General features: G+C 44.0%; 2 protein-coding genes across 2 annotated transcripts; both read right to left on the bottom strand.

Moving 5' to 3' along the window:
• Window positions 1-22,731: 22,731 nt before the first annotated feature.
• FGF4 (fibroblast growth factor 4) lies at window positions 22,732-28,073 on the bottom strand. Its single transcript, XM_014878791.2, has 3 exons — window positions 27,770-28,073; window positions 26,840-26,943; window positions 22,732-25,162 (listed from the first exon to the last, which is right to left on the bottom strand). Exons 1-3 carry the CDS (start codon window positions 28,071-28,073, stop codon window positions 24,986-24,988), a joined length of 585 nt encoding a protein of 194 aa, XP_014734277.1. The 3' UTR covers window positions 22,732-24,985.
• Window positions 28,074-54,369: 26,296 nt separating this feature from the next.
• Window positions 54,370-60,482, bottom strand: FGF3 (fibroblast growth factor 3). Its single transcript, XM_088175422.1, has 3 exons — window positions 60,233-60,482; window positions 58,231-58,334; window positions 54,370-55,185 (listed from the first exon to the last, which is right to left on the bottom strand). The coding sequence occupies exons 1-3, from the start codon at window positions 60,480-60,482 to the stop codon at window positions 54,853-54,855; spliced, it is 687 nt and encodes a 228-aa protein (XP_088031548.1). The 3' UTR covers window positions 54,370-54,852.
• Window positions 60,483-71,381: the final 10,899 nt, after the last annotated feature.

The raw sequence follows: 71,381 nt of genomic DNA, 5'->3' as shown, positions 1-71,381 counted from the left end.
CAGATTTCAAAAAAGAAAACTGGTAATTTCATAAAGAAAGAAAAAATAATTTCTCCCACAGGACATTAAATGACAAACAAGACATAACCTCACCTCCCGACCAGCTTCTCTGAAACACAAAGCTTTGGTCAGCTTCCACATACTGTTTTTATATTTGTCTACTTGTTTGCTTTCTTCCTTTTGTCTCTACACTTGAATCTCCCTCCTGCAAACACTCCCACAAAAAACTTTTTTCATGAATAATCGTAGCTCAGTGAGGATGAGCACATAGTCAAGGCCACACAAAAATACAGAGGCTTGTAGGATGATATCTTGCACTTATTGTCATGTGCAACTTCAGGTGTGTTTAACTGGAATTAACGACATTGGTCAGTCTGAGTTTGGATGATCAGAGTCTTGTGTAACAAACTCACAGAGGGACTGAATCTCATCAATCACTCCAAAAGCTACTGCTTTTGATTAGCTTTGGCATTTTTTGGTGATCAGCTTGGAACACCCAGAAAAGACCATAGTTTTTCTCTGCGTGGTTGCTGAATAATTAATAAGGATTAAGACCACTTTTCATGCCCGTGTCTCCTGCTGCATCCTCCAAATCATGTGTGGGCTTTCCTACCAATTCTGGTCTTTCTTACATCACGGAAGTTCACAATATTGTAAGCCCAGTAAATAATACTAAGGCATGCAAGTCCCTAATTCTTTTTTTCCTCTGCAATGTTATTACATGGCTGCTACAAAGGCAGTTCCTGCCCTGCAGCCCTGGGCCCCACAGCAGTTGTGCATGTAACTCATCCTGGCATTCTTCAAGGTACTGAGCACCACCACACACGCAGAGGTTATGGTCTGAAATGAATCTGAAAGGCTTCTTTAGCTCAATTTTGCTGTGCATCTCAGTAAATAGAAGCTATTTTATGATCACTACTTCTGCTATACTCTAGTGGGAACAATAATTATGATCGTTAGTTTTCTTCATCAAGAAGTTCAAGCTTCTTTCAAGCAGTAAGGAATTGATGCTTGAAACTTGTTCATTCATTTCTGTGAGGATCAAAAATTGAGGTAGAAAGGACAAACATTTGCACTAAATGATATTTCAAATCAGTGAAAAAGCTGTCTATAAAGGGGAATTTTCCAACAGTTGATGGAGAGCCTTTAATAATTATTTTCGTTGTTGCTGTTGCTGATGTTACACGGGCTGATGTTTAAGGGTTCATATCTAATCAAATTAAAACAAAAATTAAGCACTTAAGTAATTCTTTTGAATGGCCTCTCTTGTTAGGGGAAGGTTTCAACCTAAATGATTTGTTCAAGTTCCCCTGTAGTCCCTGACAGAGGAAAGTGCCTGCTAACACTTAATTGGACTGAGTAGTACCAATCCCATCACAAAACAGCTGCTGAAGAGATATGGGTTAAATATACCTGGAAGTGTTCATTTCTTTATTGCCTCTGTAAAGGAAAAAAAAAAAAAAGCCTAGATGATTAACTCACATTCAGGGCCTTATTTTTAGCTAGAGATAAATGAGCTAATAAATGTCACTGAACTAATGAATATCACTGAATTCAAAATACAAGAGTTGCAACACATGATTTTAATTTCAGTTCCTGTCTGTGTCACTGAACTTTATCATTTATTGGCATCTTTTATCAAAGTTCAATAGAAAGACACATACCTTTGCATGTTTCTACAAATGCGTTTGCAGGAAAAAAAATGGTAGCAGAACAAATGTATTGTGGGGGAAATCCCACCATCACTTCCAGTGCTGGACCTGCTTCCTGCAACAAGGAAACCAAGTAGTGTAGGATTTTCTCCTTTTATGAGGACAGGAAAAACAACCAAAAACCTGAGAGGAAGGTCTTATAGAACAAAAATACCTCCTGACCAAACAGTACACAATTGCAAAAGCATTTTCACCTGTTGCAATGAATCATTTATTTCCACTGCACTTTTCAATGTCCCAGTGTAATTTCTGTAGAATGAGAAGTCTAGCTTTCGGTAATAATGAAGTAGAAGTGAATGTGTTTTGGAAGAATAAAATTAGCTTTAATTAAAAGTCAAACATCCAGGGATCCTGGGACACACCAAAAAGGTAACAGAGGGCTTGTGCCTCACTGGATAATGACAGCATTGAAACCAACTGAAAAGAGGCTAAGGCAGGTGGCCACAAAAATGATGAGGAAATAGGGCAAGAGTCAAAGTTGGTCATAGCAGGCTACCTTATGGTGGAGATCAAAGGAAAAAATATATAGGTGAGTAACTCAAGACTGAGTGAGGGTCAAAATGTGATAAACTGGAGGTGTTTAGGATGAAGAGACATTTTCTCAATTATGGAATATCTTTGGAATATCATGGTGAAAGCTGGGGTTGTACAAGTCACTGCAGGAAGAGGAAATATCACAGAAACATTGAAGATTTTCTGCTTCCTTTGGGGTGTCTTTGGGACTTCCTGCAGATTTTGTAATTGGGATTACACAGATGTGATCCAATATTACTTTTGTGAAGAGATCTGTCAGTTCTCCCCCCACCTTTTCTCTGAAGTCAGAGGTGGGAGAATCACAGAGGCTGCAAATATTCTGAGGGCAGTGAGGTTCCAGGCAGGGGTGGAGATGTCAGTGCTAATGCCGCTGGTTTCTGGTTTCTGCTGTAGTTTCTGCCAGTCATCCCAGAAGTGACAGAGAAAAGAAAATTATTTTACCCATGGCAGAGGGCCAGCAGAGCAGCCCAGCCTTTTTTCTTGCTTCTGGTGGAGAAGAATATGTCAGGAGAATGAGGGAAGGCAGAAGTGAAGACACAGGACACTGCGATACGCAGTTATTCGAGCACGAGCTTGTTCTATAAAGAGCCTTATCAGCACAGCACAAGTTAAAAAACCTGCCTAAGAAGGAGAGGTTACTCCACCATATGTCAGGGACTGCTCTGCTTCCCAGCTGCTTCTGCAATCCAAGAGGCATGGAGGTGACAATATTTCTCTCCGGGCTGTGAATGAGTGCAGAATTGAGATTCCACAGCTCCCGCTGCGCGCGCCCACTGACAGGATGTCATAGGATGGGACGAGCACTCACTGAGTCTCTCCCCTGATACCACAGTCCTTGGTGAATTTGTAGGACTCAAATGAGTCAGATACTTATAGATTTTCCAAATGATCCACTTCCAGATGGGTTCTGCTTCTAAAACCACTCTGCTAAGAAGGGTTAACATGCTGCAGAGATTGTTGCTACTGTAATCAGCGTGTGTTGCTGCTGGTTCTTTCCAATAAGCACAGCCAGACAACCAATTTCAAATATCTCTCACCATTTTGTTATCTAATGCTTCCTCAGCTATTGCTATCAGTCAATGCATTCCGGAGAGCAATACTGAGCCTGGAATCGCCTTGGAGCTTGCACAGTCAAATGATATCTTCTAAAGCTCACAAAATTCCCAACAGCTTCAAATAGCCTAAATGAAAGCCATTATTTCATGTTTTAGAGGTATTTCATCCACTCCATCTTTTCAGCTATGAAATCATTCATAATTCCTTTATAGAAGAAACCTTACTGATTTTATGGGATCATATTTTGTACAGTGCTTCTCCAGCACCCTATTTACACTAAACCAACAAAAACTGTTTCTTTTCTCATGTTTTTTTTTTCTTATGTTTTGAGCAAACATTCATCCTGCAACAGAATTGGATAATTGCAGGTTTCTTTGCCAAGAGGTTTCATTTTGATTTCCAGCTTGATCTAGGGAGTAATGCCCTGGACTTTGTTTGCATAATGTGTTTGTGGAAATAATGAGGAAAGCTTTTGTAGAAGAGGGTGACTTTAGATCATCAGCTTCTCGGTCACACATGGTATCGTGGGAGCATTTACCTGTATTCTTTTCCTGACAGTGACTAAATAATGCTGTCTTTTTGACAAGTTCCAGCTTCACTGGAAATATTTTTCGTTTAATAGACAGAGAACAGTGGAAGAAGATATATCAGCAATGCTTCAAACTTGCAAGAGCGCATACTTAGAGCTGTGGTCCTGTACAAATACATCTGGACAGGCAGAATTAATCAGGTGGCCTTATTCAGCCTGATGTAGTGACAATTCCCACAGAATCACTCCTGAAGAGCATAGTAGGACACCAGGATTTGTAAAGACTTCGGCAGTAAGACCAATACAGGCCCATTAAAACAAACCTGACCCCCGAATAATTTCACTGAGTGAAATCTGGGATGAATTTGTCCTACAGACAAACTTTCACTGGAGGTGCTTTATTAAGAGGGACACTGAGCCAAGGGCGCTCAGGTGATGGATTTTTGGGAGTCAGAAGTAAGAAGGAGAGCTCTGCCTGTCTGTTTGGTGAGATGCTGAATTCCTCCTTTCCTTTGAAGTTAAACCACCTCAGAAATGTGATTGTACATTTGCTTAAAGACAGACATTTCCTCAAAAACACCTTTGATAATAATTCTTATTTGTTGTAAAATTGATACTACAAGGTCTTCTAGTCATGAAGATGATAATAAATTATATCTAAAGGTATTTATTATGCTTATGACCATCTAAGTGGTGTTTTAGCTAGAATCAGTTAGGCTCGACTGAGAAACTGTGGGAGAGTTGTTATGGCTTATGTGATGCCAACAATCTGACCACCCTACAGGGACAGATTGTCCCTACACAAGTTAGTTCTGGATGGCTCCATCCTTTTAAGACGGAAGGACGTGAAAGGTAAGAATTGTACCTGTCTGGGGAATTATTGCTTTAGATAGTTGTGGCTTTTTTTTTTTTAACTGGAGCTTCAAACAATTGATGAAGATCAGATAAAAATGAGTGTGTGCTGAACACATTACAGCAATTTATCATGTTGTGAAGTAAAAGAGGTAGAAAGGGAGCTAAGGAAGCCAGCTAAGACTCACAGTTTTTTGTTGTATATTTCATGCTACACTGCTGCTTATCACTACAAGGAATTGCAAGGCACCAACAGAACTGTATAAATTGTTAAGAGATGTAAATGATTATCAAATTCAGTCCATGAGTGGTTATTCACCTGCTGTCATCACCTTTGATTATGATGATCCTGCAGGAAGGACTGAAACGATGAAACTCTTTATGAAACAGTCTGACCAAATGTAAACTCAAAAACTTAGTACAAAGTTTCCTAATGATTTAAGGCTGTTAATATTTTGCACACAGATATATCCTCAGCTTGTGGAGAGCAAAATTATTCCTCTGAGTCAACAGAAGTCTAACCTTTCACTCCAGGTCATATCCTGGAGAAGTATCTTAGAAAAAAAAAAATCTCATGCAACTCCTCCAAAATCTGTATAGTACATGGAGTTACTTCATCTGGATTTTAAAGAGTGCAATGATATCTTGTCTCCTTTATCAGAAGACCCCCCTAGACTCCATCCTTAACATTAGTGACAACCATGTAGGAAGTTTTACAATGACTTTGCCCAAGAGAGAGGAAGATTATAAATAAATTGTTCTTCCTCTTGGATGTCATGGGAAGGAATTTTCATCTGAAATGAAGCCTAAAGCATAGCCTGGGCGTAGCTGCACAATTTGCTATGAATTAGGAAACTGAATAACTTTCTCTGATGTTCCTTATTGCAACTGGTCCCCTTTGCTGCCACCAAACGTGGCTGTGGGACATTTGGGGTCAAGAATTGAAGGGCAAAGGTTACTGAAGCATCCTGCCAATGCAGCTAAAAGTGACCTTTAGCTGACAAAGCAGAAGTAATACAGGATCTAAAAGAATGGTATTCAAATAGCCAGCCCATCCAAAACATTGCATTTGGATTGATCCTAATCAGCCATAATTTCCTACTTTAATGGTCAATTAAAAGGCCATTTGAAAGTAAGAGAAGCAGAACAAATCAGCATGGAAAGAGCCTGCATGGTCTTTAGAAAGTAATTCAAGTTTACTTAGGTTTTACACATCTGACTAGTGAGGAAACGAGGGAGTAATGGATGTCTTACTCCAAAAGTAGTTTAGCTTCATTAAATAATTTGTTTCGGCAAGAGGTAAAATCTGAAACACCACTGGAAAGTAAAATGAAATATTTGCACTACCACAACGTATGTATCTACCTAAACATAACAAATATTGGAAGGGATGTAGAATCCCCCACTATTTGGCTATTGTGGGATATGTGCATTGACTCGCTATAAGAAGCAGAATTAAACTCAATGGTTTTTATGTGTATTTACAACTGTGATCAGATATACAGTGGTCAGTACATTTTACCTTTTTAGCCACCAAATATTTTTATGTCAAATACGTCTTCAATTTGTTTTCCTTTTTCTGGAAACAAAATTCCTTGACTATTCCAAGTGGGAAGTGAGAGCCCCATTGCCTCTAGTTCTCTCATTTCTGGAGGTACCAGGAAGATCCTTGCATGACCAGAGGCAGAGAGCCCTCAGTTGCTGAACTGAGCAAAGCAGACAGACGTGCTGAGGGATGGAAGAGTGGAGTCCACAGTGCCTCTTTCACACGGATCAGTGTGCAGTTCACCAGTGCAGCTCAACACTCTGGGTTGTGGCTCTATTGAGTTGGGAACTCCTTTTGCCAAGGGGGCTGTAAAGATGGCCACAACACACCACACACACTCACACACACACTCCTCCCAGCTAATGCAGAATTTACCCTGTTTCAGAACATTTCCAGAGCAGGGCAGGAATCCTTCTCTCCCTGTACGGGGCACTGAGGTTTCAATCAATGGCAAAGGCTCCCTGAAACCTGTCTATTGCCCTTTATCAGAGGCCTCCAGCAGATAAAACCTGTCACAAAACAGCTACTGATCGCTGCCACTGCAGCCTCGCTCCAAGGAAGAGCTGCTGTTGCAGACAGGACATGTCCTTTCTTCCATTCCCTGGACTAAAAGGACAAAGATTGCCACCAGTGTGGTTTGGACTCAGCCAGGCAGATGTTCTGTCACCTGGATAATATTGTAGAAGGAAGTAGCTAATACCAATGACATCGAGAGCAACAGGACTGTGACTCAGCCCTGCAGAAACCCTTTCAATTCATGGCACCAGTGGCAATACCAGCACCCCATTCTCAAAAGAGGGTAATCCCCAGATTTTTGAGTTTTTCTCATACACACGGGCATTAGTGGCAACCCTTTGCACAGCAAGTAGCAGATATAAAACTCCATTGATTAATCATTCAACCCTCACTCCAACTGTCTGACTTACGTTCCCTGTAGAGCTTCAATTTAAATTAAAATCTGTAGTTTAGTCCTGTTAAGGCTTCATGAGAATGAAGACTCCATTTTGCCTTATACCTTTATGAGCATGAAAATAAAAGCAACGATGTCATGTTTTCCCTTCCTCACATAACAAGATGCTCAAGGAGTGGATTTTGTAGTCCCCCAGGCTGCACATTTATTCCTCTAGAGTCCTGCTCCCTTTACAGCTGTGGACACACATGGCTCCAGCTTTTCCTATTTCAGATCAATGAGCCACCCAGCAAAGAGCACGGAGCTGGCAGGTCCTTGGCATTCATCTGAATGAAATGAAAAGGAGCTCAGTTCTTGGCTCCAGTTTTCTGTCACTCCATTGTCATTCAACTAAACGGACCAAAGAGAAAAGCAATCAATCCATAAACTCGTGAAGCCTCAGTCTCCAGCTGTCATCAGCTTTGAGCCCCCTCCACTGATCTTATCTGTTGCAGAGTGATTGAAAGTAATTTGTTTTGGTTGAAAGTAATTTGTTTTGGAGAGTAATTAGATTATCTCTTGGGGGGCTTCCTACCTGGTGACCCAGTGTTTCTCCTTCGCTTGCTGCTCATTAACATCAATTACCACAGAGACACTCTTCAAAGGAAGGCTTGCACTGCCCAGGGTGGGGAACCTATTAAGAAATATGCTTCTCATTTCTGCTAGGAGATAATAAACCTTCTGCTGTCGCACAATTATTTGTGGGTCAGACACACATGATCCCACTGGGGTTTAAATTTTCCGTTTGCCATTCCGTGTGAAATGTTTAGCAATTAGGAAATGAGCTGGATCTCTCTAGAACGGTGTATATTGAATAGAACAGGCTCAAGCATAATATCTGGGAACTTTTCTTGACACTGGATGAATATCCCAGACTTGCAGAGGTACTGGGATGGCAAATAAAGTTCACGTCAGTAGGGGAAATGGCAGAGAGGCACAAAAGTTCATACTCTGATTCTTGTCCCCAGAATCAATTCTTTTTAATTGAGACAATTTATATGGTTATGTAAATGACACAGCATTGATAAGCATCGTCATAAAATCAGTATCTATTTTTTTTTCTGCAATAATGTGGGTGCCAAATGAGTCGTTGCCTGACTGGGACATTTACTGGTAGCGATTACATCATTACTACTGTGCCATCCTCCCGAACAACACAAAATAAAGAACTGTAGTGGTTCTTGGATCAGGTCTCTCTTCAGGCATAGCAAACCTGAGTAATAAATGGCCCCGGTTATGCCTTCATTTACCAATACTCAGTCAAAAATTTTCTCTTGTTACATCTGAATTCTGTGCTGCTCAGGAAGTAGAAATATATATCGAGGGAGAAGAAATTATCTCTAAAGGTAAAGTTGGCTCGTGTAGATGTTGTGTAGAGGTCCCAGAGTCACTGAAAGCCCCTGGCTGGCCCTGGGCATGCAGGATGATCTGGGACTGACCCCAGGGAAGTTGCGGGAGAAAGGTGGTGAAAACATCCTTGTTGTGCAGCTCTGGTCCATAGGGAGAGGAGTTCAAGTTGGGACAGCCTGAGTCATAATGGCAGAGAATCATTACTAGTGTTTGTAGTCATCAAGCCCCACCCTCTTAGTTGATCCTGGTTCTCGAGCTTTAACTCCCTGCTACAAGTCCTTTAAATGGCTTTCTGAAGAGCTGCTAAACGCAAACGTATCAAGTAAATAACTGCCTTTCTTTTTTTCTTTTTCTTTTTTTTTTCTTTTTATTTGTCTTGTTTGAGTAATTAGGTCATTATATCTGAAAGTGATTGTTTCATGCGTGCCAAGAGCGAATAATGAAGACCTTTGATGAATCCAGCGAGCAGCATGTAAATGTGGGGAAGGAATGCAGAGGCAGAGGAATGACCTTTCTGGAACAGAATTTCTCCCCGCGCCACCATTTTTATCCGCATTAAAGTCAGTTAATGCGTTTACTTTTTCCTGCTGTGTGTATTCTTCAGTGCTTCCTTTTCCTAATAAAATGCACATTGTCTAAAGGGTTTGCAGCGTTCTTTAAATGGCTACTGCAAGCTTATTTGTGACTCAGTGGCTGCATGTAGAGAGCTAAACATTTCCTGTTTCCACAGCTTTCAAGGAGTGCTTACAACTTGTATATTACCACTTACATATTTCATCAGGTTGCATTTATGTAGTGTTGATATTAATGCTGAGCTGTGGATGATCTGTTGCCACCTCTCCAGATCCTAACCTTGGAGATGAATGGATGTAAAAAAGTAAACTGATTTTATTACTCATTGAAGTGGTAGTTAAAAAATAAAACACAAGGACCGAGTATGGAAAATAAATAACCTTCTGTTGCTCAGGATTGATCGTTGCAGGTAAGGGTGGATTGACTTATTCCAGTTAGCAGCTCGTGTGAGTGACTCTACAGCCCAGTGAAATCAGATTTTTGTTTCTGTGCAGCAGGAATAAAAGGTCTGTTCTGGCATCATTTAAACTTGAGTCAAAATAAATGGTTTGAGGGAAGATACTTCCCTTCTTGCTAAGCTTCAGTTTGCTTTTAGGAGTAAGTGACATCAGAGCATGGGGACTGAATTCTCTTTGGAATAAACCAGGCCTGCATTTGTGCTCACTGAGGGCCCCTGACATGGTGTGAGCCTCAATGGCCACTAAGTCCATGGGATCAGGGTAGACCTTACCTGAAACAACTCCCTTCAGCCATGTCCAGAGTGGATGCTGGGTCCTCAGCACCCAGGAAAATGATGGGATAATTCAGAATATCCACACCATCTTCTGTCTTCTTAAATAAATACTTTTGAGGGTTTGTTTTGTTTTGGTTTTGTTCTTGTTTTTGTGGGGTTTTGTTTTGTTTTGTTTGTTTTTTGTTTTCTGGGGTTTTTTTTGGTGATATGCAGGAGGAGCAGTAATTCCAAATCTAGTAATTCAAATCCATGTTGCTCTGATTCTGAAGAGTAGGTCTAAGGAAGAATGGGGGGGATTATCACTGATTGAGATTATTTTATTGTGGAAAAGCTAGCAATGTAGCAATGCAAAGCAGGCTGCTAGGTAAAATCAAAACCAAAATGTGGATCAAAAGAGATTATATCTATGGCAAAGCCCCTGAATCCTCTATGGGGAAAATTAGAGATTTCCCAGCCAGAAAATGGAAAATTACTCAAACTCATAACAGGGACATGAGGCAGGTCACAACACCTCAGAAACGTGCCCTGTTTACAGCTGGCTTACAGTTTTGAGTTACTTATGTGACTATAGAAGAGAGAAACAGAGTTTAAAGAGTGAGCCTCCTTTCTGGAATGCTATACAGCAAGTAGGAGCTAATTCTGAAATTATTTTCTCAGCCACACAATCATGGGACAAGATACTTTCTCAATGGTTTTGTCAGACCTCATGTGGGTTTTGTTAAGGCTCCTGTGGGCCTTAAATCTCCTGTCTAGAAAAACCCTCTGTCCCTTCCTGATTCTCTGCTACTGTGGCATACCAAAGGAAAAGATAAAGTGACATAGAGGCACCCATTCATGTCTTTTGACCCACTGAATTACTGACCATTACAAATATAATGGCCAAACTATTTTCTGTGCACACCCTGGAGGAAAAATATTGTTTGTGTGGGTGGTTGATCAGGAACTCTTTAGGAGCACAGCACAGAGCCTTTTAAAAATGTGTGGGTCACTCACCCAAGGCAGAAATGCCATGGTATGAGAGAGGAGGAAATACCATGTATGTGCACATCCTGAACACAGAAATTTCAGCAGTTTTTCTCTTTGAGACAGGTACCACTCACAGACCTAGGTTCATATTAGAATGTCTCCACTGCCTACTGTTTGAACAAGCAATCACATGTTAATTAATTAGTCAAAGTAATCAAATCTCTGTGGGCAATTTATTAAATTCCATTTGTTGCTGTCATGTTGCTGTCATGGCACACCCTGAGCTAAGAGGTGGCTTCTTAAACTTCAGAAAACCACATAACCAAATTACAAAATGCCTAATGCAGTCACAAAGAGTTTGTCAGCTCGTGCTTCCTCTTGTCCTGAGATTTCAGCCCTGCCCTTCTGCCAGCATTTCCAATTGATGAATACAACTTTGCCCATCGTACCCTGTGGTGGCTTTTCCCTCTTGATGCTGCAGGATAACCTGGGTGAATTCTCCACAGGAAGAGCAGGGCTGTGAGGGTCCCCAGCAGAGGAAAATAAAATGCTAGCACCCTCTTTATTTGGCTGACATGAAGGTCCTGTACAATCTGGTTCATTAAAGGGATGCTGCAAGATGGTGATTACAGGGAAAGTTCAGCTGGTTTCCCTTTGAAATACAAAAGGGTGGTGCTCAGGTAATGGATGTGAACATCAGTGCTTTTGATGTCTGCAGGCTTTGCACCTGCACATCTGGAAGCCTGGACACCTTGCTACAGCCAGGCCTTGCAGCTGGCTCTACAAAAGGCCAGCAGGATGCACATCACTCACAAAGGCCACTCTCCTTCCTCAGCTTGCCTCAAATTGTACGTTGTTACCTTGCTTTGGTGATGGTTTCATTCATTTCCTCTTCACCTTCAAAGAATAAGCAATGTGACCCCACAGGTTTTGCTGTGTTGCTGTAGGATGCTCAGGGCCAGGGTGCAGCATTTGTTCTTGGAAGCTCATTCGAGCCCCACTGAGGAGCTCAGGAAGGCTTGGCTTTGGTGCCAGGTGCCTGCAGCCCACCATGAAAGAGCTGAGGATATCCTGGAAATCAAAAGACATGTGCTGGGATCTGTTTGGACACAAATTATACTAATTTCAGTCTCTCTACCCTTGTATTTAATTACCTTTTACTTCTAGATTCAACTTCAGTGTATAGAAAGAGTGACAAAACATCATTATCGTTCAAAAACTGTGTTATAGAAGCAAACCTCTTTGTGTTACAACTCAAAAACAAAATGCACATTCTCAGCCAGAAGTGGGAATGAGCCTCACTGCTTTTTTAAATACTTGGGGGAAAAAAATGCCATTGCATTTGAAACACTGTTTCATTTAGGGAATTGCCCACTTCTTCCCTGGTAAATGCTGTGCTGGTCATGCTGCCTGGTGCCAGCTCCCTGCCTTAAGAGGTTTGAGGCTTTAAGGTTGCTGTGTTAAACATTAGAGCTTACTCCACAGGACATCATTTTCCAAATTGATGATTTTCCTGCTTTCCTTGGTTTTATGTAGAACCATCTGATTTAGGGATTGGTTAAACATAGAACTTTGGTGTTCAACATACATCAGATATTTTGCTATAACTGGAAGAGTGGGGAGACTTGCATGGACCTAAGTTTGGCTGGAATGAGCCAGGTTGAAGATGAGTTTGGTGCAGGATCCCGTCAGTTTGGTTGTAGTTGGGTCCAGATAACTACAGAACAAGACAAAAAGGAGCATACAGTCATTCTTCAACCTTGGGCAATATTTGTTAGAGGGACTTTTTAAAACAAAGGTTACAATTTTTTTTTCACTTAGGGTTTCAGAAAGGTATCCAGTGCTGATTATTTACTGATTTTTATTTTTTTAAATAGCCTTCCCTTGCCCCCTTTTGAAAACAGGCATCACATTTGCTCTCTTTCCTTCTTCTGATACTAAGGCTGGTCAAGTAGTGTCATATCCCACTTCAGTGAGTCCATATCTGAGCTCATCTCAACTCTGATATCCTTTGGTGAAGAGCACCGTGGTTAATTACCCTGTTGGATTTGCCCCAGGATAGAAAGAAACCACAGTGGATGGACACTTAGACAATTAAAACCTTATTTATATGGCAAAATGCATAACAGCACTTCATCAGCTCTCTGTGGTACTCAGGGTGGTCTAAAATCTCCATCTAAATACGACTTTTAATACTTTTTTTTTTTTTTACATTGCTCACCCATTGCAACATTTTTCTTCTTTTTTAATAAACACATAAATTAAAGAAACTCACTTTTTGACTTCTCATTTTTGAAACACAAAGAACAGGAAAGTGCCATATGTTTAGACAGGTTTCCAAACCACAGTTCCCACCCAAGTGTGCCCGTCCTGCTCCCCCTCCTCCTTCCAAGGAGCACATTCCAAGGAGCTCAGCTGAAGTGGCTTTGTTGTTCTGGGGTGCCCTGGCAGCTCGCAGCCCATGCCATGACACAGCATTCCTCCCGCTTTGTTTGGGCTGTGCCACTCGCAGCTGACATTTAGCAGAGTGGCATTAATGCCTCCCCAGACAAGGGCCCTGTTGAGTGCAGCCAGCTGAGGCTGCAGCTTTGGGGCAGGGACGTGAGTGGGGTGTGGAGCCAGGAATCCCAAAGGAGCTCCCCCTCCCCTGGGGCCGTAGGGATTGTTGTGCCATTCTGTCTGAGGTGGGTGTAATCCCAGCAGGATGAGCAGGGGACACCCATAGGATGGGGCACATGATGGATCTGTTTCCTTTCCAGCATCTGATTTAGGGCTTGACTTCACTGCAGGCAATAGAAGGATCACTACTCACTCCAGTAAACCTGAATCAGGGCTGCATGATCAAATATTCTGCAACTTAAAAAGTATAAAAGCATAAGAGTATGTTTGTTAATTAATCAGTGCTGACCACATCTTTGAATTAGCAGCCAATGCTCCTTTAAAGCCATCACAGAGAAAAATTTTCCCAACAAATCATCTTCTCTGCCAAAGGAGGCAGCTTTTACTAATAGAGGCTTGTAGGTGTTAGCTGCAAAGGAGAACTAAATAGTAAATGTTTGCTTTCTACTTAGCGAATGTCTGCCATAGCCCTGCTAAGTAGCCAGAAACAAATTATGTGTGAAACTCAGCATCCCTCCGCCTCTTTCTCTCCTGTGATTGATATTTGCTTATGCAGCCCAAGTCCTTAATTTAATTAACAGGAATATGCTTATTTTACAAATTATAACCTTGTAATCTCCTTAGCAGGAAAAAAGGAGCATTTTTACCACCAGCTATTCTTGTTGCACATCATCTTATTACTAACATTGCTGTGGCCTTGTACTTCTTAAAAAAAACCCCAACCTTTATTAGACTTTCTGATTATTTCCACTAACTTCCAAGTGGATTTTATTTACACAAATTTTATGGGAAAGACACAAAAATCTCCTGAGGCTGTGTGTTGCTAAACAGACTTCTGGACTAGCTCAATTTTTTAAGTGCTTGTGTCAAATATAAAAAGAATTAGCACTGACTGTTTCTGAACATTTTCTTTAACAGAAATATTGAGTAGATTTGCCACCATTTTGAAAAAAGTGACATTTCATAGATGCCCATGACAGGTAAGAAAGGAAAAGGTGTTAATAGAGTGCAGAGGTGTTTTTCAGTGGGTGTATGTATGGTTCCATCTACAGCCACATTCACAGGGCTGTGGGTATTGTATTTTTGTGACCCTGTATAAAGAACCTGTGCTGGATCTGCCTTAAATGTGGATTTATGGCTGCCACTTCATTCACTCTTCCCTTTTATCAAGGAATATATCCTTCAGTGCACTCCCACCACCAACACAAAGGAATATTTTTATTGATGGTGGCATGCAAAGGTAATTCTGTTCATGCAGCACCCTGTGCAGTGAGTGCCCAACTGCCCCTGGCAAACCTGCAAAGGGAGTGGGGCTCTGCACAATCAAGGGGACAGCATGTTTGGTGCTCCTATGAATAGAATCAGAACAAACTGGCAAGGCAGATGCATGTTTGCTTCTGTATTTTTCTTAATTAACTTCGGGAGAGTGCAAACAATGAATAAATGCAAATTTGTACTGTGTCATCATCCAGAAGTCTAATGGAAGGAAACCTCAGATTTATGTCACGAGGAGAAGAGAATGTGGTAATTTTCAATCTGTGACTCTGACACTCACATGAACACCCAGAGCTTTTTATTAAATGTATATCTGGTCCTTATTTCTGCATCTGCTCACCTTTCTGTAAGAGTCAGAAGGTGATTGCAGCAGAATGTTTCCATGATTATTAAACTCTAATTCAGTGTGGGCCATTCAGTGGCTGCACTGGTAGCCTTATTTATTTTCTGTCATCATTAAGCAGAAGAGCAGAACTTATTTAAAAAATTAAACTAATATTTTAATAAACTAATGATGCTTCCAAGCAGATGCCTTCCCTCATTCTGTGAGGTCACGACTTCACTCTCACCTGACTTGCAAGCACAGAATACCAGGAGTTCCTTTTTACACCAGATGGACCTGAACAGGTATTCAGTGATTTTTCAGCCTTTATTTGCAAAGTACTTTAAATATATTTTTCCTGTTGTTCATTTTGCTGCACACCTGTGACTTAAGAGTAAGCTGAGGCTTACAGGGCCCTGATTAAATCCTAATGATACGTGATAATTATTTTATTAGTCACCCAGGTTGCATAGGAGGCCTTTGTTTAAAAGTGTGGTAATTACAGCCTTATTTCTAATGTGAACATTGCCATTGTGGTTTTTATTTGGTAATAAAAAGTGTAAAAACTCAAGACTGAAATGAAATGTCTGAATTTGTAATCTCAGGGAATATTTTGATAGACTTTCATTACATTAACCTTTGTGCTTGTATTTACTCTTTTAATCCATATTTTGGATTAAGATATATTCCAAAATCATAACATTTACTGAATAAGCTCTAGCCTGGTACACTCTGAGGAATAATCACATGTGATCATCTTATTCCATGAAGTCACATTCTTTGCTATTTACTAACCATTAATCCAGAACATCAACTCCATTAATTATTTGCCAATTGTATTTTATATATTATGTATATAATATAATAATGTATATTATATAATTTAAATAGTATATCTCTGTTTATATGCATATTTAAATGCACAAGATAAATAGCAAAAATTAATTTAAAACAAATCACTGCCTTGGATGTGACTCGTATTTCTAAAGATTTGCAGAAGATGCTAAATTTCTGACCCTCAAGGTCAAAGATTTTCAGTTTAGCTTACTCTGTGGTTTCTTGAGTTTCCATTTATAGATCTGACTTCAGCAGCAATCAGATTCTTTCCAACACAATCACTATCAATCCCTATTGAACACAAAGCCACGTGAGATGGCCATCTATATAGATATCTTTCTGATGAAAATACACTTTGCTGTGATTATTCCATCAGGGCATACCTTCTCTGCAGGGCATGAAACTGTCACAGCTATATTTATAGCTTACATAGCTCTATAAACACTTAAGTGCCTTTCCTTGAGCACCCCAAGCATGTTGAAAAACCCTGTGCTGAAATGCCCATGCTGTGATTGCTGAAGCAGATACAGCCCAGTGAATCACATCTGATAACTTATCAGGGAGCATGAACAACCTGTTTTTTATACTGGTAATCAGACATTCGGTGTTCTAATTCTCCTTCCATCAGGGTTTGTGACTGGTACACCTTGCTCCTCAGAGGAATGTGTTGAACTCCTCACAGGCTGAGCTTGGCCACGGCTGGCTGAAAATGTGCTTGGTCACCTCTGCAGCCCTGAGACGTGGGGAGAGAAACTGCAAAGGACTGAGGGAAAGGAGATACGTGGGTCAAAATGAAATATGGGTAGTGAGAAGCTCTGTGCTAAACTGAAAAGGAGAATCTACCACAGAAGATGAAAACTAAGGGAAGATAGAGATACTGACTGAAGCAGAAACCAAGAGTTTTAAACTTAAACAGGGTAGATTCAGATTAAATATGAGGAGCATCCTCTTTAAAGTGAAGCTGGTGAAACAGTGTCACAAGTTACCCAGACAGGCTGTAGATGCCCCATTCCTGGGAACTCTCAAGGCCAGCTTCAACAGGGCCTTGAGGAACGTGATCTCCTTGAAGATGTCTCTGCTTATGGGACTGGATGACCTCTAAAGGTTCCTTCCAACCCAAACCATTCTGTGATTCTGTGATTCTGTGAAAATAAACCCACTCTGACAAGAACATAGCATAGCAGTCCGTGCACATTAACATCTGCAGGAGCAAATCTGAGTCATGGGGTTGGATGCAGGTACGAGTCGCTCCCACGTTGGCAGAGTTTGCATCACTGCTCCTGTGACCCTGCCTGGCCAACAGGCAGGTCCAGGCCAATGCTTGGGTAAAGCTTAAGTGTCGTTCTTGAGTGTCTTTGGCCTTAATGTGATGCATAAGGTCTCCAGAAAAAAATCAGGGCGCAGAAAAAAAAAGGAGAGAAACGGGAGGTGGTCAGAGAGAACACAACTGAAAAACATCGGGAAAGGTGGTAGAAAATCAAAAGAGGAGTATGTAAATGTGTCAAAACAGGATATGGAAGAAAGAAGGGTGTTGGCTTGGATGAGAGATGTTTCTGGGATTGATGTGAGGAGGAAGCCAGGCACAGGCAGGGCTTCTGGGGAAAGGCAGTGCCAGTCACCCTGTCCTGGCAGAGGAAGGTCAAAGCCAAGGAGAAAAGCAAGGTAATCTTGCCTAGGGGCTGTGGAAGAGCTGTAATAAATTGCAGCTAAAGTTCTGTCTGTTGGCAGGTCATTCCTGCCCAGGTTCCCGGAGGAAGCACCGCGGGAGACCCGGGGTCATCGCACGGGAGTAACCTGTGGGAAGATCAGCCCTTATCTCAGAGCTCATGGAAGGAAAGGCTCCGACAGAAAGACACTCTGGCTCCAGAGTGAGAGCAGGCAGGCGAGATAGGGAGCTAACTGCCAGGGTTAATGTGTAACCCTCTGGCTGAGCTCCTGCTCACAGCAGCCTAGGGGAACCTCGCAGCGGGATTCGGGATGGAAGGTGAGCACTGAGGAGCTGTGACATGCCCATTCCCAGAAAGGGGAAAGATTTGGAGCACAGTGGGTCTCCCTCCCTCCAGGAGGAAGAGGAGAGGGGTGTTCAGGCCTGGCAGAGCAGTGGTATTCACTCTTGGTGGAGGAGCTGAGTCTTTGCTGGCTGCTGGGGCTGCCCTGCCATGGGGCCAGGAGGGGCTGGAGATGGGAAAGGGCCATTCCTGTGCTGGTTTTAGTGCTGGTACTGGGCATGGGGAGGGTCTGGAGCAGCCTTGGCTTGCTGATGAAGGAGCCCTGAGAAGGGCATCCATCCCACGCTGCTGCTCAGCCACGAGCCAGCCTGGGACCATCCTCACCCTGAACAGGGATCAGAGCAGGGATCCAGTTACCATCCGGCCAAGAGAAGGAGTTTATGAAGTTTTGTCCACCAAAAGCTCCAAAATGCTCCTCATGGGTGAGCCCTTAAGCTTGCCAAGCAGCTGGCAATCAGAGGTGCATGGCTGGGCATTCCTTCTAATCTTCTTTAAGGAGATCCCAGCGGGGTTGGGGTCTCTCCCGTCTCTAAGGGATGCTCGTCCTGCAGGTGGTACTTCTCATCCCTTTTTTCTCACAGGCACCCTTCCCCTCAGTGACATTCACCAGCTGTATTGGCCCCAGCCAGCACTACAAACACCTTTCCTGGAGGCACTGGAAGCAAACAGATGTGGCTGCAGAGATAATGAAAAAGTATGTAAATAGTAGCTCCCCAGAAACCACCGAGTTTTACCAAGTGGCTTTGACACTTGCCAAATACCTTTAAGCTGATAAAGATCTGATTTGTACTTCAGAGGTAACCTGATTAGCAACCAGTTTGAGTCTGGAATATGGTAATTGGTACAAACATCACTAAATCACTTTCTTTAACCTATATGCAGCAGTGTGAATGAACGATAGTGGAGGTCAACACAGGCTGGGGAGTCATAGAGGATGGGTACTACCCACAATAAAATAGTATGATTAGTCATAAAATGCAATTACATGTACACATACAGAATGACACTAGAAGTTACCTGAGGTCAATCCAGTACTCAGAATTTAAGAAAAGCTCGATTAAACCTGCTTTGAAACTAAAATCTGCTCATGCACCACCTTTTTTTGTTAGGAGTCCTGCCTCTTTCAGTGCCCAGTACAGAGGCTGCTCAATAAATGAGCACCCATTCCTCATTTTGTTTTGTTCAGCCCCAAGCTGACTGACTGCATGCTCTTGCAAACCCAGAATCTTCATGTCTCACAAATTTTGATAAATTAATGAACATATTTTGAAGACTATTTATGACACCTTGGAAACAAGGAACTAAAAGCATAGGGATATTAGTGTTAAAAAGTTGAATTAATATGAACTGCCCAGGTTCAAACCTTCCTGGCATGACTTTTTGTAGTGCTTGTCATTATCAGTCATTTATCCCCACCACCAGCCTCAGCTGAGTTATGTTTTGGGTGCCCACCATCTTCATCACACTTCATGGAGTCTGGTTGGGCATTCAGGAAGGAAGGGCTGGACCTTACTGCTGCTCCCCTTGGAGAAGAGAAGGCTCCAGGGACACCTTAGAGCCTCTTCCAGTACCTAAAGGGGCTCTGAAAGAGATGGAGAGGCACGTTGGGTAAGGGTACAAGGTGGTAGGACAAGGGGGAATGGCTTTAAATGGAAAGAAGGCAGGGTTAGATGGGATATTGGGAAGAAATTCTTCCCTGTGAGGGTGCTGAGGCCCTGGCAAAGGAATCCCAGATGAGCTGTGGCTGCCCCATCCCTGGAAGTGTCCAAGGCCAGGTTGGATGAAGCTTGGAGCAACCTGGGATAGTGGAAGGTGTCCCTGCCCATGAGAGAGTGCTGGACTGGATGGTGTTTAGGATCACAGAATCATGGAATACTTAGGGTTGGAAGGGACCTTAAATCCCATCTCATTCTACTCCCTGCCATGAGAAGAGACACCTTCCACTAGCCCAGGTTGCTCCAAGCTCCATCCAACCTGGTCCTGGAACTTATGATGAAAACTATAATGTAAGCAAACGACATTATTTTGCATTAAGTAATTATTTGTCTGAAGTTACTCTCAGTAGACATTTCTTGGATGATATTTTTGAGTGATCAAATTTTTAAACCAAATGAATCAAGGAAATATTTCTTGTCTGAAGTCTGTAAATCATGACTCATATGCAGGGAACAGAAATTGTGCTGTGTCCCTCTTTTGCATATTGTATTTCCTGATAGTAGCTTGGTATTACGATTTTGCACTGTGCCATCCATTTTTAGATTATTTAGTAGAAGGAGAACTGGGGTGGTTTTGTTTTGGTGGGATTGTTTTGGGGTTTTTTTTAGCTTCACACTGGCTTTTCTGCATTAAAAATCTGTTCTCATCTGTGCTTGGCAAGCAACAGTACTTTGTGTCATATAAAGGGAGCTGCAGCTTTTCAGGGAATTCCTTTTAACTTTCTCGCTGAGGTGCTTGCTAGTCATTATCAAAAGCCTCCCGAGCCCTTAGCAGAGTGCCTTTAATTGACCACTTGCATGGTCAGTTCACAGGCTTCGGTGGAAACCAAGTGGTGAAGTGTGAACAACCGACTCTGGCACCATAAACTGGGTGACCGCTCTGAAAAACCTGTGGCTATTTATATACAAGGCAGTGTTTTGTCATGCTGATTTTTATTAGCACAGATCAGATACAGACAACTTGGGAGATGTCACGGGTGAGTCACAGAAGGCTCAGCACGGGCTGTTTAAAACAGGCAAGGCTGCAGATGAGGGATGGGGCTTGGAGCCTCTGTCGTTCCACTGGAGAGCAAGGGCACGGTGCAGGGCCAGGCTGGCACAGCTCCTCTCCTGCTTATCCCACAGGCTGGGCCATCCCTGGGTGGAGGGAGATCTGCCTGGCTTGCAGAATCCATCCTCAGGAAAGGTTTTGGGTTGTTCCATGTTTGGTAGATGGCAGGAACCTTGGACATGGCAATGCTTTCAGTGGTCTCAGAGATGTTTTCCACCCGTGACATATCAGTGTCTTCTTTTGGAGGGTTAAAATTGATTTTTACCTTTAATGCATTTATTTTACTGCCTCAAAAGGTAATGTAAGGAAAGCTCATCCCTGGAAGTGTTCCAGGCCAGGTTGGATGTGGCTTTGAGCAGCCTGGTCTAGTGCAAGGTGTCCCTGCCCAGGGCAGGGGGTTTGGAACAAGGTGGCTTTTAAGACCCCTTTCAAGCCAAACCATTCTATGATTCTTTGATTCTATGATTCTGTGATGATCCTATGATGATTTTATGATTTTATGAAAGCTGATTTAGCAATGAAGCAGAAAATGGGTGATGCCAGAGGGGGAAGTTTCTCCAGAGTCCTCTGTGACATCTCAAGCTGCTCCATCCCTTTTATTTTCCTGTGGGTAGGACACGTGCAGCACAAGTACTCCCGGTCCTATGAACCTGCAAAGCCACTACTCTGAAAACTCACCTTCTTCCTAACAGCCAAACCACAGGATTTATCTCCAATCTTAAAATTGTAATTGATAAAATTCATTCCCAAAGCTGAAAAAATTTTTTAGCCCTGGCGACAACTTTTTGTTATAATTTTGGCAGTCCCAGCAGTGATAAATTTGTGTTTGTTCTTTTTGGAACAGTGTAAACATAAAAGTTAATTATGAGAAATTATTATGTCTGCCTGCCTATTTATTCTGTCTCTATTCTTAGCAGCATTAAATAAGCTGCAGCTATACTTGTGCAGTTATAAAAACTCCACCTGTGCCACGTATTTATAGAGCATGTACAATTTTAGAGAGAAATTGCCCTTGTTCAGAGCCAGGGCACTGGACATTCCCAGCTCATCCATTGCCTTCCCCTTTCCAGGAACAGAAAAAAGAGCATCACTCAGTGGAAAATGAAGTGCAGAAGTCTGTATGGTGAGGTCTGGATTTCTGTTTAGTTTGGTCTTTACTGAGCTGGACAAACTCCCTTTGCTGTCAGGGTGTGGAAAATCAAACCTGAATGTTGTCTTTCCAATTATGAAACATTTCCTAATCCTAGGAAAGGAGTAAAATTGAAAACACAGGAACGGGACATGATGTGTGCATGTGTGTGCAAGTGCACCTGTGTGAATATTTATAAATAAAAGTTGTGCCAAAGAATTACAGAGTCACTAGGGCTGAAAAAGACCTCCAAGATCATCAGGTCCAGCCTTCGACCAGACACCACCATGTCCTCTAACCCATATCACAAAGTGCCACATCTGCTCATTTTTTGGACGCTTTCAGGGACAGTGACTCCACTACTTCCCTTGGGAGCTTTGACCACTCTTCCAGTGAAGAAACATTTCCTAATCTCACCCTGTGATGTCACTTCACATTTCTATACATTTGTACTGAGTGTGAACACTAATTTTTAAAAGATCCTGTCCCAAACCCAGCAGGTTTCAGTGCTGTCACGCTTCACGGAGAGAGCAACCAGTGCTCATTGGAGCCAAAACCAGGCAATCAGGTTTGTTTGTAACATCAACAACGAGCAACCTAAACCTTGCAGCTGGTTTGTGCCTCTGACCATTAATTTTGGATGCTGCCATTGTTAATAACCAGGGAAATAGCATAAGTGAGAGCAGCAGCATGTGGCACATGCAAGAGTGCATATCTGTTACTGAGCTTAGAGCTGGGCTTTCCTGGACCACGTCCAGCTTTGGCAGGAGGAACTTTAGCTGAGTAAGAAATCCAGGCTGTCAGTCCTGGAGTAGCTGGCAAAGGTGCAAAAGCTCCCAGGCTTGGGAAAGTGAAATAGCATTTTTTTTCTCCCTTTCCTTGTAGGATGCATTCCATCATGAAGAGTTAAAAATCAATACCAGGGTGTCATGCATTGTAAACGTTTATCATTTATTATGCATTTAAGTGTGCACAGCACATACACCACAGTCTTGAACAGCACCTGTATAAAACTACAGACAAGATTCTGGTAAATGGTGAAAGCTCATACCATGTAACATTGTTATCAAGGTTGCATCACAATATTTAAAAGTTACAACAACTACCTCTGAACATATTTAGTGTGAGGCTGTTGGTTGTGGATTTAATGGAGTGGAAAGTGGCAAAGAACCATTTCCAGAGAGAACCTTTATAGTCTGATTTTGCTATCTGAAATCTGGAACAAAATCATCAGTTGTCAGAGGTAGTGGTGATAAATACACAATGATTACTCACATATAGAAGACACAGGAAGTACAGAAAATTTCCAATTTTACAGAAAAAAAAATTTAAAAATCCTTAGGCGTGACATTTCATTTTCCTTAATTATTTTTGCTACGAAGGCAGCTGCCTTAAGGTCTGGTCCTGGTCTGCTCTGATCTTACTGAACTTTGGTGAGTAGAGTTTCTCTTCAAGGTCATGTGTAAGTAGAGAATACAGGCAGGTCTATACCATTACAAAGGAACAAATGCTTTTGTGTAGGAATGTAAAGAGGACAAGAAAAAAAAGCTGAATCAAAGATTTGTATGTAGTCGGAAATAATTTGTTTAGATTGGAAGATGATCTGTAAACATCCTCCAAGTCATCAAACATGGTGGTTAGTCCTGGTTCCCACTTAAAATATTGATGCCCCAAAGATGAAGTATCTTTTAAAGAAAATATTTTTAAAAAAGAAAGGGAGGGAAAAAAGACAAAAAGAAAAAAGACACATGAATCCTTTTAGTGATTCCCCCATAATCAAACCTATCTTTTCCCTCATCACGTTAGAGACATGAGTTACACTTGCAAAATATATAAGGAAAAATATAGGGTTACTCGATGACGATATAGTACTGCAGCCTGACAGCTGCCTGCAAATATTTTCACCATGATTACTCTTACTAAAAGTAAACCACTGGGTAAAGATAGCTCAAACGTGACAAGGCTCAAATAGGATGCAACCGACTCTATCCTGAATACTTTTTGCTACATATGGAAAAAAGGAGAGATTTGGGATTATGATTGTTCCCCCAGGCCCTCCTCCAAAACTTTAAGCTCAAGCAGGAAAGTGAGTACCTTCCTCCCATGCAGAATTTATTATGAGACTGGCTTTGAGAGTTAGTGAGGTAGAAATTAATCAACTTCATCAGGGAATGAGACAGAAAAACCAGCAGCATATTTCTCCTTCCAAATACTGCAGCAAAAAAAAATAAATAGTACAAACCAACCTCAATTCCTCATCATCAATCTAAATTCTTTCTGTGGAGCTTGTGATTGCTACAAACCAGCAAACACTTTTCCCTTGTAGAAAACTTAGGGGTGTTATAGAGCTCTCCACACTTTGAAAAATGAGTATAATCTCCAAATAAGAAATGGAATTTGAATTGAGTGAAGTAGAGCTGGTTCATTGTAGACGCGCTATTTTTTAGCCTCATGCCAAGCAATTGTAGCAAAAAAAAGCTCCCATTAAGGGCCACAGTTTCTGTGGGGAGAAGCCCCCAGCCCTGCTGAGCTGGCAGAGGTGTTTCAGCCTCTCGGGGAGATGGGCTGCAGGGCAGTTCAAAGTTCAGCGCTGGCGGATCTAAAAACAGAATTTGCGGGGTTGCTGCGCAGCACCGCGCTCCCGTGCCGGGGTAAAGCGATCCCGCTGCAGTGAAATAGCGAAGGGGATCAGGCACTGTGTGTGGCTCCAGGCTGGCATCCCAGCCGGGCTCCTCCTGCTCCCTCCCGGGCCGGGAGCCGCGCTGGGAGCCACCGTGGAAAACGCACAGGGGAGGACAAAGCCACCGTCAAACCCAAGCAAAACAAACAAACTCACACCTGTACAGCAATGAACAGCGAGCAACACACAAACAGTGCAAAACGTTGGGACAGAGGAATTGGATGTCACCTGGCTGAGGACACGGAGTAGCAGCACACCTGTGATAACTCAGAACTGAATTAAATAAACCACGAAGCAGAAGACTTCTACTGTTGAACCATGAAATGAAAGACCTTGGGTTGGAGGTTTGTTTTGTTTTCAGAGATTAAAAAAAAAAAAAAGTAACTATAAATAAATTTTGTGACAATATATACAGATTTAAATAATTAACTTAAATATCTTACACCTACTCTTGCATAAAACTCTCCAGTAAAAGTGCACCATGTTTCTTTTCCCCAGAGGTGTTCTGCATCTTCCCCTGTGCTGAGGTAGGTCTGAAGGGAGATGTCTCAGATTCTAGGAAGAAAATGTGTCACTGTCATTGTGGGAGATACTTTATTGCCTTTCTTTGTTCTTCCATTTTTGCTCAGGGCTATGTACATCCCGGGATAAATCCTGGATTCGTAAGCATTGTAGTTGTTTGGCAGGAGAATCTCTTTGAATTTGCACTCATCATTGAAATGGGCCTGAAATGAAAAGGAAAGAATGAGAGAAAAGGAATTTTAAACATCAGGTGTGGAAATATTCTTGCTACCAGGTGTAGAAGGTGTGTTGTGGGCAAATGTGCAGGTGAGCCCCCTCCACTTAGTAATCTTTTGAAGTGGCCTCTGAAGCTTCAAACAGGACTCAGGAGCCAGAGGATCAATTAGGGATGCTGTGGCCAGGCCAGGCACATACACCTGAGGTGGGAAGGACACCCATGGGAAGGACAGAGTCACCTTAGCAGAGCTGAGGTGGGTAAGGTCCAGGCCCAGTTCCGTGGTCCTGCTCACCAAATTGCTCCCAGTTCTCCTACCAACAATAAATTGCCTGAGAGGCTTCAGAAAAGTCAATACTGCCACTTTCTCATGTTGCTTGAGGAGAAAGAGGCATTTTAAAGCCACTCATCATGAACAGTATTTTTTGTTTCTTTAGATTAAAAATCAAAGGAAAGGTTTGGATAACTTAGGCTAATAGATCAGGAAAACAGATCAACAGACAGCAGGTTCAGGGATGTAGTTTCATTTGCAAGCACGTACAAAAATGGACAGGTCTTGCAAGTGTCTTATCTGGAAAGAAGCAAATGAACTCATCTCTTATTGTTGGGCAAAAACTTCAGGGTTTGTGAGAGGGGTCTCAGCTTGCCAAGCTGAACACTGCACTAGGGATTATTTTACCCAGGACACCAAGGCAGCAGTAACCCTAAGAAAGGATGCATTTTGGTGACTGAATCTGCCTGGCTTTTATATAAGTCAAAATCCTCTGTAACAGGACCAATGCCCCAGAAAAGAATTCTGGATACTTCATGCCTTCATGTGAAAATGCTCCAGTTAACTCTGACAGAGTTTGGCTCTTTTTCAGCCCAAGTTTCTTCAGAGGACACTTGGGGAACATGACATAGAAAATACATGGGGGAGGACGGAGAGCCAGGAACATGAGTGTGCTGATCACACTCACTTGTACAGAGCTGAACTTAAAAGCAGGAGCTTTAAGCTCAACATGGGTGAAGATACACCCTGTTATTGTCCACTTCAAGTATATTTTAAAAGATGTCTCTGTCTTTTCCAAAGATCCCATGTAAAAGAAGGTCTATATTGTCTCCTAATGGACCTTCCTTCTTATCAACAGAAGTTCAGACCCCGAGGGTGCTGAACTGCCATGGGAACTGACTGTCTGTTCAAGAGCATTATCAAAGAGTGATCAATAGGTCACTGATCCACCACATCATCAAGGGTCACTGGTGGAGGCCTGGCTGATCACAAGTTCAAGTTTCCTCTGAGAGATGGAGTGAGTGATTGCCACACCTGCCTAAGGCTGTTTGTACTTCACTATAACAAATTCATGGATCAAACCTAGCTTGTGGTCTTGCCACCCAAATGACTGATCTGTTGGTCTATGAGCTAGGCAGGATGTTGGGTGACTACAGTTTTTATGTGAGAACCAAGGAAGTGCAATGCACAAGAGAGGGTTTTGCTCCCAAAACTCAGTAAGCAGCATAACTGGGCAGCACACCTGCTGGCAGGGCAGGAAGGGCTGCTCTGTGCTGCCCGACCCAGGAGGGCCAAGGATGGGGCTTGGGCAGCTTTTAGCCTTTAGCTTTGTGGCACATCTCACCCCAGCTGACCACAGTCCCCTCCCCAGGCACACACTCAGTGGCTACTTACAGATCCATAGAGTTTGCCTTTGCTATTCATGGCCACGAAGAGTCCACTTTTGACACCAAATATGCTCACCACGCCTCTTTCCACAGGAGAAATTTCCAGGAGACCTACACAAGAGACACAGAAATCAGGGGGACAAAAGGGTGTGCCCTGGAGTGCGTGGTGACAGTGCTGCGCTCACCCACAGGCTGCCATCCCCAGCGTGGGTCCCCACATCCCAGTACTGCTGTGGGTGGCCACAGAACCCCAGCCTCATACTCCACGTGCAGCCCTACGCCCCATGCTGGGACCTCTCTTCTTTTAGCTAAGTATCTATTTTTATTTTGCCCCCAGGCATCCTCTTGTGTAGACAAGGTTAAAATAAGCCAGAGTATGCTTAGGGCAAATGAAACATTTGTCATCATGCAGCTTATATCCTTGCTCCCGGATCTTATTGTTTCAGTTGGATATCAGAGCCATGGGGCCACGGGGTTAAGTCCCCAGCAGATGCTTTTCAAATTTAGGGGAGAGCTGGGCTCGCCCCGGCCCCTGCTCGGAGTGGGCGGCCCACGGCACTGTGGATCCTCCAGATGTTGAGGCAACCCCGACACCTGATGCCTGACGGCGGCAAGGGCACAACACGGCTCTGAGCAGCGCCGACGAGCCCCTCCCGAGCGCCCGACGAGCTGCTCCGGAGCTCCCGGTGGGGTCGGTGGCCGCGGCGCTCGCCCGGGCTGCCGCCACCCGCGGGGGAGCCGAGGGGCTCAGCCCCGCCGTGCTGCCGGAGCCGGACTTTGGAGGGAAGCTCGAGGTCTGCCATGCACCCACCCTCCTTTGGGACGTGCCACTCTCCGGGGCAGCTCAGTCGCTTCGCTCCCGCGGAACTGCCCTCCGGCGGTCCCACGGGCGCGGAGCGCCTCACCTGCCCCGCCGCGCGGGTTGTCGCCGGCTTACTGTATCGATTCTCGCTGTGAACGCCCTCGATGCGGCCGTCGGGCAGGACCTGGATGTGGAAGCCGATGCCCACGTTGCAGTAGAGGCGCCGCAGCCGTTTGATGCCCAGGAGGTAGTCGCCGTCGCGGGCGGCATCGCGGCGCTCAGCCGGGAGGCGAGCGACGGAGCGGGCGAAAAGAGCCGCGTCCCAGCGGCGCTGGCGGAGTCCGGCGGGGAGGCGACCCGGGGGCGACCGGCCACGCACCGCCCCTGGCCACAGCAGCCCCAGGAGCAGCGCCGGCAGCAGCGCCGCGGGGAGAGGCATCCCGGCTTAGGGGCGGGTAGCCACGGGCCGGCCGCCGGTCGCTCCGAAAATACTCTCTACCCCCAGCTCCCACTTTATACTGAGGTCAAAGAAGGGGGGGAAAAATAAAGAAAACCAACAAAAAAGCCAAACAGAAAAAAAAAATAAAAAAAGAGAAAAAAAGAAAAACAGAAAGCAAAGCGGAGAGGGAGGGAAGGAGGGAGGGAGGGAGTTTAGTGCTCAATCCCCCGAGAATCTGCGGTTTCCCTGTGCTGGCTGCATGGAGAGGAAATCCCGGGAGCAAGAGCTTCTGAACTTGATCTCAATTCCAGGAGTCTTGTCTGAAGTGCTGATCTTCTTCTATAGCTGCTCAGCCATAGCGCTTTAGCCCTAGCCACGATATTTATACATCCATGTGCGTTGGTACCTATTACATCACCACCTACTGCTGTCTGCTGCAGCCCTCCGGCTTAGCTGAAAGTCAAATTATCACCCCTAGATGCTTAACAGCTCTGAAGCGTCTTGAAGGGAAGGGGTGAGCAGCACTGGTGCTAAACAAGAGGGACAGCACAAACGTTTAAAAAGAAAAGGTCATATTTTACATTCATCACAGCAACTTTTCTTTCTTTCTTTCTTTCTTTCTTTCTTTCTTTCTTTCTTTCTTTCTTTCTTTCTTTCTTTCTTTCTTTCTTTCTTTCTTTCTTTCTTTCTTTCTTTCTTTCTTTCTTTCTTTCTTTCTTTCTTTCTTTCTTTCTTTCTCTCTTTCTTTCTTTCTTTCTTTCTTTCTTTCTTTCTTTCTTTCTTTCTCTCTTTCTCTCTTTCTCTCTTTCTCTCTTTCTCCCTTCTCTTTTTCTCTTTCTCTCTTTCCCTCTCTTTCCCTCTCTTTCCCTCTTTTACTTCTTTTCCTTTCTTTATATTTTTCCCTTTCTCAAATGCCTACAAATGCTAATGCAAGATACAAAAATCAAAGAACGCCCAGCACACTTTCCCCCCAACACAATGTATGACTATGTAAATCTGTGGAATTTCAGCTTTTTGCTGTATCCAAGCGACATGGTTTACAGTTTGCTGGATGCAGAAAAAAATTCCCTTCATTAAAAGCCAAAACAGTTGTTGAATAGGAGGTTTAAGAAATGAAAAAATGAAAGAACTTGCAAAAACACCCAAACAAACAAACAAAATCAACCAACCCCCCCCCCCCCATCCAAAACCAAGAAAAGGACTAAGGTTTTAATAAAGAGGAAAACGTTTAAAGACGCAGTAAGTGTTCAAAAGCAGCGATAAAGTTTTTTGTTCTAAATATCCCTTTAAGAAGTCTGGAGTACCAGACGTGGAGCTCCCTCTTGGTCACTGTACTGACAGGGGCTGTGGTGACACTTTATTCCAGAGCTGCCCACTCGTGCAAATATTGCTGCACTTTTTAATGGAATGGTTATTTTTTAATCTTTACTTAGATGCTGCTGCTGCTGTGTTTTAATGATGCATTTGTTCTTAGGTAATTGCTTCATTTGGTTTAGGTTCCTGGAAATAAAGCTCAGTATTTAAAAGGAGGAGACGTTTTGACCCCATCAGTTTAGAACTACTTTGCTTAGAGCAAATCCCATATGTTTTGTCACCTCCCATAGCTTAAGCCTCAACCCTCAACAGGTTTCAGCACAAACAGGTGAGGAGACATTAGGACAATTTTGGAAGGTCCTGAATTAATATGAAAGTGTGTTTCGGGGGAGGGGGGAGAAGTGGTTTGTGACTCAAGTCCTTTACAGCCTGAAGCCAGTTTAGTCTTTCACGCCAGTAAAGCTCTCCCGCTGTTCCAGCAAAGGATGCGAGAGAAAAGAGAATTGCCCCAAGGCAGATGACAGCTCACCTAGGTGCGAAAATCTCTGACCTTCGCTAAACCTGAGCAAACTTAGATGATGTGCTTTTATTTCTTCTTGTGAGGTGCACATGCCGCTGCTTTGGGAGTGATTGCAATCTCCTCCGTGTAGTTTTGTCTCAGCCTCAAGCAAGTTCACTCCTCTGTGTGTGTTCAGAGAGCACAACGTGGATTTTTCACTGTGGAGCCGAAAATGCCTCATCCCTAGAAATGTTCCAGGTTGGACAGGGCTTTGAGCAGCCTGGTCTACCCGAAAATGTCCCTGCCTGTAGCAATGGGTCGGAATGACATGATCTCTAAGGTCTGTTCCAAACCTAAATATTCTGTGATGCTATGAAATCCATTGATGCCAAATGCACAGATATTTACTACGTTTTTATTTGCATCAGGTCCATCCAGACCCCCCTTGCACCTGACAAGCTGAGTGGCTCAGTTCTGGATGCCAGGGCTGTGCCTCAGGCAGAGACCAGCTGCTCCCAGGCTTGGAAAGTGCCCTGCTCCACGGGCTGTGCTGGACACCTTCTCCTTCCCCAGGGTCCTCAGCGCGGTGTGATCCTACCTCACTTCAAACTCTGAATTATTTGTTCTTTGCAAACAGCAGCGGGTGAATTTGGGATTAAGTTTATTTACCTTCTGAGGATGAGGAAAAGGAGTGGCACTTCTACTGACACACCTACCCAGCAGCTTCTCTCCTGCAGCACAAGGGTGGCCAAGTGCCCGTGGCTGATGGCCCAGTGCCCGTGGCTGCTTGGCCTTACTGCCACGGACAGCAGCTCTGCCTGGCCCAAAGCAGTGTGAACTTTAAGCACCTTCAAACTCCGAGTCAGGGATGTGCCCTGGAGGCTCAGCAAGGGATGACACCTCCATCCCTTTGGGAAGTATGGAAATGGGTCCCAGAACATCCTGTTAGGCTCCTAGTCCATATGTTTGCCAGGTCAGGTCCTAAATGGTTACACAGAGAATGCAGAACACCAGGTGACATTGCCACAATATCACAGATTCACAGGGATGCTTTTGCAGCTCCATTCTTAAACCTGCCACAGGATTAGACACCAGTCTTTCCATAAAGGCTTCCAGTGGACTTTTCTGAGAGGAAAAGCAGCGAGTTTCCAGCTGAGAATGAAACAGTGAGGTATGGGGTTGCTTTCAGGTTGTCTGTATTCATGTGTGTGAGCTTGTGTGCAGGCTGCCTATGAAGCCCTGGTCCTGCTGCTACAAAACCCTCTGGTTTTTCTTGTTTGCACCTGGGAAAAAAACCCACAGGGATGGAGGCAAAGCAGAACCACACCACTTTCAATTTGCACCAAGTGTAAATGACAAGTGGAAGATGCTCACCTTCAGGGTCTCTGTGCTGTGACATAGACATTGTCAGTCGGAAATCATTGGCACAGGAAACCATTAAAGCAGGATATTCCCCACGAAAGCCAAAAATCAGTGTCTGGTCCAGGCCAGAGAGAGGAACTTACCCTCCAATGTGCCATCAGCTTTCAGGCAGTGAAAGGGTCTTGGGTGTCTCCAGATCATCCCATAATTCATTCTGAATCTTCCATGTCATGTCATGTTCTGCTGTTATGTGTCCCCACTCCTGGTGGGCACTTTCCCAGCAATAATTTAGATACTAAACCAGGTAGAATGTCTCCATCTCTGTATTAGCTCTCTTCTCTAAAAAGCCTATGTGGATGTCACAGTTCAGACAGCTCTTGTTTGCAAGTTCCTGTAGGTTTAAAGTATAAAAAAAAGGAAAGGATCCACATAATTCAGGTTCAAGCCCCGTATCATGGATTCTGAAAGAAAAAGGGAAAAGAAGAAGGAATCTTTACAGCATTATTTTGCAACTGCACTGGCTTAGCAGCCATCCAAATCGGGCTCTGTGTCTGCCTTTCTAAAGGGCTCTAAGTCCACAATTTAAAAATCAATTTACATATTTATTAACTCCAGTAAATAGACGTAAATGACCCTGAAAGTTATTGCTCATGAGCTTTTCTCCTGAAGGCAAATATTTCACTGAGACCCTTTGGTCTGGAAGGATGGGGGGCTGTACTGGAAGGGGTATGGAGAAGGATATTGTGAGGAAAAAATCCCTTTCACCCTGTTGGCATGCTACGAAGACGTGGCGAGCAGGCACCCCAGCTCCCCCTCTGCCTACGCCCCTTTTAATTACAATTGTTTGGGAGGACAAGCGCCCAGCTCTGGGCAGAGGGGCAGAGCTGGGAAAGCTCTCTCCGTTCACGTCTGGCTGCCTCCGTGTGTGAGAGAGGCAGGGTCCCAGGAGAGGAGGCTGCCTGGAATGCCGGGGTGGCCGGAGACCTCGGCCGTGCCTCCTGTGCCTCCTGCATAGCGCACACATAGCGCACATACCCACCCCAGCCTTCCTCTCCTCTCCTCTCCTCTCCTCTCCTCTCCTCTCCTCTCCTCTCCTCTCCTCTCCTCTCCTCTCCTCTCCTCTCCTCTCCTCTCCTCTCCTCTCCTCTCCTCTCCTCTCCTCTCCTCTCCTCTCCTCTCCTCTCCTCTCCTCTCCTCTCCTCTCCTCTCCTCTCCTCTCCTCTCCTCTCCTCTCCTCTCCTCTCCTCTCCTCTCCTCTCCTCTCCTCTCCTCTCCTCTCCTCTCCTCTCCTCTCCTCTCCTCTCCTCTCCTCTCCTCTCCTCTCCTCTCCTCTCCTCTCCTCTCCTCTCCTCTCCTCTCCTCTCCTCTCCTCTCCTCTCCTCTCCTCTCCTCTCCTCTCTGTTTGCAGCTGCTCTGTTTGATCTCTCTGTGCCTGGGCTGGTTGTTCCCATGATCAAATCCTCACTATCTCCGGCGGTGCTGCTCTGTTCCGTATCGGACAGGGGCAGTGGAGTATAGCAGCGGGCAGCCACAGCGCTGGGCAGGCGACAAAGGTGACAAAAGCCGTCCTCCGGGGTGTTTGGATGGACACAGCGAGGGGACTGAGCATGGCTTGGCTCGGGTGGGTGTGGATGCCTCCAGCAGATATTCCCTCTGCAGCTCCTGCAGTGCCATATCCCCGTGCCAAGCAGAGACCAGAGAGGACACCACTGTCCTCTGTGCCTCCTGTAGGCTTCAACAGCTCAGGGCTGCAATTCACACCTCCGGCTTGTGTCCACACTGCTCACACACACCACTGCTGCAGGAAAGGGTGCCCAGGAGAGCTGGGAGATCAAGGCCCGGACCTCTGACTTTCTGGCTACTCCATTCAGTGCCCTGGCAGCCCTTTCTCGGCTGCTGTGCTGGATTTGTTTGCTCTGTATGGGTGGATGTTCCTGCAACATCACTGCACAGGTGTGGAGTGGTGGGGTGGCCTTCTGGGAGACTCAAGGTCACTCACCAAGCAGCCTGATGTGGTCATGGCCAGCCATTTCCTTGTCCTCCTGGCATATGAACAGCTCTCAGGTGAAACAACACATCCAGACCATCTATTACATCTTCTGCTTCTCCACCTGTTCCCCAGGCTGCAGCTTTGCTCCACGCTTTTCTTTTGCTGTGTGCTGTCCAGAGCAAAAATCCCCAGCCTTATTACTGCTCTGTATTTCCAGCAGTTTTCTTTGCTCCATTATCAGCTCTTCTGGCTGCACGTGCTTCCTGTTGTCCACTGTCCTCTCTGTTTTCCTGCAGCTGTTCTACCCCCTCATCCATCCTCAGGACAACAAGCACCCTTTGTGGAAGTCACATTCCCAGACACCACCCAGCCTTTAGCTGGTGGTGGGATGGGTGGGGAAGGTGGGGATCTGAGGAGCCCTCAGGAGCACCCCTGGAGTTTGTGTTGCTGAAGAGCAGGACTCAGTGGGATGGGACAATGGGAAGTCATCAGTCAAGGCAGATCGTTTTGGTGGACAAACATATTCTGGTGTTTTGTCACAGCCCCGTACCCCTCATCCTCATGTAGTTTGAACCAAAGTTTGGGAGGGAAGTCTGCTAAGACCACAGATGGAGAAATATGCTCAGGAAGCTGCAGTAACTAATGTTGGTCTTTGGAAAGGTTTATTCCCAGCCAGGCTCACTCTCAGGCTGAAGCTCACACGCTGATACTTTCATACTCACTGCTGACATTTCTGCATGTGCTATTTTGTCCTTCCTTGTCCTGTATGCTTTTTACCTATTGAAACTATAAACACTTTAAAACTAAAAATAAACATTTTTTTCCTTTTGTCAGATTATGACACACATACTTCTGCTGATACATTACTTGGCACTCTGCCAAACAAAACTGGTAAAAGGAAACATAATAGAAAATGAGTTTTGAGAATCAGAGTAAGTGTTTGTTAAGCTTATTTTTATTATTATTATTGTGGGAAATAGTAGCTTAAGTTGACTTTTTGTGTGAGAATGTTTTAGCTGACTTTGAAAGTAGCATAATTGGTTTACACCAATCTGTTCAACATGTGGCCTCTCTTGCATGAATCATTTTTTACCCGTGGCTAAAGTGAAGAAAACTGGCTGTTGTAAGCAAATGACGTGTATTGCTGAATTTTAAAACTCCCTAGCAAAGCAGCACTTAGAACCTGTCAGAACATATATGGACACAGCTGTACAATCCATAACCTCTTGGAGCATGCAGGAGACCAGCTTTTCCAGTTGACCTTTAGTGTCACAACTGTGAAACAAATCCTCTGCTTTCCTGGTACCACAGGTGGTATTAGCAGTGGCAACAGCTTTATCTTTCACTCTGGCACACAAAAAGCCCTAAAAACAGGTATAAAATCAGGTCAACACGACATTACTCCTGATAGACCCAGCCAGAAACATCTGTAGGGTTTTGATGGGTGAGTTTTTGGAAAGCAAACTGCAAGCCATGAACTATGCACAGGTAGAGCTGGAAGATCACCCAGCGTGGAGGATACTCATTGAATTCTGTCTTGTTTGAGGATACTGACAGCAGTAACATGCCAGGTAAAATGTATTTCCTTCCCCTTCCTTTGGAAAGCAAAGCTCAGAAGATCTACAGCTGAGCTCTGTAGCTGAGGAGCAGCAGCAGAGTTACCTGTCAGCAGACATGTCAGTCATCTGTCAGCAGACCTGTCCAGGGGATTTGCCATGGGTTTCGTTGCTCACTCTCTTTGTGCTGTTGAGTAACAGGCCTTGCACATCACAATGGGAGCCAGTTCTCACTCCAAGTTCGGATCACACGAGTTACAAGTAAATAAGTTTTGGATGAATGATCCTTGCCCAGAAAAATCCCCTGACACCAAGAAACCAGCAGAGATGGCATGGCTTGATTTTTGATTTAATAATTTAATTCCCCTTGCTATTCAAGGCCCAAGAGCAGCTTTGTTCTAGTCAACCATTTTAATATTAACTATTTTTACTCCCATCTTTCTTACTTCACTGTTAAAGCTTTGAGAGCTACAAAAACATCAGCATTACAGGAATTAATCCATGCACCTTAAGAAATGACAAGTAAAAGAAAACAATAAAGGCTGCTCATCTCTTTTGGATGATTCCTCATGCTGCTTTGAGACCACATTTCCCACAGGGTTTGCTCTTGTTCCTGTAGGTGAAAGAGGGAACAGGATCAGGCTTTGAGTCAATTTGCTCCACGAAGCCATGCAGCCTCCTCAGGTCTCAGCAATGAATAGTGAAGATTATTAATTTTCTTGCATTTCAGAATATGTTTGTCTTTGGACCAGGAGAATGTGCAGTTTTCATCCTGCCAATGAGCTCTGCCGGAAGAGATCCCCAGGGAATTAACTCAGATACTTACCTGGCTTGGGACTGCTTATTAATAAGCAGAATGAGATAAATGCAAATTAGAAATTACCAATTTGAAGCTTGTCTTGAGGAAAAAAAACAGTCTTAAATGAGGCAGTCAACAACAGAATGAGGGGCTTTGGTATTTTTAATAATTTCCAGGACCAACCTGTGATTCCCTCCATTGACTGGAACTCAGCCAAGTGTCCCTCCTGAATGTGTGTGTCCTACAAATGCTGAGTGCAACAGCGTGGCCATCTAAAACCTCTTAGCTGCCTCATCCCAGCAGAGTATGTCCCAGCAGCTTTTCTTTTCCCCAGCATTTTCCCTTTGCTGCCATACACCTGAAATAACAGGTAAATTATTGCATGGAATGTGCCACTGAGCTCATTTCCATGTAACCTCCTGGGATAATGGGATAAAACAAAATAAGCTGTGACTGCACAAGGTCTGATCCCTCCCAGACACACTGTTTTACATCAGAGCACACCCACTGAGGATGATTATTTTGACACAAAACCCCACGTGTGTTATTATCGATATTAGCAGGGATGGAGGATGCACACGAGGGCTGTTGGAATCAGGAGAGCGGGATGGGAACGACACATAAGGAAGGGAAAACTCCCTGCCCAGGGAATTCAGACAGTGCTGTGCAGTCACTGCTGTGCTATTTGCCACGTGCTATATCCAGTCACAAAATATTCCACTCAGTGACACGGCCAGAAAAAGCCCTGCGAACCCCAAAGTCTTGGAGTCTTATAATAACCCCTGGAGCACACCCTCCTCCACAAAAGGAGCCCAGCAGTGCTCCCAGTGACCTGCCAGGGACACACTGCATGCAGTTTATTCTGTATTTAAAGGGTCAGGCAAAAATCACAGGAGCTGGTTTCAGCGCCTTCGTGGCCATCTAGCACTTCTCTGGAACAGGGAAACAAATATTTTTGGTTGACTTAATGAAATTTCATAATGCTGGAATGAGGTGTTACAAAACTATCTGGAGTTTTCAGAGTATCCATTTATTTCAGTGGTTGAAAACTAAATTTGGATTTCGTTTTCAACCACTGAAATAAATGGTGAAACTAAATTCCACCAGTATTGGGTGAAAAAGGATTCTGTCATTAAAAAAACATATACTTTCAAAATGAATCTTCCTTCTTTCCCCCTCCCTCCCCCCTTCCACTTTTTAATTTACAAATTAAATTCCTGAGATCTGCTGGACCAACACAGTAAAAGGATACTTGTCACTTGAAGTTCAAATGCAGGATTTCAGAAAAAGAAAAATCTTTGGAATCTTTATAAGCATTTCTTGGATTGGAAGACAATGTAACATAATAACTGTACAATAGTTCTTACTGTAAAATGCCATTTTTATTGCTTACAACACCATACATACTATCACTATAATTTTCATTATTATTTTTCTGGGGAAAAAAAATCATTCTAAGACTTCAGTCAAAGTCAAACCAACAGGATGGAAAAAATCAGCTGCTGGCTGATTTGTAGAAGGAGGCCATCTGAAAATGGTCATGACATCATGGCAGGGCCTCTGGGGACTAGAGCTCTGTGCCAAACCAGAGCCAGCCTTGGAGAGATCAGACCAATCCTCAAGATCCTGTCAGCTGAGGGACCCCAGGGAAGGTGGGTGTTTGTTGGTGTGGGCTCCACCTGAGGGTAAGAGGGCAGATGGAAATCCTGGCTCAGAACTGGTTTTGGGGAGTGAGGGACTGTAGATCCAGGAAAAATCCCACTGGCTGGGGACTGGAAGGTGTTGGAGTGAGCAGGGAGCCCTCAGAGCTCCCCTGTTTGTTTGCCTGGAAGTCCTCATTGAACTGCTGCCAAAATAATTTAATAAAATGTTATTTTTGGTAGCAGTGACAGTTTTCACTATAAGTACTGAAGAGGCAAGAAGTGTAACCCTTAACAACAGCATGGTGATGTGTTACACCTACAGTCAGGTCTCATCTTTTCCTTTCCCTCCGAAACTTCCCTGCTTTTTTCTCACACTGGCTGGGACCACTGCTAAAAAATTAGGAAGATGTAGGAGAGAGAGGAGAAGAACTGTGCTGGCAAGTGTTGTTATACAATATATTTTGACAGAGCTTAGAAAGTTTCTCTCCACCCCTCTCTGTCATCACAGTAGTTTATCTAAACTGCAGCAGGCAAATTGAGGAGTGTATATCCAAAAACTACCCCCAAACTCCCTCCTGTATCAGCTTTGTACATGCAATCATAATTCAGAACCATGGGAACAAACCTCACACGCACTGTTGTAAATTATTATTTAACAGCAGCAAAATCCCACTATTTTTTACCAAGCCTGAGGAATGGTTTGCAACCTTAATTTTCCTGATGCTTTAAACTCATCATGGACACAGCCTGCAGGGTCAGTTCCAAATACAAGGGATCATGATTTGATCATGTTGGCAAAGTGGCTTCAGTGATTCTTTTCTTCCCTTTTGAGGATGCCCTGCCATGGTGCTACTCCTGCATCACCAACACTGTACTTTGTCATTTATGACAAAGTTGCATATTACTCAAAGTTACATATTACTATAATTTGCATAATACTAGAAGTTACATATTTCTAAAGCTTCTGTGACAATTAGGGACAAGGGAATGACATTTCCACCACCTGCAGAAGGAAAAATGCAGAACACCTTTGCTCTTGGACTAATCCTACACTACTGAAGGAGCTGCAACACCTCAACAAAAAGGTCACAAAGAAATCTGCCAGACACATTTAAAGAGCAATTTGGAATCACCAAATCCCAGCCAAATATATCTCGCTGTTGTTACAGCATAAATATAATTACTGCTATTATTAGTAGCAGCAATAGTTACTATTGGGGTTATTATTAGCCATAATTTTTACTGTGGTACCACTTAGGAATTCCCTCTGGAGACCAGGGTGCCATTGCAGCACGCTCTGTGTCACTGTTACCATGACAGTTTTGCTCTGTTTGCTGGTGTGTTTTGGCTAGAGAGCCAGCTGCTGACTCGCTGTGCTCCAAGTTGCTGAGCAATAAATCCCAAACCAAATTCAGGACCAGATTTCTGCTCCAAGTCTCAATCCTGTGACTTGCCATGGAGGCTGCTCCGAAACTCCGCCTGAGCCTGCCAAGTCTCTCTTCCAAAACACCACTCCTACCAAAACTGCAGCTCCCAACTCAAGTTTTTGAAAATACATGTTGCAGGGAAGCACAGGAGGTGCTGCTGGTGAGATTGACACTAGTGAGGGTTATTTGTGGGGGAAAAGGAGGATGAGAATTATTTCTTTGCAGCACAAGCAAATAGAAGCACATTATATCAAGAAGAAGATATTTAGCTAAGCAGGATGAGACAAACTTTGTGAAATGTTACATGAGTACAGGTGAGATTTCCCTGACAGATTGTCTCAAGAGATCCATGGACTGTTGTCCTGGCTCCCAGCTTGATGTTGAATGTGCTAATTTTGTTAATCCTTCCAAGTCAACTCAATCATTTGACTTTTCTGTCTGTAGCAAGACATGAAAATGGTCACTGCACATGGAGAATTAATTTCATTGTAGGTTCACTCACAGGTTATGTTCCCCTTAAAATTTCCATAGGCTTCTGGGCAGGGATGTGTCACACACTGAACCAGAAGTGCAGCAGAGGTGTGTGGGGTGCCCTCAGCTCACAGAGACACGGAGGGAGGTTCGGCTGTCCCAGGACTGTGGGGTGACACAATCCTTCCATCCCCAGGGCTGCAATCCATTAACATCCACGGGTAAAGCCACTGGTATGTGAGCTAATGGTCCCAAACCATTACCTACGGGGTTGGGATCCTTATCACAAAAGCAGCAGGGGCTGTGATTTGCATCTCTCCAAGTGTGGGTCCAATAACTTCTCCATCTGTCATCGCCAGCAATCTCTCTGTGTAATCTTCCTCGTACCTCTCTGCCACCAACATCCCCACTATAGGTGTTGTGTTTTCTAATGGTCCACTTAGCACATTCAGAGGTCTTCCATGCTCCCAGCATTGTTTGATGATGTCTTTTACGGCTGAGATCTGATCAGTGTTTGTACACCCTCTTCTGAAGCTGAGCTGACTTCTCCTTAAGCCTGCCATTCAGCTGCGCCCCCTTTCTTGTTCACAGGCACTCAAGCAGATGTATTCTCAAACACAGCAAACACGCTAATGCCTCTTGAGGTTTATATTCCTTCCTGCCACCTCCTCTTCTTCCTGGGCTTGTTGTGAGCACAGCTGAGTGCCAGGGACCAGCCCTTCCGCAGCTTCAGAGAGCCCCGGGAATGCCTGACAGTGTCCCACGGTGACACGGGTGACAGTGTCCCATGGGTGACAGTGTCCCATGGGTGACAGTGTCCCACGGTGACACCTTTGTGGCCAGCACAGCCAGGAGGGCCGTGTGCCACACCCAGGGCTGGAGCCAAGGAGCCACAAGGATCTGCGAGGCCATGTCTCACCTTTCAGTGTCAACCCATGGCACCCACATTTGTTGGCTTTTCCTTTTTAAAATTTCCCAGCATGTTTTAGCAATACTCCTTGCCACAGGTTTCCACTCTCACTTCTCACCTAAAGTCCTGCCTTTTTCTCTCTCCCTAGTCCATAAAATCAACTTTGGAGAGATGAACCATCCTGACAGGTTTGTGACTGTTTGTGTGGAGCCATGTGAGTTTGTGACCCTCACCTGCCAAAACACAGACATCTCCCTCTGAAAGGACCTATTTAGAAATACAGATGAATTAAAAGTACAACTAGAATTCGGTTTTAGATCCTAATCTGACACATACTCAGCCTTTATTCAGGATAATCACAAAATTGATCCGTCTCTTTACACTAAACTTTTTACATTGAAGGGACTTCTGTCTTTGACCAGATTCTATCTGAATAAATATTGATACAGATGTCCCATGATAGAGGCAGGCAAAATGGTGCATTTATTTAAAGATGGTGAGCATTCAGAATTACCTGTTGTGATCAGGTGAAAACAGCAAGCCTTGCTCTCCTCCTTTGGCCACTTTGGCAGCAGCTTTCTGAGAACCCTCTCCACCACTGCCAGAAGGCTCTCACAGCTCACAGATGTCATGGCCAAACTCCTGAAAGAGGCTGAAATTAAATCAGGTCTTCTTGAAACAAATGTCCAGTCTCTTTTTTTGTCACTGTTACTGAAAAAAAAAACAACCAAAAAAAAAAAAACCAAAAAACAAAAAAAAGGTACTGAGGAAAACAAACAATTCTCTAACATTTCTGTGTTTTCAAATAGTGCAGACATGGCATGAGGCATCACAAAATCCTGCAGTGAAAGGCACTGCTCTGAACAGCTCACAAGCTTGCTTGGTGCTGATGTAAAACAGCCATTTCACACATTTTTAACAAAATAGTACTGCCCATGGCAAAAGTAAACCCGTCACAAATAAATAAATCCAGAAGATATTTACGCCAATCAAAAATAGCCATGTTGGTGTTCATGCCTTGGCATTTTAATGCTTGAATCTGTATTTTGTAAATGCAAAGAGAAAAATTAAAATATATCTCACTAATAAATTATTTATATCATGTGGAGTAAAAATATCTCTGGACCATGAGGAAAAATTTGTGATGTTTTATTTCAGCTGGAAATCAGTGTAACAATTGAGGCTCCCAGCTCAGGTTCCAGGGAGGCATCTTTCTTCCATTGCATTTTTCTCTGTCCCTTCTATGCCAACTCTTATAAAACAAGATACCACAGGATTTAATTCTAAAAATCTAATATTACTGCCTTGTGGTGAACTGAATACTACAGATTCCTTCTTGATAATACTGTCTCATGGGATTCCTGCGTGGTAACAGAATCTCCTGGGATTCCTGTCTGGTAACCATATCTCACTGGATTTTGGTAGTATTTCTCCCATTGGATAACCCCAGCCCCACCAAATAAGCAGTCATAAACCTCACACTCTCTTTATTTTACATTATTTTATTTTGCTAATATCAGATCCTGGGGATTTTCACCACTTTTTTCAGTAAACTGGAATCAGGGCTCTAAGAGAAATGCATATGACAGAATATTTAGTTTGTTGGACAAGAACAATGTTAAGATATTCCTTTAAAGAAGCAATAATTGGAATGCTTCATGGCTCCATTGCACTTAGTCTTTGGCCATACATGGACTAGAAAACTTTCTGGAAACTTTTTCTGAAAGTGAGCTATGGTAAAAGTTTTTCCTCTTCATGCCTGTGAGAGAAACCACAGCTAAAGAGTTTCGGAAGGAATGCACTGAGCAGTTCTTGAGAGAGGTTTTCAGCTAAATCATGAAGCAGCAATCCAGGTTTTCTGTCCTTAGCCACTCTCTCCACCCAGTTGTTCACAGCAAGTTGACGGGGATAAAATTATTGCAACAAGTCCCCAGACACACAAAATTTTGTTCTTACAGTCCTGCCTGGTGTTGCCAGAAACTTTTCCAGCTTCTCACGTGATACAGGGCCACCCTGGGAAATCGAACTGGGAAAACCTGTCTGGAGAATTGCACATCTCACAGGGTTCAAACCTGTTCCATCACCCTGCAACACTGAAAGTGGTTCAGCAGAGATCTGCTCTGGTTCACCCTGAGGGATTTCTAGGCTCAAAAGTTTTGTCTTGAGCTTTCCTATGACTCATTTCTTGTCTCCAATGGCCCACTTTTGAGGAGATGTGGTTGGGGGATCACCTCCAGGGAGGGAATGCTGCTGAGTGGGGACCCAGCCTTGCTCATAGGAGGGCAATTCCAGAACATTTTCCTATTGCCATGATCCACCTCCTGGAGTACTCAGTCCCAAAAATATGGGTCAGATAAAACACGGATGGGTCCTGCAGAGAATTGTTCAGTAGGATTTGTGTCACTGAGCTCTTGGATGTGCCAACAGACATCTGGGCAGGTCTCTGACCAGCTGCACCTCTGGCTCAGTAAAAGATGGAAAGTTTGAAACCCAGATGCTACCAAGGCTTGAAGCCCAGTGAAGCTGCCTGAAGAACACAAATACTGGAGATGAAGGAAGGAAGGTAAACAGGCAACACCTTCTATTAAAGCTCTGCATCTCTTGCCACGTGTTCAGACAAAAAAATGGACATATGCCATTTTTTCTTTTCACAGCTGTCTTTCTGTCCAAATATAACACTCACAACTCCAGAACTTACAGCTGTTCCAAGCCCTTTTTTGAACCCAGACCATGCATCAACACCAGCTTTTTCTCTGGTCCTGCCCAAGTCATAGAATCTCATCACACTTGGAGGTACAAGGAACTGTGATAACAAACCCTGGCAACTTGGTGTTGTTTTTGAGAGGATGAATAAGGTTTATGAAGCATTTTCTGAAGTTTAAAAAAGAAAATATGACTGACACACTTGATACTAGATCTAACAAGACTGAAGTACCACTGGAATTAGCAGGCAGGTGAGCAAGTGGAGGTCCTGGCTGGAACCTTGGCAGCCCCTGCAATGACTGGGAGGACTGTTCTGGCTGTTGCTGTAGACTGGGATAACCAGGAATGGTGTCAGATCAGGGGCTGCATCTCTGCTCTGCTGCCTTTTAAGTCCCAACTCTCTGCTTGGACAATGAGCTGAGAAAACCGTGTTGGAGCGTAGGACAACAAAAACCTTTTACCAGGGGGCTTTTGATGGTCTCTCAAGGGGCCGTTCATGACTTGGTGGTGAGTCACCACCCCAAAAATACAGCCGGGGCTATTCATTCAGCGGGGCTAGCGGTGCAAGCTGGAAACAATCTAGGGAACTCTCATCTTCAGGTCAGTGGGGGCTGGCAGCACCGCCTGGGAGCGAGGGGCGAGACGAGAAAGAGCACGGCTCCCAAATTGCTCTCGTGCATGCTGTGCCCGGGGACTGCCCTGCAGCAAGGGAAGGGTTTGTTCCCTGCCCAGAAGCGGAGTTGTGGGTCCCTGTTTCCCCGCGATGAGTTTGTTTCTGCTTGAGGAATGATGAGGCTGGGGAAGGTTTCTGTAAAACCGGGATGGAAAGGAGCTTGGAGAGAGCTTGGGGGAGACATGAAAATTCCTGCCATCCCACACTGCTGGAAGGGTCAGGGAGCGACTTTAGTGTTTATCCTGTTTATAGCCCACAGGACCTTCTTAGGGCCTGAAGCCCTCCTGCTATAAAAATAGGGGAGAATCCATAAAACCAGCAGCAGCATCTCACATATAGCACAGCTCCTTTCTTATGAGATAGGCAAGGAGCTAAATGCCTTAATTAGAAGTTCACCGAGTTATTTTTTGTGTGTTGCAGCCAACGACACAGAACATGGACTCCTGATGGAATACCAAGGCAGTAAATCAATAGAGGGTCTTTGCTACTGTTCATGAAATGCTCCAGCTGTGCTCCTAAGGATTATAATGTCAACAGAACCCTTGATTTGAGTCACAGCCTTGCCTTCACTCAGGGGCCGTATATTAGTCTTGAAAAGCAGACAGAGTTTCATTGCTCAGGGAAAGAAAAAAAAAGAAAAAAAAAAAAAAAGAAAAAGAAGAGAATTGCTGAGCTGAAAATAAAATGGTGATGTAGGGGAGGAACATTGCAGTGCAGCCAAAGGAGACTCGTGGTAGCTTTCAGTAAAAACCTCTAGAAACTTGAACTTAAGGTTCTTTCTCCATGTTTGTTTAGGATAAATTTCACAAGTCAAATTTAATTTTTCCCAATACATTTAGACAGTGCTTAGGCACCTGATTAAGTGCTCAGCTTCATCAAAGCCATTACAGCAATGCCAGCTGACTTCAGCCTGGTCCTTACTCAGAGTATGAAATATATCAGGAATTCAAAGAAACAAAAATGAGTCATTTTAGACAGTGATAACTTTGGAGGACAAATATATTTGAGCACCACTCATGGTTATGCTTCTGCTTTAGGGCATGGTCAAATCATAGAATCAGAATCATAAAATACCCTGAGTCAGTGGAGACTGGACTGTATTCTCAAAAGCTGAATTCTCAAAAGCTGTGTAAAAGGTGCAGTTTTGCCTCAGCAAAACACTTGAAGATTCCCAGGAATCTTTTGACATTTAGCAGGTGTTCTCTAGCAATGATTGTAATAAATCTTAACAACTCATGTGTAACGAGGCCAAAAAAAAAAAAAAAAAGAAAAGCTGAAGGATTTTCTAATGATGACCTTGAAGTTGTTGACGAGGTCAGAGTGGTAGTGTCATGCTGCAGTTTGCACATGTTCTTACTTTCTTATTCCTACAGGAATCAGCTGCTGCCAAAGTATACATGATACAAAGTAGAATCTTGATTATCCAAAGCTCAGTCATAGTCTCTGTTGCCTATAATACAGTTCTATCCCTGGCATTTATTGCTTACACTGAAAAGTATCTCAGTTATTCAAAACCCTGGTTACTCGGATTCAGTGGCTGAACCCATTAAATCAGTTTGCAATTAATTCAGTTGGCTCAAAACCATTTCCCCTCTCACAAGTGTACTGAAGCTATTTGCACAAAAATCACTCAGAAATGGAGAGACCTACCTTTGCTTTTGTTGGAAGCAAAAAGGAGAAAGAAATCTCACAGAGGCCAAATAGTCCTGGAACTGCTGGCAGGCTTGTATCTTTGCAGGAGCAAGAAAACCTCCTCTCTGAAATGCAGAATTATTTGAAAATGATGCCTTGTGCTACTACTGAGGTTGAGGAGCAGCTGAAATACAGCAGGGTTGTAGAGCTGAGCCAGTTCCTGAAATGCAATCCTGGTTCTACTGCCCCAACTCCTGCACAGCCATGGTACCCAGTGGGGATGGGAGCAGCCTTTTTCCTTGGCTTAGCATTTGGTTTATTTTGGTTTATTTTAGCTCCTCACCAGCACGTGTGGAGCCTGTGCAGATCTGTGCCAGCTCCTGCTCCCTCCAGCACCTGCAGGACTGCCCTGGGGCTCCTGCCCAGGCTGCCATGATGGGCTCCAAGAGCCTCATCCCATCCTTTCCTGGGATAACATGAACTTCCCTTCCTGTGGTGCCTCCCAGTACAGGCACCCATGTGCCCCAAAGCTGAAAATACGGATTTGCATCCATTAAATACATCCCTGTTTTGCCACCACCATCTGGCCAAATACAAAGCATGAGTTTGTTTCATAAATAGGTGAAATGGAAGTGTCACACTGAAACGTGGATGACATCACTGGTGTGAAAATATGCATTTTGTGTACTTCAGGTAAAATATTTTAAATATTCAAATATTAAATATTTAATAAAACCCCACTGGCCTTCATCTGACAGGGCTCTCAAGGACAGTGTTCTAAACTGATTCTCTTTTTTCTTCCCCACCTGCCCTTGCTTCTTTTCTTCTTTCTTCTCCATCAGTCTCATGGAGGAAACGGCCCCACAAGAGCAGCTCAAGGTGTAAGAGTATTTTTCTTCTTTCTCTTTGCATTTTTGCCTGTCCATGTCTCCTTTCCATTTCTGTTTTACCAATGTTGCATGGAAGAGAGGCACAAAGTGTCTTTCAGTCTTTACATAGTTTTTTTACCAAATGCTTCACTAGTTTCTAAAACAAATAATAATTCTTCCTGTGTTTAACCATCATATTCTTTATGTGGAACATAACCTAGATTGTCTCCAAGATTTATCAAGAAAGCAAACTCTTGTCTAACCCCTCTCAAGTGTTGTTGTTAGACCTTTCTGACTTGGTTCTGAAGAGCTTTGTTTTACCATCCTGGTCCCCTTCTGGAAAGACAAAAGAGAATCTCAGTTTTCGTGGCTATTTTTGAACACATTTCCAGGAAAACCCTTGAAATACAGCTTCATTCTTCATTCAGAACTGGGGAAAGAAAGAGTTAATGTGATCCCGAGGGCTTTCTTTCCACATGCACTACTGAAAATGGGCAACAGATACTTGGAGCAGACAGGCTATGGGACACAAATAAACTCAGTTTCTGCTGCTTGTAGTTTTAGACCCATGTTGCCATGAAAAAATGTCTAAGGATTTAAGAATAATTTTCAGTTGGTTTCACGTTCTGGGCAAGGCATGCCTGTGAGCTGCCATGTCTGCAGGGTAAAGCAGGCACGCAGGGTCACACACAGCTCTGCTCTGCCCAGCTCTGTGTGTCACCTGTCCTCTGGTGACACGCTCTCAGGGCACTGCTTTCAGACTAGCTCCTCATTCCTGGCTCCAGAAAGTAACTTTTGTGTGGCTTTTCCCAATAGAAACACAAAAGGAAGGTGGAGCCGTGACCTGCTGGCAATTCTTTCCTAATGAAGCATCTAAAGGCACAGAATTCTGGCCACACTTGGTGAATGAGCCCATTTCTCCCTCCAAAATTCATGCAAGGAGTAATTTCTAAAGATAACAGCTGATTCAAGACAAACTATTGGCTGGTTATCACGTATGATGAATTACTGGATAGAATAACCAAACCTATAAGAAGTACTTCCAACAGAAGATAATTCCCAAATGAAAAAAAAAGGACATTTCCAAATGTAAGAGACATTCAGCTTAAAGTGTGAAATCTTGTGATATTTTGGTACTATCAGACCTAGTTTTCTTTCTCTTAAGACAAAAATTTGAAATCAAGCAGCTGGTGCCAGAGATATTTCCAAGCTGGTGGAACTGCACATCCCACAGGGGCTGGATCCTCCAGGAGCTCTGCAGCCACCCCCACTGTCCTGTGCATTAGCACCAGGATGTCTCTAAATTCTCCTCATTGTTCTTCAAATCCATACATTTCGGCAATAAAGGCACCACAGCATTTAGGATTGATAATGTGGAAAAAAATAAAAAAGCTTTTCTTTAACCTCTAAAGTGAAGATCTTGAACAAAAACCCTGATATTTTGTGTCTAAAAAGGGGATGTTGCCTGGATTTTAGAAAGGCTTCCCTTCTGCTATGCAATGGTGGCATCTGAACTATTGCAGGTCTAAAAAGGGACAGTTCTCTTCAAGCATCTAAATTTGGAGGTGGCCCGAGAATGCTCACAAAGGAGGGCAGTTACCATCAACTGCTCTTTAATTATAGATCTGCTTGTTCACCTTCCCAAATCCTTCAAACCTTCCGAAAGGAAACAGGAGACATTTGAACTTGCAAACTTCAAAGGACTGTTTAAGATAGCTTTAAAAAGAAATAAAGATCAATCATTTCAATACATTTTCTCCCTATGGAAAGCATTTCACCTCTGAAAATCCAAGGAGGAAAAGAGTAAATCTTTAATAGAAGAGGAGGCAAATATGTGGACTAAAGGACTGCTACCTTAGCCAAGCTATTCAGTTTTGTTGTATTACTTAGTTCCCACAGGAGAACAAGTTTCCAAAATTTTCCTAGGGTTTCATACATATTCTTACTCTCTATTTCCCTCAGCTTTGCTAATTCATGCTGCTGAAATAAACTTTTCCAACACCATCCTTATGGGCAACGTTTTTTCCTGAGCATATCCAAAAAGTAAGGCACCTTTTGCTTACAAAAAAAAAAAAACTTGCCTAAAATTGGAGAAAAATAAGTCAAATTCAAGTCTTTGAAAAAATCAGTATTTTTACACCTAGATACTTTTGCATCTGCTTTTATTCATGAAGCATTTTGGGGTCTAATTTGTTCACATTTTAGAAGCTGGTCACTTCTTTTTGCTGTCATCTTAATGGCCACAATAAAAAAGGGATATTTGCAGCTGTCAATGTTTCCTTCCTTGGGTCAGTTTGTGTTTAAGGGTTGTGTCCCCATCATGGGTGTGGGTGAGAACATCCATTTCCCATCCCAGGTGCCTTCTCAGGCTATGTACCAGCAAGTCTAAAACATGAGAAACTACCACAAAGAAGGGGACCTCCCTCACATTGCTCATCTGCACACTTGCAGCTAAGTTTTCCTGGGGACAAATCAAGGAATTCACTACTTGGAAAAATGCCCCTGGCAGCAGCTAGGAATCCATTCTAATTTTTAAAAATGCTATTAATAGAACAGAGGAAAAACAACAATTCTTCAGTCCCTGAAGATCTGTACAGCAGAGGAGACCAGAAGCAACCAAGGGGTGGTTGAGGACATTTCACATCCACTTGTTCAGCTCCAGAAGATGCAGGAATATCTGCCAGGATCTGACTCACGGGGAGATACCCTTTGCAGGCTCCTGGTTTTGACAGGTTAGCATCCTTCCCCTCTGCCTTACCTCTCCACAGAGAACCATGGAATAGTTTGGGCTGGAACAGATTCTTTGCTGTGTGCTAAAAGATGCTTCTTTTGGGGCCAGTAGAAAGATGCTATATTTATTACCAAGGAAAATATTTTGCATTCCAAGAAGGAGAAAAGGAGCTGTCAGTAAGGTCCCTCAGTGCATAGATTATTGTTTTGCTAAGACAGATCTCAGTTCCTATCAAAATCTTTTTGGCAGAGTAATACGCTGATATCCTTTGGTTCTTAGAAAACAATTCTGCACATCAACCATGCATAAACAGTTGTCCTAATTGAATGCCTCTCTTTACAAGGCCTTCAGCATGCCATTGGTAATTTATACTGAAATTAATATTAAAGCATTTAAATTAATGTAAAGGAATGTAAAATTATGTGGACTCTCATTTGCTTTGGGTCCAAAGGTGTAAATGTCTTTGCTGTATCAATGTAGCAATCAGTGATTTAGTTATGACTAAACTTAGAAAGGTTTGGCTTAATTTGTCTGTATTCATTTTTGGGGGAGTACATTGCAAACTTCTCTTTTAGTGCTCTCCCTTTTGAGGCCAGAAAAAGGATTCCTGATTTTTAATGTTATACATGTTTTTCCAGAGAAAAATTCCATGTTACTATGAGATACCCGGGTTTACAAATATGAAGAAACTTGTGCTTTACATCAGATACAAATAAGCACTAAGATTCAAAGTTTTCATTGTTGTTGTTAACAGCTTTATTTTCTGAGGTTATTGTTTAGGTCTGAAGGAGATTTCGGATGTCAGTGCTCAGTGGTGGCAGGGTGCTCAGGGGGAAGGTTTTCAATGTGACTCAAAGAGACTTTTTTCAAAGGCATTTTTCTGTGATATCTCACATATTGCCCTGCCTGGCTACAATTTTAATATATTTACTCTTCTGCTCCTCTGAGTCCAGATTTACAGAGCTGTGAATTGAAGGTATGATGGTGAATATCAGTGTGTGGTAACAGCTTTGTTGTAGAGATTTTTTTCATCCTGAACTGCTCTGGATGGGAGAAAACCTTCTGAAAGCTGGGGGTGTAACCACATCCTCGATTCAGACAATTCCAAGAAACACTTAAGCCTTGTCGACTGAATAGTTGAGCTAACACCAGCCCAATTCCAACACCAGCCCCATGCAAGGATCCAAAGGGAAGACACGTGTGGCCAAAGGGATTTCTTTGCCAATTGTTTTCCAGAGGGTTGTACATCTGTGGAAGAAAAGCAGAGTAGAAAGTAGAAACGTCAGGAAGTGAAGCAGGAAATCCAAGAGCTCACAAAAGGACTCAAAACAGAGAGGGTTTTGGGGCTGGTTAGTGCTATTAAAGAGTATGAGCAAAACATCCCCTCTAGCATTATTTTCATGCTTGTGGTGACTGAGGAAAAGAGATTTTGTACATTCTTTATAATTAAATAAGATTACCTTGAGAAATGTCACCAGGCCCTCTTCTAAATGCTGAGGGAATAACTGTGAAGCAGTCTCAAAATGTAAGTAGAGTTCACTGCTGTTCTTGCTGAGACAAACAGGAGCAGGGCTTGTAGAAACTAATATAAAGTGAAACAAAGAGCCAGAAATATCACAGAATCACCAGAATATAATCTCAGGATGGCAAATTAATGACGCTCAAAGAGAAGGAAAATCCATGCTTAGAAAGTGGAGAAAAAAAAGGTGTGAGCAAATTTGGAAACAATTCCTGCCTTGTTATTTAGTTATTTGGCACGGGCATGGCATGTTTCAAGTCCAGCTTTTGCTTTTCACAAAGAGACAGCCACAAAAGTCCCAACACAATCACCAAAGGCCAGGGTATTTTATGAGGTTGGTGAACAGAGCTATGATGGGCTAAAGCAAGGATTAAAGGAACTAAAAAATCTGCTCCAGATATAAATCAAGAAGTCACAGACCAGGCTGTGTTTCTTCTGTCTGGAAGCAAGTAAATTAAAACTTTGCCAAAACCCCTCAATTCACTGTTCTCTGCCTCATGAAAAGACAATGCCATTCAAGCCCAGTTAAAGTAACATATAAGTAACATTCCCAGTGACTGGGAAAGTAAAAAAAAATAAAAATTGCATAACTTGTACAATTTCTACAGAACAATGTATTTTAAAAGTACAAAACAGTGAGAAAATGGTTCTACAGTTCTACAAATCCTAGAAAAGGCACCCACAGAAATACTTTTGCCATAGGGAAGAGGTGAAGGAGATGAAAAGGTATCTTGTGGAGTGTGGGAAAGGGGTGGTGCAGAAGAGCAACCTGAAAAGACAATTTTTGGAAGTGCATAGACGAGCTGCTCAATTCTTGTTCATATCTGCCAGTTGGGTAACTCTACTGGATGTGCAGTGAGTGATTTTAAGGGAGAGAACAGATACTAAGTACATCAGATTTAGAGTGGGATGGAGAATTACTGATCCCAAACTGAACAGCATTTGTGAATGGGGAGAAATTGGAGGGGTTGGGAGAGGGAACTGGGCTCCAAAATGCACAGCAGGAATCTGAACATCCAAAGGTGAGGGCAAACTAATAATCAGTTTGAATGAAGTACAGCTTATCTCTGAATCACAGACAGGCTGATGGGTGGGAACATCTGATCCAAGCCCTCTCCCGAAGCAGGGTCACCTAGAGCAGGCAGCCCAGGAGAAAACAAGGAATTTGTGAGGAGCATCCTCTCCTGGCTCCAGGGTGAGAACAGCAATGGCTTTGTGCTCTGGAGTATGTGAAGTTTGCAGAAATCTCTGGAGCCCCCAAAGGGGTAAAGTTTACATCTTCCTCAAAAAACACAAAATAAAAAAATCCTGATAACAGCCTGTACAATGGAAAGGTACAGATTCACTCAAGGAACTTTTAAAAGAGGAGACACATCCTGATGTTGTATTCCTAAGGAGAAAATAGCTCAAATCTACTTCCTCCTGTATGGTATCCCCTATGGTTCTAGTCCAAATAAATAAAATGGGATATAGAATACAACTGGGACCATTATCATGAATAGGATTTCAGCCTGTCAGTGTCTGGGAACTGTGGAATTCAAGGTTGCTAAAAGAATATTAAGCAATGAATGTCTGTAATGAAAAGCATTTCAACAAGAACATTAATGATTCTTAAAAGATAGAAAAAAAAAAGCAGACAAATCCCAAAGTCATCTCCTTTGAATTGCTGCAATGAGACTGAGCAAAGAAAAATCCTAAGAATGTGGGTGAAATTGTTTTAGGTTGATGTGAAAATCATCACTTACTTACAGTAGTTAAAATGCCATTGTGTCCAATAAGTTAATTATTTTTTCTTTTGTCTCCCCTCTCCTTTCTTTTTCAGTGTTAGTATTTTAGGCTTTGTTGGGACAAAAACTAACACTGAAATAAGAATTTAATTTGCATATTAAGCTTAACTTCATTGTGATTTCCTACAGGAAAGTGGTTAAAACAATATTCCTACAAGCATGAAATACAGCTGTAAACAAAGGCAGGAGTAAGCAGGTGTTTTTTAATTAGTGATATTTCTGTATCACCCACAGCAGTTACCTGCTGATCCTTTATGGCAGGGAGCTGGGACATCTGGAAAAGAGAGGCAGGAGAAAAGAGTGAGAGGAAAAATTGATAACAACAGAAGTACAGCAAAGCAAGGGATTCAGCCAGCACAAAAAATCTTGTCCTTGAGAGAAGCTGGGAGTGAAGAGTAAACGTTTGATAGGTAATGGACTTGGAGCAGGGGTGAAAATGCATCTTTGTGTCATGGGAAACAGGAGTTTGTTCATTTTCTTCAGACCATCAGGTCTGTACCAAAAATACCTGGAGCAGTGAGAAGTCACTAACTTTATAACTGCAACTTTAGGGGAGAGTAAGCTGAGAATGGATCTTGATTTTGTTACAAGTTGAGGTGAAGTAAATCTGAAAGTGGTCAAAATAAATCTTTTTCATTTATTTATTTAGAAATTAGACATAAGGGAAGCTGTCTCTCTCAACCTTCAGCTGTATGTGATCTTTCCTTCCCTTGCATTGTTTTCCTGGATCTGAAGAGCTGGGAGGGCTCCCTGCCTCCCCCTTTCCTGCCCAGTCATGTCCCACCTCTAGTGGGAAGTGAAATGGGGAATTGAGATAAGGGGAGCTGCCAGACCCAGCAGTGTGTCCCCAAAACAGCCCTGATGCCCAGGAGGCAAAACTTAATCTTATTCCCTGATAGGACCAGCTTTCAGAAGGCTCCTTGGATCCTGCAGCACTTTGGGCCCTGTGGGGTTGGCAGGACAGTGAACAAACAGAAAACCTGAATTCTTCTATTTCTTTTTTCAGTCTCTCTCTTTCCTCTTTGAACAGTGGCTCCTGATACGAGGCTGCTTGATTAAGTCTGTGAAGACCCCATCACTATTTTTGGTTATTTTGTAAAAGCAGGAAAATTTGGGAGCATGGGTCACTGTTCTCTGTACTCTTCTTTAAGCCTAGGCCTATTCTGTGTGCACCATTAAATAATGTACGTCATTTAAGGATCTTTTTACATGATTTCAGTATAAAGAAGAATGGAGATCAAGGAACTCTGACTTTCTTATTGAAACATAGTTTCCCCCTTTGTTAGAACATTACAGAAAAGATAGGAGGGTGGAAGGAATGGAACACATTACTTGGTGTATTTCTGGTTTTACCTTTACAGGGATGTAAGCCAAACCTAGGCTTGGTCCCCTCATTCTGTGAACTTATCTTACTTTTCTCTCTCACGGATTTCACCTCCTGGTGAACAGAAGATTTTTTTATTACCTAGTTTTAAATGAGCTCATCTAAACAGGCATATTCAAAAGCAGCCCACAGGGAAACCTTTTTTCTCAATATGACCAGGATATGACACCTGTCTGTTTCTATGTAATGTCAGATTGAACTTACAGATCTTTTGTTAAATTCAGAAGGAGTGTTCATTTCAGTGCAGTCTTTCTTTTCTCCAGCTCTCTACTATCAGGGCCTAATTCTGGGAAATGAGGAGCATGAGGCCAAATCCCACTTAAATTACCATTATTCGAGCTTGTCAAGCACATCTCAATCTTTGTGCTACTCTGTCATCTCCTGGATGCCAGGAAAAATGTTTGAAGCTTAAACCCTTGCTCAGAATTGAATCTGTGATGGGGACTCCCCTTGGCTTTGCAGAAGTTAACTTCCAGAATCACAGCAGAAAAATCATAGAAGCATGGAATGGTTTGGGTTGGGAGGGACTTTAAATCTCACCCAATTCTACCCCCTGCCCTGGGCAGGGACACCTTGCACTAGCCCAGGTTTCTCCAAACCCCATCCAGCCTGGCCTTGGACACTTCCAGGGATGGGGCAGCCACAGCTCTTTTGGGCAATCTGTGCCAGGGCCTCAGCACCTCACAGGGAACAATTCCTTCCCAGTATCCAAGCCAAACCCACTCTCTTTCACATCACATTTGAGTCCTTTTCTAAGAGAGGATTCATCTGTTGGTAAACAGATTTATACTGCCAAAGCCTGACCAGTGCTAACGCCACTTTACCACCATTCATTTATTTAAATGACAAGGTCAGGCATCTCAGAGTTTTAGTTTAACAAAACCAAGGATAATCTGGTAATGTGTAGGTCTATTGAAGCGTTTGAAGTAGATGACAATCTTACTTTTCTTGGACAGTCTTGGAAAAAGTATAATTGTTAATGGCTGATCATAAAATAAAAATATGTAAATTAAAAGAAACAAACCACTGGTTTTCTAACTCCTGTATTATGTAAAAATAAGAATGTAGCCTCTTATGGCCAGAAATGCCATGAAGGTGCTATACCTTCTCTGTGGACATAAATTTGGTAAGTGTTAAATACCCTAATGGTTTGGAGGGCAGCATCACTGAGATAATAGCCTATGGCAAGTTAGAATGAAAATACTTGAAATAATTTTTCTTTTTTTTTCTTTTTTTTTAAAGAAAAGGAAACGTGAAAGTCATTGACAAAATTATTACATCCAGCTAATTTACCTTTGAATGTGCCTCAGTTTCTCTCCCATCTCTTTCCCCACAGGTAACAACCCTACAATAGCTAAAAGCAAGCGACGTGGTTTTTGGGTACATTACACAGTGTATAAAACCTGTCTGTGTTAATGCCTCCTGTACAGTCACAGCTGTTAGGTTTTTTAGTAGCGTTTTGAAGGCTCTCAGTGCCTCCCACCCCCATCACAATCTCTGCCCCACCCCATCAGTGTCCTCTCCTTCTGCGCTGGTTCTTGCTCGGCGCCTTCAGGAGACTCTCCCGGAATTTCACATTGGTGTGGAACAGCCGGACCATCTCGTGGTCCTTGTTATCCAGCACTCTGGGCAGAAAGAGAGAGGATTTCTGTGTCCTGCGGGTCTTAAAGCCCCTCCTGGGTCGTCCTTTGCCATTGATGGAGACGTACCAGAGTCTCTCCGCGCTGGCTTTGCGCCTGGTGCCCGCCCTGCTGGGCACAGTCCGGTACAGCCGGGACGCGTAGGTGTTGTAACCCAGCTCGTGGATCCTCTCCACGAACTCACACTCCGAGTTGTAGCTCTCCTGGAAAGGAAACAGGAAAATTATCTTAAGCAAGATTCTCCTCAGTTTTAGGACATGGAGAGCAATGCACTTGATAAGAAAACCTCAGGCTGGTGCTACAAAAGGCAGGAGAGAAACACTGAGCCTGAAGGTGCTCCCTGTGAGCACACTGTGCATAAGAGACCCCAGGAAGAAGCCCCAAAACCAAACTGAAAACAAAAAGATGACATGTGAATGGGAGTGAATAGCTCTGCTGATTATTCAGCTGTAATTTTTTTTTGTACTTATGAATTTCATGCAGCTGTGAGCTGGACAGATGATTTAATTGCTGCCTATCAACCTCTGCCATCTATTGAAAAGGTAAAATCATGCAGTGTAATGTAAAATTTCTCTTCAATTGGTGTATTAGTCATTAGATACACTTGTAGCCTGTTGCAACCAGTTCAGAATGGATATTTGAGCAGTAAACCACACCTTTATGGAACTTCTTTGTCAGCATAACAAAATGAAAGCACACTCTGCCTACCAGTGTGTTCCTCCAAAATGCCAGGCTGCTCCTTTATCACTGTAAGGCACAATATGCACCCAACCCAGTTGCTCACATTTCACATGATCTGTCAAAAATTACCCCTTTTCACCTGCTCCTTGACTGAGAGACATCTCTGCAAAAGCCTGCCACAAGAAACTCCTTCCCCCTCCCCGGGAGCAGGAGAACCAGCACAGACAAAGGACCCCCCACGCTGTCCATCTTTCCTTAACTCCAAACCCATCCTTGCTGCACCTGTGGGATTAAGATTTCAGGATCTAAAACGTGTGAAGCTCAGAGGCAGAAGGGAGCTACCACCATGGGTTTTTATCTTTCATTTTCTGGAGGCTGTGGAAAGGGCACAGGTTGCCAGGCTAGGGCCAGAAAAGCCCTAGACCCCACAAACAGCATGTTTTGAATGCTGTTCACTCCCCAGAAACACTGATGGGCGTTTAACAAGATTTTAAAAGACTCCACATGTCGCAGCTCCCCAGCTGTGAAACGGAAGCGCCCTTCCTTGCAAGGACAAGGTTTTCAGATGCTGTGGTGCTGGAGCCCACGCAGGCACCAGATGTAGGTGGGTTTGTCCTGCTGCCTGCCTCCCTTCTGCCTGGGGAGGGTTTAGCACACAGGATAAATCAAGAGGATTATCACGATCTGCTAAGGGCACAAAGGAATTCTGCAGGCTCAACAAACCCATCTTATTGACATGGAGCCGAGGGATAACGGAGTTATTCCAGTGCGATTTCATAAAGTGCTCCCTGGATAATTATCCCTGAATTAGTCAGATTTTTGAAACAGGGCCTTGCACAGGATCTTGGGCCAGTAGTATCAGTAAAGTTGTTGGACAGGCAAGCAAAGACAGGAAGTTTCTCCTGAGCTGAGACCTCACCCCTTCCTGCTCCTGTGAAAAAAGCTGGAGTGGAATATCTTTCCCTGAATTGTCCCTCCAGCTCTGAAACACAAGTCTGAAACGGTCTCTCTCAAATTTGAGCTGGAAGGGGACAAATTATCTTTTCAAATGATAGAGAAACCTTCCATGGCTGATATTCTTTGGCATGAGACAAGATGAACAAACTTCAGGATGGCCTGATGCTCCTCGCACCAGAAAGGGAAGTCCAGGAGAACAGGAGTCTCAGAGCTATCCTGCTCCTGGTTTTTCTGCACTTTAGGAGAGGAGTTTTTTGCTCAGAATTTGTTTAGCCTTATTTTAATTTAAGTAATCTGAAGGCAAAAACCTCTATTTCGGAGAAGAAAGATGAGAAAGAACTTGAAAAAATCATCCTTCCAAATAATTTCTTTGGGGCAGATGCTGGCTCTGAACTGATGGAGGAAGTCCACTGAAAAAGGTACCCACTTCAATCAGAATAGTAACCAGAAGCATACAGCTGGACAGCCTTAACTTTGGCAAGCAGAGCTACCTCATTCCTCTCCAGCTGCATTTTCCTTTGCCAAAACCGTTTGTGGGGTGGTTCCCTGCAGCAGCAAAGAACCCTCATCTTTACACACAGGCCCCTTAATCAGTGAGTATCACTTGAGAAACGTTACAGAAACTGGGCTGTAAACACTGTCAGAACATCCTGAAAAGCTGGAGCTAAATGTGTCAAACTGGGGAGGTGCAGGGTTGATTGTGTCACCTAGGCTGGGCTCTCATGGGAAAAGATCACATCGCTCAAGGGTATGTCCTGCTGCTCCAATCAACAGAATTAAATCGAATGACTTCTAGGAGGGAGCAAATTTCACCTCAGCTGTATTTCCCCTCTTCAAACCTGCTCCCATGCCCCAGGATTCATGGGGAAAGTGCACAGTTTGGCTGTCGGGTAGTGAGAGATGACAAGATTGCTGGGATGTAATCAAAGACAGTCGAAGAAATTCAAGTAGGGAGATAATGTGTATGGTACACGCTGACAAATGTGTCCTGGTATGTCCCTGAGTGTGAAGAAGTCTAAACTGGAGTATTTTATTCACTCAGGGGAAATACTGTCTGGGCTGAAAAGGCAAGGCTGCCACTTACATCAGCACACCCCAGATTTTATCTCACAGATCAAGGAAAACAATTAGGTCAAAGGAATAAAATAAAGTGCTTATTTTCACCTTTATCTTCTTGCACCTTCTCTTTCTTGCTTTCCTTGCTATAGCCCTGCCCTTTAGTACCTGCAAATTCTCCCACTGCCCAACCAAACACTCTGTGCAAACAAACTCTCATCAGGAGGCTGCTTTCCTGTAGCATCAATGGCCAGTTACTTGTGGACATTCTTTATCTGACATGTCTCTGCCAACATCCAAGATCCATATAAAATATGCACAATTCTGACATTCCACGTGCCTGTGCCTGTCCAGGCAGTAAGGAAGTAAGAATGCAGCTTCTCCCCCACTTTTAAGAATATATTGATTGGCTGCCTGTAAGAATCCCAGGCAAAAACCTCTTGTAGCATTACTCTTCTCTAGAAATGTGGATTTATAAGAAATCAAGGCTCCTCACTAAATCTGTTCCCCCAATGGGAAATGACAAACACGTGCCAGGCTTCAGTAAAACTTACTGATGCATAAAGTCTGCCCCTCTTGTTCATGGCCAGGTATCTGCCAGAGAACAGGCCCTTGATGGCAACGATTCCAACGTCCACAGCAGTTATTTCCAGAATACCTAGAAACAGAATTAGGAGATGTGTTATTGCTCAGGTGTAATTTTTCGAGGTACATTTGCACGGCTGCTTACCTGAGGAGTGTGATCTCACAGCTACCACTTGCTCACATACGAATCAGGGCAATCATGTGGATGGAATTATTATTATTTGAAACAATACAAGGATGATGCGGGAATTGTTTGAGACAAGGTGGACAATAAACCCCAAGAGCTCTGATTGAGATTGAACTCTTTCAAAAATGAAAAAGATCTGACACTGAACTAGAGGTTCACTTAATCCTATATGTGTATAAAAAACTTTAAATCCTCTTTAATGCTTAGGAACACAAGAGCTCTTGACTTATCAAAGCCAGTCACAAAGCCACCCATTTCAGGACAAAGCCCTTTCTGAGGTCTCCAGAGGGTGAAACAGAGAGAGGCCTCTGCATTTTAGAGCCATGTACATAATCATGAAAGGGACTTGAGATTTAGGAGGTCAATGCGGCCCTCCAGACAAGGACTGTATGACTGTCTGAGACAAATTAAAAGGGAGGAGATTTTCAGACGGTCCAAGATGGGGTCCTGCAACATGATAAGTGTCACAGGCAAGGCCGGTGCAATACCTGCCCAAACATCCAGCCAAAGGTACCAGGACACTGATGGAGGAACAAACGACTCAGAAGATGCTGTGTTATGTGTACAGCTCTCCATCAGGCTCACTCCAACCCTGCTCTCAGTTCTCCAGCCACGGCTGATGGCTCTATACTTTTTATATGTGCTTGAAAGCAAGAGGTGACCCTGGTACCCAAACTCACTGCTGTCTGTTGGAAACCCTGAAGGCATAGCCGGGGGCCTGTTCCGTGTGCAGGGCTGGATTGCTGGCCTGGGAGAGAGAGCTGGGCTGGGTTTGGCACAGCTGGTTTGAATCAGGCACCGGTTCCCTGCCGGAGGATGCCTCCTCCGGGCTGTGACAGCGAGGGGGGGTTTCTCTAGGAAATAGTGGTTTTCCTTTATGGACTTCAGACAGATCCCTGAGGTCTCCCTATCTCTGTGTGCCATCACCAGGCGGGATTTACGCATCCTGGGGTGGCGGGGCCGGGCTGGGTGCGGGGGCGCCGGGGGCTCCCCCGGTGCTGAGCCCCGCTCTCCTCCCTCCCGCCGCCCTCGCACAAACCCCTTCACTCCCGACATATCCGCTTTCATCTTAATTACCGCCGCTGCCCGGCACATGTCAGACGGGACAGATGTGATTTCACCGTGGAGGCTCAAGCCCCCAGGCTAGGACGGGACGGGGACCGGCGGGCAGCCCCAGAGAGCCCCGGATCGGGAGGTGCCGGGCACCGCTGCCCAGCGGGTCGGGCTGGGGCAGGGCTGGCCCCCGACGCAGCCAGGCCGAGTGACAGCTCGGGCGGGCTGCCATGGGCAGGGTCACAGTCCCCATCGCGGAAAATTGGGGTTTGGGGGTCTCCTTCTGCCCCGGGGGCATCGCGACCCTCCGCCGGCCGTCGGGTCCTCGTACCCTGCGGGGCCAGCTCGGGAGTTCCCCGCCCGGTTCGAGGGCCGGGAATGCTGCCAGCCCCGGGACAGGAGCGCTGCCAGCCCCGGGACAGGGGAGCTGCCAGCCCCGGGACAGGGGAGCTGCGGGAGCCCTGGCGGAGCCAGCGGAGCGGCTCTCGGGAAGCCAAGGCGAGGGGAGGCGGCCAAAGCCCCGACCCCGGCGGATGCCCCCGATCCCTGCCGAGGAGCCACAGCCGCCCCGGTGGGAAGAGCGGGGCAGCAGCGGAGGTGGGAGCGGCTTCGCCACCGCCCCGTCCAGCACGCGCTGCCCCCCAGGGCCGGGACAGAGCGCGACTGATGCGGGAGAGGGACCCCCCATCCCCGCACAGCCCGGCCCGGGGCGAGGTGAGCCCGGTACTCACTGAAGGCGCTGTTCTTCTCCAGGGTGCCGTTGATCCTGCCGCTGGGGTGGATCTGGAGGTGGTACTTGGTGGCACAGTAGAGCTTCCTGCGCCGGGGCGCTCCCCCGAGGTGCTCGTAGACGCCGCCGCGTCCCCCCGCATCCCGGCGCGGCCGGGGGGCGGCTCCGGCGGCCTCGGGCACGGCCGCGGCCCGCCCTGGGGACCACGGCTCCTGCAACAGAGTCAGGAACAAGATCCAAATTATAACCATTGTGGCATGATGGCCGCAGCGCTTAGTCTGCTGGGGAGAGCGAGGCTCGCAGCGAGTGGCACCAGGGGTCCCATTAAAGCCGTCTTGCTAGCAGCACTCCGGAGATGCCGAGCGCACGCTGCTTGGAGCCGTGCAGCATCGGCAAGATTTTATCAGCCTCGATCTGTCCCTTTTATCTGTCTCAGATTTACTTAAATCAATAGACATCGGCAAAGGCCACCGAAGAGTCCCAGCTGTTTGTGTTACACGGAGCTGCCGTGATCAGCCTTCTCCTTGGATTTCCAGATAGACGGCATGCGTGAGACAGAGAGGCAAGGAGGGAGAGAGGGAGGGAGGGAGCCGCTGGATTTCGGCAGGAGACTGCGGGGAAAATAGTTGATCGACGGAGCATAGAAATAAAAGGAGCTTCCTGCAACAATAGCCTGATCTGCGACCAATTGATACAGAGCAGAGGAGGCAAAAGGTATCAGTCTCGTGTGAACTCCCAGAGTGCAGCGTGGATAAAATTACACAGCATCTCTCTCTCTCTCTCTCTCTCTCTCTCTGTCTCCCTGCCGCCACCGCGCACACCGCACACCCCCGCACGGGGGCCGGCAGCCGGAGCAGCCGCGGACCCTCCGCCGAGCGCCGCCGCCCCCCGCGCAGCCCCGCGAACCGGGGGATGATGATGATGCTCCAAGGGAGCATCCTCGGGAGGCGGCTCTGGGCAGCGCCAGTGTTAAAGGCAGAGGAGCGAGGGAGGGGGTGCGGGTCCCGGCTCCCCGGGAGGCGATGGGGGGGGAGAAAACACCCCCGTGGCTCGCACTCGGGATTTGCTCAGCGTGTGCGTGTCCCCCGCTCTGCCCCCGGTGAGGAGAGCAAACAGTTATTCCTAAATCAATCAGCTCACGCTTACGACTAATAGGCGTTATTTAGACAGAGCTTTCACGATTTAATCATTCCCAAATTAACTTAGACAAAGTAAGGCAAGTGTTATGATGTACATCCCTGAGTGCATTTGCAAGAAGTCGTAGCTAATCCTTTTCCTTAACTCCGGTGCCTGGAAAGTCTCATTAGCTGGCGCAGAGCTGCCCTCGCTACCCTGTCGCTTCACACCACTGCCTACGCTTTCAAAAGAGGATGGAGCTACCTATAAATAAATAGAAAAGAAGGCAAAAGGTTCAACAGCTCCGTGAATTACGCTGTCCCCGCGTGCTCCTCAAAGGCAGCTCGTTAATTAGATTTGCATCTGAAACAGGCAGTAGGAGTTTTGGGGAAGTGTTTGAGAGATAATTAGTATTAATGTGCTTGAAGGGCACACAAATACACCTTTGAAGTGAGTCACGTCACAATTCGAGCGTTTGACCTTGATCAATATAATTTTTTTTCCCGGAACTGGTGAACATGAAGAGGTCTATAAATTTTTTTAAAGACCTTTCTATGAAGAGCAAGAGGATTTTCTTACACGTTAAAGACTTCTTTAAAAAGAGAAGCTTTTACTAGCGGGAAAATAAGGGAAGGGGGTACGACCTTTTCCTAAGAGGAATGGCAGGAGGACGAAACTGTCTCCAAAGCTACTCCCCATTTTAAGCTGTGCTTAATATTTAGTAGTTCTTCAAGGCTAAAAGGATTTTCATTATACAGTCGTCTGGAATAGAAGGAAACACATAAAAAACCCCACAAGCACCCTCTCCGCCATTACCACCCTTCCTCCCCCTTTTCTTCTTCATAAGTTAAGCCCCAGCCTCACAAGGAGAGTTTGATCTGGGGATGATAAATATTTGTACAATTAATACTTTATTGCTGTTTTCCTACAATGCCACTGCCAGGCAGACAAGTGGTTCCGGCGTATTGATTGGAACCTAAAGAAGCAGGGTATGAAAGTAAAAATATGAAAATCTTTAACGTGCAGGGCTCCAATATTTGGGTGAGGGGAGCAGGATGTTGCTTGCGGGCCAAATCATTCAGTCCATTCTTAAAGAAGAACCTCTCTGGAAAACACTCCTTTCGGGGATGCTCGGTAAATCCTCTCCTGGGGACTAGTAACTTCTGACGAGCTACGATACAACACTGGCAGCAGAAAAAAATAACTCTTAACGTGCCACGAGTCTCCTGAAAGATGCTTTCACCGGCACCTCTTGAAGGGAAGATAAAACACAATTAGTGACAGTAATTACAGCGATCTCTTTAGAGCAAATCTCGGCTCTGTCCCGAGCCTGGTGCATCGCCCTGTGGATGCACAGCTGACATTTTCCGGTTCGGGATTCGCAGGGTATTTTCATTAGAGCTCTGAAAAAAACCCTCAAGATCCTCCTCCCGCCCCCCACCGCAATAATAAACCCCAAAGACCAGTGGGTGGAAGAGTAACACGCTAATGACTTTTGCTCAAATTGTTTCCATCTTGATCACATTTTCATAATTAGCGCCATCAGCCACAAATCTTTCCGCCCTGGGCATCTGCCGCAGCCAGGCTTCCCGAGCGATGTGGATTCTACTTATTAGGGAGGGGAACACTCACAGGTCTATCATTAATGGTCCCCCTTTCAAATGAAATGAACCCGACCCCCACGGAAATATCAAAGGGCCGTAACTACCTCGTCTCGCTCGGCGCAGCGCTGAATAGCGAGCAGCCTGAAGTCGTTTCGCTCTACTCAGACATCTCTACAATAAAACATAAGCCCACTCTTGTATATTTTAAGTTTGTCTGGTGACCATTTTTGAAAACAAAAAGGGTCCCTTTGATGTGGTCTGATTCTAACAGGGGCTGCGACGTCAGATGTGGTCTACGGAGTCTTTCTGGAAATATTTTTAATTATACCCCAGAGCTCCTTGTAGCCCTAAAGTAATAACCAGAAAGCTGTTCGAATCTGTCACTTCGCGTGGGGGGAGAAGAAGCTCTAGACCGTACGTAACTAAATCAAAATTACGGCTGATAATGATCTTCCAATTCTCTCGAAGTGTGTGATTTTAAGTGGAACGCGGTAGGGATCTGTTATTCTTTTGCTAACGGAGCATTTCGAAGGCTTCTCTCAGTTCAGCCATAAACTCCTTTCTCCTCCTGCAAAGCCATTGGGTAAAAGCGAGTATTTGAGACAGAGGTTTTTATCCTTGTAAGCACGTGAAACACTTGTACTCTGAACTAATTACCCTCCGAGAAGGAATATATATATTCGGACATGGACGTCTAATATCTTTATGGAGATACAATTTTTATTTAAGTATTACCTAAGCGCAAGAATGAAAAAAAGGCAAAACGCTGAAAGCGCCAATTTTAAGCTGTAATAAACTTTACAAACACCCATCTTGCAGCGATGGGGCTGTGAACCAGGATGTGCTGCTCCTCCGCACCCGGCGCTGATTTACGACCGGCCCGTTACTCGAAGGAGAAGGAAGTCACAATTTGTAGAGCAATAAATACCGAGGCGGTGGGTGGAGCCCCCAGCAGAAAAAAAAAAAAGAAAAAAAAATTGTTCTCCTTCTCCAATTAAAAGTCCGTCCCAGCTCGGCTGCGGAGCGTGGGAAGGTCCCAAAGAAAACAGGAAAGCAGGCGCGGTGCTGATGAGGTGTTTGTTTGCGATGTGCTAATGGCATCTTCCGAGCGGAGCCTTCCTCCCTGCTGCAGCCCCCTCACACCTGCTGACACCGGGAAGAGCCCCTAAAATCCAATTGATTCCATTCGCCTATATAGCTATATTTTGTTTTCTTTGTGCTGTCCTGGCGGGGTTATTCTGCACCCCGCGAACAATATAATCTTGTTTAAATGACTTTCCAGACCACACAGCATCACGTTACCCTGTTCTGTAGGGGCAGGCAATGCTGGTTATTACATTGTACACTGGTAGCCCCAGAAAGCAGGATGGAGGCAGAGCGGAGGAGGAAAGCTCCGGGGAGGAAATTCAGAGCTTCTGAGGTTCAGGTTGCTTTTCCAGGTGGGGAAAATAAGATAAAGGTAATTTCCAATGAAAGCACATAGAAAGAAAGCTCTAGAAGAAATGTGAAACACATAAAAGGCATAAAATAATTTTTCCCTTTATCCACTCCCATGAAACGTTTTTCACTTTTATAGTAACTTTTTGCAGTTTATGATCAATAAATCTGAGGTCTTTGGGGTGACACAGCTGATTCCATACATATGAGAGCTACTGCTATATTGCACTTCAGACAGTAAATTAGTTTACAAGTTGTAATCTTCTGTATTTTGGTTAAAACATGATATAATCGAGTTCCTTTGTTGTTATTATTGCTGTTGTTGCCATTATTAATATTTCAAGATGCAAGTGGCTAAATTCCTTACTCCTACTAAATTCCTACCAAAGTTGGAGAGAGTTTCTCTGTCTGAGGACTGAGGGACTAATCCTTCATTCAAAGTCCATGGAATTCACTAAGAGCCTTTTCTTTAATGCCAGTGAATTTGGATCAGTCCCAAGCTTATTACTAAAAAATTATTTTCTGTCACGTTCTGATAATCTCTTAATGGTTTACTGAATGAGAATATTCAAAACAATGAATGCAGCAACATTAAAGGAAAAAACCTCATTTTTTACCCTCTGTTGCTTACTCCTTTTCAACACAAGACACAAAGGAAACAGTAGAAGAAATGTAACAGAGAAAAATGTGCGATGGAGAGGTTTAGATGACTGTCACGTGGCTTGGACAGATCTGTGGCAGGCTCCAAGCAGGCTACAATGGGGATATTCAGACTCATGCAGAACTGTAAACTGCAGCCACGAAAATAACCAAACATGAGAGATATGGGGGAGTCCAGACGAGGAGAAAGGGAGTGAAACAACAATAGAAATGTAATTTGGTGATCACCTGGATGCTGTGTTTGCATAACTGCTTCACACCTTTGATATCTCAATCCTCACTTAATAGCCTGAGCTCTTGGAAAAACTTTTTGGTAACACAGCACATGTTTTTGAAATCAGCTTCAAAGAGTTTCTTCTGATTTACAGGGGAGCCTGGTATACCTGGGAGAAATATTTGACCCATACCCACGATGAAATTGCACTTCTTGCCTGAAGGACCTGCTGTTCAGATAAGTCTCCTACTACTTTTAGAATTTATCCCCCCCACTGCATTCACAATCAGAGGCTTGTTATGATCTCACTCAGCCCTGCAAATCTTTGGGAATTGGGTTACCCGAAGATAAAAGATTTCTCTCTTTCTCCAAGCTGTGGCTGGATCAACACTTTGCAAAATCAGATGACAGGCAGAGGGGTCAGGCCTAGGTCTGTGCACGGGGTGCCCAAGCACCAGGGATAAAACCTGGAAATGCCATGCACATGGACATTTGTCCCTGGGGAGAGAACACTGGTGCCAGGAATGATCCACTCCACTCTGAAGATCAGCAGCTGAAGACCACTTCAGATGAAGGCTTGCATCATATGGCTGGGGTTTTTCCAAAAATCCCATCCATGGTTATATGTTGTCCTAAGAAGGCCTCAATGCAAAGTGTCCTGAAGCTCCTTCTGTCTCAAGGGATAAAGAATAGGGCCAAGGAATCAGGAAAAATATAGGCAAGGAAAGGTTAGGTTATTTTCAAATCTAAAAAAAGCTGATGAAGAGAACAACAGAAACACAGTTAGTACCTTGGATGAATTTCAGCAGAATTCCTCTTTTCCCACAGGGGAAGAGGGGAGGCATTTGTCATAGGGAGTGATCCCAGGTGTGTTCCTCAACCACCAAGATGCCACAGAGAAATGGTGAAAGATGCAGTACAAAGAGGGAACGAGCTAAAAGGATCTTTCCTTCTGGTCTTCCCTGCATTTATCTATCAGACCCTGTGTGGGAAATAAAATGGAGTGATGAACAACTCCTGAGGGTCCTTGGTACGAATATGTGAGTTTATCTCTAGACCCGATATTCCTCAGGCCCCTCTGGTTACAGAGCTTCACACAGTGGCCATGGCCTCTCTGTTCCACCTGTGTGGGGCAGGTGGGAGGCACTCAGGACACACCTGGAGAGGCTTGGGATGGAATCAGTGTTATTTTGCTCCCCTCCAGAGGGTCTGCAATTGAGGAGAATGTGGGACCAGGCTCTGGGGCTTAGCCAAGCCAGCAGAAAAGTGCCCTCCAGACAACCCCTCCAGATACAGACCCTTCCCACAGTGGGCATTTAATCCCACAGGGGGATTGAAAATCTTTCTTGCTAGACCCGGATTTCTGTAGAGAAAACAAGATGCTGAGGAAAAAAAACACATTACCTTTCTTCATCTTTTTTTCCTATTTTGTGAAAGCAGAAGTCCTTCTACTTAAATCCTCAAAACCAGCCAAGCCAGCAAGGAGGAATTCATTTGTTCTGTCCTGCTACTCTTACCCCACGTTGGCAGGTGTGGCCTCAGTTCCTCTGATGCTCTTCTGCAGCATTTAACAAATACTTTTTCATAGCAGTTCCATTAATTAGGGTACTAATCAACTGATTAATACCAGGTTCTAGATATCCTGTACCTAAGACAGTGCATTTAAGAAAGTACGGGGTAGATAAGACAATTTGGCTCTCTTGTTTCAACCCAATTCAGGTGCCTGAGCTGCTAGAACTGAAGGTATATTTTTCACCTGTAACACAAAGAGGGAGTTTCAATAATTGAATAGTGTGTTATCTCAGTGCGCTTTCTAATCCGAGACAGTCTTCTACAATTTCTCTTGTCCTCAGAAAAATATCATAGAAGTGGTGACCCAAATTGACAAATTTATCTAAAATAAATAAAACGTGCCTGAAATACCTCAGAAGGAAGGTGCAGATGCAAGTTGTGAGAGGTGGCAACACAGAAATGGCCCGAGGGCCGCCTGTGACAGAGCTGGTGTTGCAAAGTCACAGGAGAAGGGCTCTGCCCACCTCCTCTCTACTTCCAGCCTCTGGTTGAAATTAGTGATTTTTAGCCCTGACAGAATATTTTCTCATTGAACACGGCTTTTTGGTGGCAAAGGGATGTGGTGCCACAATCAATAAAAGAGGTCAGGGCATTTTCTTTCCTGGAGGTTGCAGCACTGTTGAGTGCTGCAGCTCAGACACCTGTGCTTAGATCCCACCTTGCAGGTGATGCCACACAAGGGTCAGCTCTGGGGCATCTTTGCACTGCCAGCATCCCACATGTGCTGGAAGCCACAGGTGAATTTGCAATGGATATTTTCCCCAGCTTTTCTTTGGCTGTAATCTCTCTTTCCTTGGAATTGAGTAACATAAGCTCATAAACTCAGGTCAGCAAAACGAGGATCTAATGACCAATATTATTTTTTATGTCTCTAAACCTCATTGCCATATCTGAACCCTCTTCACCATTTTCTTTCAGGTATCTTTCTCACCGGGAAATAAAATCTTCTTTCTCTCCTCTAGCTAAGATGGCTGACTGGTAAGTAAAGTTGATTTTTTTCTGAAAAACAAATAAAATCAGAGACTCCTAGGATAGATGAGTTGCACCCTGTAGATGTGGCATCTTAGACAGCTTTACTGAGGCTGTTTTTTAGGCATGTACAGAGCAGAGTTTTTCCTGCAGCTCATTTAAAAAGAATTGATGCATCTTGCAGAATCTATTCCTTAGTGAGTTACAGGAGGCAGAATAAACACTTATTTGTGTCTTTATGTCTGAGCACGGCTTTCTCCTAAGGGTGTTTATTTCCATGAATCCCTCCTTGGTACTCCAGTCATTTGTCTTAATAGACCACCTCAAAAAAAAAAAAAAAAAAAGAATCTGTGGAAACTTTCAGGTTTACTTTCTTTTCTGAAATCACTTATCCTCTGATTTTGATACTTAACCACCAAACCCCCCTGACTGCTTGCACAGACCAGTTGAGGTTCCAATCCCAGGAACAATTTTCCCTCCTGCCCCATTCTATTTTATTGTATGAAAAAGGGTGAATTGGAATGTGAAGAAGTCAGATCCCTCGCTTGAGGTCCAGGCCACCATCACCTGCTTGTCTCAGGAGCCCCTTGTCCATTCATTTATGGATCCTGCAGTTGTGCTCCAGCTACATCTGAGTGCAACGCTGCTCCTCAAAAACTGATACCTGTATCAGACCTCAATAGCAGAATCTTCGACTATTTTTCCAAGGTATTTCTTTGGATAATTTTGGTCCACAGGGCTCCTCTGAAATGAATCAGTGAAGTTATTGTCAGGCAAACATCTGGACTGAAAGAGAGCAGTGGGTTTTATAATCACCCGAATTTTACGGAAGCAGAACAAAAACTGTTATAGAGAATTATTTGCTTTTGTCGGAAATTTTGAGGTTTCAAATGTGTAATTTTTTTTTTCAGGCCACTCATTAAAATCTATTCTCTGCCCAGAAAGAAGGACACCCACCTCTGAGCAGACACACAAACACAGACACACACACAGGCACACCTGCAGCCCCTACCCGTACGTAATGCCTGAACTTGCAAACTCTTTGTCGTGGAAGTAATCTTTATTCACGTGAGCAGCCCCACAAGACTATTCATGCAATGGAGAATTACTCACATGAGTAAAACTTTTGCAGAATCAGGTCCTGGATCTAACAACAGCATTTTAATTACAGACAATCCCCGAGCAATGTGTACAAAAGAGTTTTTTTCCTGGACAATAACAAAGGTTATTAGCCTGTTCTTTTTTCCCCTTCTTGCTCTTTGGTTTGAAAGGAGGCACCAATAATCCAAACCAAATAAAACTGACCTTTGAACCTTTTTTGCTGTACTTTTTCTCATGCCATGATTTCTTTAGTCTGTTAGTGATCTGAAGGCTCGTTCTGGGCTACAGCCACTTTCCCAGACAGGACTGCCTTTCGTCCCCTGACAAATCACTGCTGAGCCCCTTTTGTCCTGCACCACTTTGATCTCACCTGCCTGTCAGGCAAAAAAGAACTCCCGTACAGTCAGAATGCATTGCAAACAAATTGGCAACCATTTCACTCCTGTGCACCATTTTCAGCAGAGATCAAGACAGAGATAGAGAATTTTTAACCCTTTTCTCGACCTGCAGGACTAGGAAGGAATGCAAGGTTATGGTGGATTGATAAGATAATTTATTAAGGAATTGAATGATTAATAAAAAACAGTGACAAAAGCCCACAAACCTCTCTAGACCAGAATTACATGGCATATTCTCTCTCAAATACAAAGGAGTTATTGCACAGTGGGCAGTGCTATGCTCAGATTCAAGCTTTGTAGAAGATCAGATCCTTTAATTGGACAGCTGCTTAAGCATAAACTAAAGAAACGTAATAGGTATTCTCCAATGTGAATGAAATTAATCCTATTGTAAATAACCACTGGACTATTTAAAGGGATATCTGAATCCTTTCCAATACCTAAACTTAGCCATAGGTGAGTTTCTTTCCCAGTTTAATCTCTGAATCCTTTCCAATATCCTAACTTAGCCATAGGTGAGTTTCTTCCCCATTTTAATCTCAGTAACTTTCAATGTTTCATTAAAAAAAAAAAAAATACAGTTCTTCATCACATGAAGTTTAGAAAAGACATTGTGTAGCAATTGGCAATGACTCTGTGCATTTCAGTCTGTGATATTAGAGGAACACAGTCCTTGAGCTCAGATTTGCAGGACCATAGGTGTATTCCAGCTGTTTACCATTTATCTTCCCCCATGTGCCAGCCTCCCTCCACAGCAGCCCTGTTTACCCAAACGGCAGCTTTTTATCAAAATACCTCTCCACCTTTATTTTAGCCTAGCAGTACATGTTGAACTCAGAGAAACGAAATTTAACACATCCTTCTCTTCTATTTAAAGTGCTTGAAAGAAATATAAACTTTTGGAGAAAGCAAAGCTACACCAGCGAGAAAAGGAGAAAGAGCATTCAAACCTGTTGCCAAACATACATATTAATGAACCAGTGGCATGCTGCACAAAAAATATTTAAATTACATTTTATAGCTGAAAGTTCAATGTTTCTATTTCCCTGCCACACTTACCTGATGCAAACAGTAGTGATTGTTTTATTGATATCAATAAATCCCCACATATTTGTTTGGTTTAGAGTGTTTAAATTTTTCTTTCAAGTGTTATTCTGCTGATTCCTCCACAAGGAGAGAATCCTTTATTTGGCAATAAGAATCCTCTGAAATTAGAAAGAAAGAAACAATTTAAGAACTAGTTATAAATGTTGAAAGGAAACTATTACGAAATCTCACTTTTGCTTCATTGTGCTGATGTCCTGGTAATGTTTCAGTATACTAATACATGAGATGCAAATGCTGTTAAAATATAAAAATGCTGTTTAACATATGAGATAAAAATGCTGTTGCTTCTTGACAGCGAAGCATTGGGATTTTTTTTTTAAATTGACCTAAGTGCAGCTTTATGTTCAGAAATCCCAGTCCCCAAAGTATGAGAGCAGAATCTCAGTATCAGCTAAATTTTGTTGGATGGGAAGAAATTATTGTGTTTTCATGTATCATGGAATGATGGAATCATGGAATGGTTTGGGTTGGAAGGGACATTGAAGTTCATCCAGTTCCACTCTCCTTACCACATTCAGGGACAACTTCCACCAAACCAGAGCTTCATCCAGCCTGGCCTTGAACAATTCCAGAATTCCAGGGGTGAAACATTCCCAGGAGAATGTCCTTCAATTTCCTCCAATACATAAAAAAGGCCAGTCATGGTGGAGGGGTTGAACCACCTCTTGTGACCACACCCTTGGCAAATGGACAGGCTTCTGTATTTTCACCTCTCATTCCCAAACCGGGTCAGGATCTTCTTCAGAAGGATCCCTTCCTATCTCACCTGGCAGGTCTTCTTCGAGGACATTTCATGACCACCCTCTTTTTGGTGATGCCCTGTGTCTCCTAACCTGCACTCAGCCTTCAAGAAAAATCTTTGAGAATCCTCTTCAGCTTGGACAAACCGTAATTTTGTCCCACCAGCTGTTCAGCAATTAATCCTAAATGGCATCATTTTTAACAGGAAATTCTCTGTAATGGAAATCACTA

This window comes from Sturnus vulgaris, chromosome 18 (assembly GCF_052056855.1).
Source record: "Sturnus vulgaris isolate bStuVul1 chromosome 18, bStuVul1.hap1, whole genome shotgun sequence".
Taxonomy (NCBI): domain Eukaryota; kingdom Metazoa; phylum Chordata; class Aves; order Passeriformes; family Sturnidae; genus Sturnus; species Sturnus vulgaris.
This window is presented reverse-complemented; position numbering and strand designations above follow the sequence as displayed.

What these genes read in the sequence shown, in the direction of transcription:
- FGF4 (XM_014878791.2), bottom strand. Translation starts at nt 28,073, where the DNA reads ATGCCTCTCCCCGCGGCGCTGCTGCCGGCGCTGCTCCTGGGGCTGCTG. An exon ending in TCACAGCGAGAATCGATACA is followed by an intron (nt 26,944 to 27,769) that starts GTAAGCCGGCGA and finishes TCTCTTGTGTAG; the next exon opens with GTCTCCTGGAAATTTCTCCT. An exon ending in AAGGCAAACTCTATGGATCT is followed by an intron (nt 25,163 to 26,839) that starts GTAAGTAGCCAC and finishes TTTTCATTTCAG; the next exon opens with GCCCATTTCAATGATGAGTG.
- FGF3 (XM_088175422.1), bottom strand. Translation starts at nt 60,482, where the DNA reads ATGGTTATAATTTGGATCTTGTTCCTGACTCTGTTGCAGGAGCCGTGG. An exon ending in GGAGAAGAACAGCGCCTTCA is followed by an intron (nt 58,335 to 60,232) that starts GTGAGTACCGGG and finishes TTCTGTTTCTAG; the next exon opens with GTATTCTGGAAATAACTGCT. An exon ending in GGGGCAGACTTTATGCATCA is followed by an intron (nt 55,186 to 58,230) that starts GTAAGTTTTACT and finishes TTTCCTTTCCAG; the next exon opens with GAGAGCTACAACTCGGAGTG.